The 72,089-nt window shown below is 42.2% G+C and overlaps 1 protein-coding gene across 1 annotated transcript; it reads left to right on the top strand.

The window, feature by feature from the left end:
- Window positions 1-40,158: 40,158 nt before the first annotated feature.
- SPMIP10 (sperm microtubule inner protein 10) lies at window positions 40,159-52,020 on the top strand. Its single transcript, XM_089676507.1, has 3 exons — window positions 40,159-40,570; window positions 46,522-46,630; window positions 51,711-52,020. The coding sequence occupies exons 1-3, from the start codon at window positions 40,434-40,436 to the stop codon at window positions 51,930-51,932; spliced, it is 468 nt and encodes a 155-aa protein (XP_089532633.1). The 5' UTR covers window positions 40,159-40,433; the 3' UTR covers window positions 51,933-52,020.
- The last annotated feature ends 20,069 nt before the right edge of the window (window positions 52,021-72,089 follow it).

Here is a 72,089-nt window from a genome sequence, read left to right as displayed (position 1 = left end):
GAATTTTTTTACCACAAGTTTTTGGAAAATGACAAAATAATTTTTTTTTTTTTAAACACAAAATTGTCACTTAAATGATTTACTGCTCACACATGCCATGATTATATGTGGAATTACTCCCCAAAATACATTTTGCTACTTCTCCCGAGTATGGGGGTACCACATGTGAGACTTTTTGGCAGTCTAGCCAAGTACAGGACCCCAAAATCCAATAAGCACCTTCAGGCTTTTAAAGGGCTTTATTTCCTCATTACACTTCCAGACTACCTATCACAGTTTTGGAGGCCCTGAAATGCCAGGATAGCACCTAACCCACCCAAATTACCCCTTTTTGGAAAGTAGACGCGCCTTAAGGAATTTGATAAAAAGCACGGTAAGTATTTTGCAGATCTCATTTGTTGCCACAAGTTTTTGGAAAAAGAACAAAACATTTTTTTCTATTTTTTTTAGATTTCAAAACCTTGTGAGGAAAAAAATGAGATCTGCAAAATACTCACTCATTCCATAGTTTGTAGACGTTATAACTTTCACACAAAGCAACATACACTTATTGGGATTTTTTTTTACCAAAAACATGGAGCAGAATACATTTTGGCCTAAATTTATAACTAACTTTGAGTTTACTATATATTTTTTTATAGCTGAAAGTAAAAAATATCGTTTTTCTTCAAAATATTTGGTCTTTTTTGTTTATAGCGTGAAAAATAAAAAGCGCACAGGTGATCAAATACCACCGTTAGAAAGCTCTATTTGTGTGAAAAAAAGGACGTAAATTTCGTTTAGGTGCAGCATTGCATGACCGCGCAATTATCAGTTGAACTAGTGCAGCGCCAAGTAGCAAAAAGAGGCCTGGTCATTAAGGGGGGTAAATCCTCAGGAGCTCAAGTGATTAAAAACCCATTCCTTGCAAAAAAAAAAAAGGGGGGGGGGGGGGGGGGGAGGAGAAGGAGGTTCAATCCCCCTCTCCCTATACTTACGTGAGCCCTCAATCCAGAGCTGTGCTTGTCTGCAGAGGCTCTCCCTTCACTTCCTAGTCTCTCGGCCTTTCCTGAGGCAGCAGGAGCCATTGGTTCTTGCTGTCAGTGAAAGCCAGTAACAAGGAAGTGTGGCTGAGCCATGCTGTGTCTATAGTTGCATTTACAATTCCTTTAAAAAAAGGCTATTTGAGGCACAAAGCATAAAAAAAATCTAGGTTTCCCAAACCCAGCAATGGGTGTTACTGGGTACGGACTACAAATTTCCAAACCTTTTCGCATAGTACATTTTGTTTTAGCATCCAGTCTCTACTAAGAGTAAATATACCAAAAACACTGGACCAAAAAAAAAAAAAGTATTATGAGTCGATAACTTCTTGTACGCAGAGTGCCTTTCCCCTCTGTCTTGTGTCTAAAGCAGCTGGTATCTATATTGCACAACTCAGGTCAAGGTTTAAAGTTTTCATTTGATCTTCAGTGATAGGACATGGTTTCTATAACATTAGATTTTTACATTACATGCATTTATTTCAGGTACTTCTGTAGTGCCATCAATTTACACAGCGCTTTACATATACATGTACAGTAGTCACATCAATTCCTAACCCTCAAGGAGCATACAATCAAATGTCCCCAACTCACATTAATACATACTAGGGCCAGTTTAGACAGGAGCCAATTAACCTGCCAGCATGTCTTTGGATAGAAAAACTTCACATTCAACCAATTTTTAATTTAAAAAATGAAGTAAACTTGGGACTTCTCTTTTCTCTAACCACCTCAATATCGGACACTCACCTCATTCCTGCCCACAAAGTAAAAAGAAAAAAAAAAAAACTCCACAGCGATTATAGTACCAGCAGGCAGCCCAGTACCAGAATTTGTCATCCTCTGTCCAGTGGACACAGTAGGTGACAGATTGTACTGCAGCCCCTGTGGCATGCGCGAGGCACAATCCTAGGAGGACGTTAGGACATTAGCCCAGGATGGCAGCGCTCCTGCTCAGCCATCAGTCTATTATAAGACTGATGGGAAGCAGTTAAAGGCCCCCTGCAGTGTTATGCAATAGTGTGCTAGTACACACCACATACTAGCACATTATGGTAGACTTACCTTATGCTCCCACTGCTTGAATGGCCAAGCTGAGCTGACTTCAATCCTGTGCATATGCACAGCAGTCACCATTGTAGCACAACACTCTAAATTTACTTTTAAAACTTTCCCAGAGTTAATCTAACTGGAGGTTTTAAAGCCAAAGCCATCTTACTCTGCTGCAGACTGCCGGGACTGAACAATTGCATTATTTAAAATTCTCTGAACAGAAAGGGAAAATAACCTATTCAAAAAAAAAAAAAACAATCACTGCAGGCCATCGAATTCACGGCACACCCAGAAACGTAACACACTGTTGATTAAATGCCAAAAAAAAAAAAAAAAAATATACTAAAAAGGCTCTGAATCCAGTTACAGAAAAAACTATCCTTGCAATAACATAGGAAACAGGTCAGCAAAACTAGAGTAGCTTTGCTTCCAGCCATTGTGCTCAGGGCAAACTAGGGGCTAAATGAAGCAATGCGATGTCACTTTACAATTTCCTAAAGTGAAAATTAGAACACACAATCAACTAGGCACCAATACAAAAGTTTTAAACAGTGGTTACATTTTGGTTCACTTTATTTTAGAATCTAAGTACATTAACCTCCTGGCAGCAGGGGGACTTTTCAGAAACTCACAGCTGCCACAGCAGTCAGTGCTTCAACCCGACAAGCACACCAAATGGAGTGGGTGGTTGTACAGATTGCATCAACCTTAAAGCAGACACCACATTCACTCTGCCCCCTTTATATAATCCCAGGCCCCTAGCAGAGAAGACCATGAAACGTACTGCAAACACATTTGCCACAAAATATTTAGAAAACAGTTTGTACTTAAACACCTGTTGAGCCTACCCACTATACAAAATCACTCATTGGCCTCTGTCCTTTAACAAGGACTGTGCCACAAGCGAGGGTCTAACAGACATGAACAAACCTCTGCACACATTTTTAGGCCACATGCACACTGGGTTAATAAACCTGCTTTTACATTTGTTGGCTTTTTTCACTCTGCAAAAGCACCTCTAGTGTAGCCTGTGTCCATGCAGACAAGTGTTTACAGGCATATTACAAAAGGAACATTACAAGCAGGAAAAAACCAGTATGCTCACAGGAGCTTTTGAACAGAAATGCTTGACACACCTAAACACATGTGCAACGCATGGATTTAGTGGAGTTTAAGCAGATTTTATCCTGCCAGGAGCTGTGGCATTCAGAGAAAAAACAAACACCTAGTGTGCATGAGGTCTTTAAAAGAATAAAAACTCCTCCTTTACATATGCTTTTCCACAGTATACAGTGCAGTGGTCAGGAGTAGGTCAGAGCCCAGTGCACAGAGTAAAGGGGTCAAGAGTGGATAGCAGACTACAGGACTCAGGAGTATCTGAGATCTGACATGGTGTGGATATGACTGAAGTGGAGGAGTTGCCTCCCTTGGCTTTGCAGGTCAATGAGCCAGCGGTGGGATTTACATATGAAAGCCACTATAATTCATGCATACACAAACCCCTCCATCAGATCAGTTCTCCACAAGAGTCAATTCCTCTCCTCAGCATAGCTTTAGATGCTTTATGTTCCGTAAGGGTAGATTTAGTTTCACTTCCAGTGTTGCATTTACTCAAATCCTGGCCAGGTGGCAGGTAATGTCCCCAGTAGGGACACCAACGTAAACCGGATTATAATCTTTGACACAATTGTTTTTCTTGCAATCTTTGGCCCCATGCATTCTGATACAAGTCAGATTAAAGGAATTCTCAAGGAACACAGCAGTAATAACCCTTCATCCATGTAATTCAAATAGAGAAATGAAAGGAAGAACAGTGCGTTATAATTACTGCCAAACTCCATCTATGAACTTTAGGATTAAAGTGGTTCCAAAGGCTCAAGGTTTTTTACCTTCATGTGTTCAATGCAAGAAGGTAAAAAAAAAAAAAAAAAAAAAAAACCACCCACACCCCTTGTGTGCTGCGCCCTCTCCCCTTCCCCCCAAATCTTTACCAGAGCACCCTCTGATCCAGAAATGTTTGACAGCAGTCTGGGGACTCTTCCTCATTCACTGAGACAGCAAAGGGAGCCTAGCTAGGGCTCTATGTGTCTTATGGACACACTGAGCAATGCCTCTGGGAATAAGGCGCAGCGGTGCCCCCAGGGCAAGTGGCCTTCCTAGGGGGCACCCCTACAGGGTACTGACAGGGGATGATCTATACACACCACACTGAGGATTCATCCTGCCATGGAATCTATACACACACACACCACACTGTATAGATCCCATGGCAGGATGAATCCTCAGTGTGGTGTGTGTATAGATCCCATGGCAGGATGAATCCTCAGTGTGGTGTGTGAGGATTCATCCTGCCATGGGATCTATACACACACACCACACTGAGGATTCATCCTGCCACGTTATATAGAAGAGAAATTCATCTAGAAACACCAGGGAAAGACACCAATGAGCAGACAATATTTTGCTATTTGCAGTTATTTGGTATGTAAGATGTCTGTAGTTCAAACCTTAAAGCTGTAATAAACCCCAAAACAAAAATGTAAAATATTGCAGCTTACCAGTTGTGGTGGCTGCATTTGTGTTCTCTTTTCAGACTTTGTTTTCAGCTGATGATCCAGCAAGTAAGTCCTTTCACATGGAGCGAACCTGTTTAGCAGATCCACTTGCTCAGCAGGGGATCGTTCCGCTGATCCCCGCTGAGCAAGCGGATGACAGCTCTGTATTTGTTCTGCTGCTGCAGAGCAGACAGAGCTGCTCGCTCTCCTCAAATGAGCAGTCGGATGAAAACACAGGCAGTCCGTTTTCATACAACCCGATCCAATGGACAGAAGGGAAACTGGATCCCCATCCGTCCCTTTTTGGCAGATCGGATGTTGGGGGTTTAAACAAACATGCCAGTTTATACCCGCCACTCCATAGAGGAGAATGGAAGTTCCAAATCGGGTCTGCCTGAAAAAACAGGCAGGCGGACCCGATTGGGATGTCCATATGAAACAGCCTTAACACATTCTGACTTGCGTTGTGTACACTATACAAATTGTGGACATTTCCTGAGGAATTTGGTTAACTCTCACTAGACAGGCTTTGAAAAATTGTCAGCCAAACAGCAGCTGCATCCAATCAGCTCCAGCCACTCTTACAAGCTTCCACTATGGCTGTCAGTATCCAAAAGCAGCAGCAGGTAATTCCGCCATGTGCTTTGTATATTATTTTCTTTCAACCCTCAGGCTGAACAAAAACAGTGTGTGTACCCAGCTTTGGGCTGTGGACACTCTGGAGGGAAGAACAACCTTTGGACAGCAGCATTGTCAGGCTGGGGAGAGGGCAGTGTTAGACTAGCATATTTAGATGGACATAACTAACAAATCATAGCTGAACTCCAAATAACACTTTTTAAAGTGGAGCTCCACCCAAAGGGGGAAGTTCCGCTTTAAGCCTTTACCCCCGCTCCCCGTTAAGGATTGGCACCTTTGGGGAGCGGGTACCCGAATTTGACAGGTACTCTCTCCCACTGCGAACACCTAGGCGATCGGAAGCAGAAGTGGTCCTTCCTTCCCCCTCCCCGTAGTCTTCTGGGACATTCACAGAGCTTCTCGTGCATGCGCACTGGGCACCCGACTGTGAAGCCGCAAGCTGTCACACTGAAGATGCCGGCACCAGGGAGAGAAGACAGCCGGTGAAACCAGCGGTGGTGAAGACACCACAGGACCGAGGGACAGGTAAGTGTCTGTATTTAAAAAGTCAGCAGCTACAGTTTTTGTAGCTGGTGACTTTTTTTTTTTTGGGACTCCATTTTAAGCAGTTACCCTTAAGATTTTACATAAACAAAAGCTGATCATTGCAAGCACCCCTGTTGGTGTTGAATGAGTTGTTTCAACCCTCCGCTACTTTTTCTGGACAGCCTGGTCAGTTAAGGGGAGTTAAAATAACAGACTTACTGGCTGAATCACCAGCTGAAAATAAAGGAAAACAAAAGGCTTAAAAACAGCACATTTAGAGATTGGTGGGCTGCAATATTTATTTGCATTTTTAGGTTTAATACCACTTTAATAATAGTGTTCATTAGCATGTCAGTTTAACTCGCTAATCCTTAAATTTTATATGAAAAAAAAAATTTAGTCAAAGAACGTCATTAAACAATGTCCTGCAAATAAAGTTGCCATGCATGGACATATACAACTGTCCATTCTATGGAACCAGTTACAAATCTAGTCTGACTAGATGCCCCTAGAGTTTTATTGCCAGTGTCTGTTAATTAGGTGTAACTATATGTAACCAGCAGCTGTCTATATCTCTCAACTTACTTGCAGATTGCAAAGTTTTTTGTTTTTTTTTTTGTTTTTTTTTTTTAAAGTGTACCAAGCCTAGGCAGCCCTGTCCCAAGTACCGTGCCTAGGCACTCCGCACTCAAGTTCCATAGTTGCAGGGTGACACCAGCCTAAGCACTGCTGCCATCTCCAAAATGCCAGTTTGCTTCTCAATACTTCCACACCAGCCACTGGGAGCAGCTCTGATATAAGAAAGCAAAACCCTCCCCTATCAAGATGGCCACCCCCAACACGGTCATGTAGAGCAAGGCATAGGTCTAATGGTGAAACAATCAGCTGCAGGAAGACCACAGGCAACACTGTTCACTAGTCTTACCCTCGGTTTGCTTTTTGGGTGCAGCTTCCACAGTACAGGTTTTTTGTTTTTTTTGTTTTTTTTTTAACTCTCATGGCCAGAAGTTATTGAGCAAGCCAAATTTAACAGCAACTACATGAAAAAAAATTAACAAAGTTGCATATCTAAACAACAGCACATAAGATTATGGAGGCTTGGTAGAGGATACAGAATACATATTTATATATTACCTTGCTATGATTAATTGGCTGACTATTTCTTTTAATTGTTAAAAATGCAACTGTATCTGACATACACTATTACTTATATGGCATCACAGATTAAAACTGTGGCCTGAAGGTGGCAGTCTGTATCTGCAAGTTCACTTTTTTTATCATTGAATCCAGACTTCTGTCAGAGTTGAGTGATAAAAAGATTGGAATCCTATATGTTTTCCAATCAGCAACATGGCAGTCAGTAACAGTCCAGATTAAAAACCCAGCAATAGATTACCTTTTGAGCTTTGGAACCTACACATACCCAGATCTTCCACAGAGCTTCCTGTAAGCCCTTGTATGAAGAAGCTTTGTTCAGGGCAGTGCTACAAGAGTCTGAACCAAAAGAACACATTGTTTTAAAGAACACAGGATCACTTGGAAATATCCACTCACTTTTTAATAATCAAAGCATGATAGAAAGCCATAAAATTATGGGACAGTAGATTACTTCCCGTAAACGCTACCAGCTTTTGAAGTACTCATACCCCAACCTAAACCATCAAATTTTGACATATGGGAATTGAAGTGTCCGAATACCTCAAGCTGATCTTTAGCTTGACGTATACACAGGATGCTCATCATTGATCTTACAATTTTATATAACAATCTGTCTGTTACAAAGTGTGATGTGACTTCTGCGCTGGAAACTAAAAACACTTCAATACAAAATACCAGCTAAAAATTTTCACTAGTGATTTGGTGAATATACAGAATAGGGTGCAGCTCACATCAATGTGCATTCCCGCACTAAATCAGCAAAAGTTTAAGATGTAATGTGGTAGTTTACATCCCTACTTCACTGTAATAAACAATTGTCTAAACGCATCAAATGCATATGCTAATTCCTATGATCAGTGAAAATACAACCCAAGTTCATTAAAATGTGCTGTAATCAATTTGTGACAAATAATTTAAACTATTCCATCCAGTCAATCTGTGAGTCCTAAAAACAAACAAAAAACAAACCCCCCCCCCCCCACACACACAAAAACGCACACAGCTGTTTGAATTCTCAAACACATAGAACAGCCTCACATGGTGAAGTACTAAAAGCCAAGCATTTGTTAAAAGAACTTCACGTACATCAAATATGAGGTCAAAGCTCCTTTAAGAGATAACCGTGTGTGCAGCCGTGATACAGTACTCTTGTAAGGAGCTTTAACCACATATTTGATGCAAGTGCAATTCTTTTAATATATGCTTGGTTTAAAAAAGTACTTCACCATGAGAGGCTGTTCTAGGTTTCTCTGACCAAACAGCGGAGGAATAAAAAGAGTTGGTGTATGTCTTTAAGACACTCCCAACTGAATTTGTGTGGAGAAGACTGTCCATATAAATCCAACAAGGAGAGATTGTTCACCTCATCTATATCCAAAAAGTAAAAAAGCGCATTTAAACCAAATAAAATGTATGTTCTTGGGTCTAGTCCTTGTTGAGTGCAGTGATCTATAGGTGATGGGAGTCACATTTGCATGAAGGTGTTCAACCTAGACTTAATTTAGCACAAAGTGAAAAAAAGATGCATGTCTTGCACTAATGAGGCTGTGTGTTTAAAAAAAAAAAAAAAAAAGACTCAGATTGACTGGATGGAATAGTTTGAATTGTCACAAATTGATTACAGTACATTTTATGGATGCAGTTTTTTTAAATTGAACTTGGGTTGCATTTTCACTGATCATAGAAATTAGCACACTTGGGTTTCATGCGTTTTAGACAAATATGTTTATTACAGTGAAGTAGGGATGTAAAGGGAGCACTGAATCAGGTGTATGGCAAAAGTTATCTATGCCCTAGACAGATGCGCGAGAGGGAAAAAAAAAAAAACCCAACAAACATCCATTGGCAATGCAGCAGAATCAACACATGGTGGTGCACTGCAGTATAGGCGCATTGGCTGTCATTTACAATGCATTCTAAATGGCATACAAACACACCTGAAAAACCACGTGTGCTGCTATGCTGCACGGTACAAACCCATAGAGTTCTGTGCATTGCACCCTGCCCCATTTGTGTGGAATTCAGCCAATTAATTTGAATAGGTACTTTAAGCTCATGGTGTGCATTGCAGCACAGTGTTGTATGGCAATCAGCCATCACAGAGGCCTGGCCAAATCTCAACCAAACCTAGAGATTTCTGCTTTAAAAACCTAGGAACAGGTGCTATCCAACCTACATACAAGCAATCTCAAAGCCAATAACCCCAACAGTAATTAATGTACAACAGGCCTTCACCCACAAGGATCTGCCTATACTTTAAAGATTAAGGATCTAACCCTTCAACAGGTTCAAAGGGGGCGAAACAAAAAACCACAACATCACAAACCTACAGAAACCTGGCTTCAAGCAGCAGATTCTTCTCCCGCAGCACTTTCCTATAGAGGCCTCCTCTGGACCCACTCATACAGACCCAGTGGTTGGAAAGGAGGTGAGGTTGGTTTGCTTCTATCCCCACTCAGCAACTTTAAAGTCCTCCCTAATCCTCGCTCTCTAGACTTCTCTTTTGAGACTCACTGCATTCGGCTGTTCTCCAATTTCTCTGAGGATTGCAGTGATCTATCGGCCTCCTGGACCGGTGTCCCGCTTTGATGATTTCTCCGCCTGGCTACCCTACTTTCTCTCCTCTGAACTGCCCACTATCATTCTCGGAGATTTTAACATCCCTATTAATAACAACAACCCGGCTACATCTCAACTCTTCAACATAACCTAATCTTTTGCATTAACACAATGTATACAGTCCTCCACTCACTCTGATAGGATTACATTAGACCTTGTCTTCTCCCATCTTTGCACTCCCTACAATCTCACAAACACCCCCTTCCCTCTCTGATCACAATCTCATCACCTTCACAGTGTCCTCATCCTCAAACACTTATCCCTCCAAGCAGCAAACAATTACCCGCAGAAACCTTCACAACTTGAACCCTGCTCCTTTCCACTCTGCAACTGACCAACTCTATGAGAGAATCTCTCCCCTGTCCTGCCGTGACCTGGCCACTGCTGTCTACAACAGTTCGTTTTCATCCACAGACTCACATGCTCCTCTAACACGAAGCATCAGGCCCCGACAATTACAACCATGGCAGACTGACGACACCAGAAATCTTAAACGACAGTTGTGCGCTGGAGCGATTGTGGCGTAAAACCAAATCTCAGCAAGCATTCACCCGATATAAATCTGCTTTAACATACAATTCCTCCCTCCATGCTGCCAAACAAGCCTACTTTGTCACTCTTATTAATACCTTGTCATCCAGTCCTAGTCATCTCTCCTCTACTTTTAACTCTACTTTCTCCACCTCCACCCAGTACCTCACTCACTGCTCACGAGATTGCAAATCATTTAAAAAACAAGATTAATGCAATTCATGGGGCCATCGTCACTGCACAGACATCCATCCCACTTAGCATACCTTACACTAAACCTCCCTCAACACTTTCCTCTTTTGACCTTGCTACTACTGAAGAGGTCACTAAGGTTTTCTCAGAAGCCCGTCGCACTACCTGCCCCCTGGATCCTGTCCCCTCACAACTACTACGGTCACCCTCTTCTTCCATCCTATGCTCACTCACATCTTCAATCTCTCACTCTCTACTGGTGCCTTCCCCTCCCCTCTAAATCATGCACACATCACTCCCATACTTAAAAAGCCCTCCCCGGACGCCACCAACCTGAACAACTTAAGACCCATCTTCCTGCTGTCAATTACCTCTAAACTCTTAGAACGCCTAGTCTACAATTGCCTGAGCTCCCACCTCACTGACAACAACCTTCTTGACCCTTTACAGTCGGGCAGTTTCAGTGGAGTGTAGTGAGCAAAAGCCAAACTAAAACGCACTAATGATCTACTAACTACTAAAACCAATGGCCACTACTCTGTACTCTTACTACTTGACCTCTCTGCGGCTTTTGATGCGGTTGACCATCCCCTCAAAAAACTCTACTCTTGGCCTCCGAGACGCTGCTCTCTCCTGGTTCTCCTCCTACCTATCGCAGCGCTCCATCAATACCTATAACTCTGCCTCCTCCTCTTCACTCCCTCTCTTTCTGTAGGGGTCCCTCAAAGATCCGTCCTTTGACCCCTACTCTTCATCTACACTTCCTCCCTTGGTCACTTGATAAACTCCCATGGCTTTAAGTACCATCTCTATGCGGATGACATACAAATCTATCTTTCTACCCCTCACCTCACCCCTTCAGTCTCCTCTCGCATTACTAACCAACATATCGGCATGGATGTCACTTCACTTTCTCAAACTCATTCTTTCCAAAACTGAGCTCTTAAGTATTCCCTCCAGCCTGTGCCCCCTCCCCTGACTTCTCCATCAAGATCAATAACACAATCATTAGTCCCTCCCCTCATGCCAAGGTACTAGGTGTACACCTAGACTCCCATCTGTCCTTTCAGTCCCAAATACGATCACTGTCCAAATCGTGTAGACTTCACCTCCTCAACATTATTATACAGTATTTATATAGCACCAAAGGGTTTGCTCAGTGCTTAACAATAGCGAGGGGGACAGAACATGAGACAAAACAGTAACAATACAATACACGAGGGGTTCGAGGGCCCTGCTCTATCGAGCTTACAATCTTACAAACATCTCCAAGATATGGCCGTTCTTAACCTTGGAAACCACTAAGCAACTTATTCACCCCCTTGTTATCTCTCACCTTGACTACTGTAACTCCCTCCTCATTGGCCTACCTCATCGCAGGCTATCCCCTCTTCAGTCTATCATGAATGCTGCTGCCAGACTCATCCACCTTACTAACCTTTGTCTTAGCCACCCTTCTCTGCCAATCCCTCCACTGGCTTCCCATTACCCAATGGATAAAATTCAAAACATTAACATATAAATCCATTTATAACTCTGCCCCCAAATTACATCACCGATCTTGTCTCCAAATATCACCCAAACCGTACTCTCCGCTCCTTGCACGACTTCCTGCTCTCTAGCTAAAAGGTCTCCTCCTCCCATGCTCATCTCCAGAGCTTCATTCAGCCTCTGGAACGCTCTACCCCAATTTATCAGACGATCGCCTTCTCTGCTCACTTTTAGGCGATCTCTGAAAACCAATATCTTCAGGGAAGCCTATCCTGCCCTCAGCTAATAATGGAATCTTCTACTCTTATCCCCTCACAACTCCTACGACCTCCCTCCCCCTCCATCCTACACTCCCTCACCCACATCTTTAATCTCTCCCTCTCCTCTGGCACTTTCCCCTCTGAAACATGCACACATCACCCCCATACTTAAAAAGCCCTCCCTGGACCCCAATGACCCAAACAACCTCAGACCCATCTCCCTGCTCCCATCTACATCCAAACTCCTCGAGCGCCTAGTATACACCCGCCTATGCTCTCACCTCAACGACAACAACCTCCTCGATCCCCTACAGTCCAGCTTCCGTCCCCTACACTGCACCAAAACTGCCTTACTCAAACTCTCCAACGACCTGCTAACCGCCAAAGCTAATGGCCACTATTCAGTGCTCCTACTCCTTGACCTCTCTGCGGCCTTCGACACAGTCGATCACCCCCTCCTCCTCAAAAAACTACACTCCCTCAGCCTCAGAGATTCTGCTCTCTCCTGGCTCTCATTCTGTCAACGCTCTTTCAGCGTTACCTATAATGCTACCACCTCCCCCTCTGTTGGGGTCCCTCAAGGCTCCGACCTCGGGCCCCTTCTCTTCTCAATCTACACCTCCTCCCTTGGCCAACTCATACACTCTCACGGCTTCAACTACCACCTATATGCCGACGACACACAAATTATCTCTCAACCCCCCACCTCACCCCCTCAGCCTCTGCCCAAATCACACACCTACTGAGCAACATATCAGACTGGATGTCGCTCCACTTCCTTAAACTGAACCTCTCCAAGACAGAGTTTCTTGTCTTCCCCCCAGCCTGGACACGACCCCCATCGACTTCTCCATTATGTCCAACAACGCCACCATCAAACCCGCCCCGCAGACCACAGTACTTGGTGTCATTCTGGACTCCAACCTATCCTTCCAGCCCCAAGTCCAATCTTTAACAAACTCGTGCAGACTCCACCTCCGCAACATCGCCAGACTCATTCACCTTTCCAACCGCTCCATTTCCTCCACTCCCCTCTGCCAATCCCTCCACTGGCTTCCGATTGCGCAACGGATCAAATTCAAAATCCTAACACTGACGTACAAAGCCATCCGCTATACTGCCCCAAATTACATCACCGACCTAATATCCAAGTACCACCCAGCACGTACACTCTGCTCCTCACAAGACCTCCTCTCTAGTTCCCTGGTCTCCTCCCATGCCCGCCTCCAGGACGTCACCCATCCTCTGGAACTTCCTGCCCCAACCCATCAGATTATCACCTACTCTCATTTAGGTGCACCCTGAAAACCCATCTCTTCACGGAAGCCTACCCCACCCCCTGCTAACTTGCCGACTCTTCCTACCACTCCATCCCCCACAGCTATCCCCTCCCTCCTAGATTGTAAGCTCGAAAGAGCAGGGCCCTCAATCCCTGCATTGTATTGTTATTGTTCTGTCACATGTTCTGTCCCCTTTGTAATGTACAGCGCTGAGCGAACTATCGGCACTTTATAAATACTGTATAATAATAATAATAATACTACTCTTCCAACCAGTCCATCCCCCACAGTTACTACCTTTTGTACCACTAGCCTCTCTTCTAGATTGTAAGCTCTAAGGAGCAGGGCCCTCCTATCCCTCTTGTATTGAACTGTTTTGTTGCGGTATGGTCTCCTGTTATATTGTAAAGCGCTGAGCGAACTGTTGGCACTATATAAATCCTGGATAATAATAAATAGCCTGACAAATTTTAATCATAGTAGGAAATGATTATCTCTGCTGCTGTGCATGATTTTCCTGGAACCCCACTCACCACTTAGCTGCATGTCAGGACCCCAGACAGGAATTCCATGCTCCACTGGAGACCCAGTCAGCCTTGGTTCTGCTGAATGAGCTCAGTGGTGGGCTGGGTAAAGGCTGCTAGGCCAGAACACCATGGAGGCACCAGACTTCTCCAAACCCATCCATGTTTTTAGCCCAACCTATAAAACAAATGGGGTCCCAAAAAGGGATGACAGGATCAGACACTGCCAGAATGTTCAAAAGGTCACTAATGACTTAGTCTTGACCCAGAGCATTCCTCATGGGCTTGTCAGGCCCTCCCTTTATTTCTCAAGTGAAATACAGTACACTCAAGAAAGTTAGGTCAAAAAAATGCATGAGTCCCTTGAAGGGGACATGTAACAGATGTATCCTGGCACTGGACTCTTCCTTCTCAAACCACCCGTCTCCTTAATCTCTCCTCCTCCACTCAGCGTACATGGTGAAATATATAAAAATGCAATAATGCTTTATCCTTTTAAAACTCCAATTTAATAAAACAAAAACATTGCCACTCACATTGTTCAGGTGCTAAACTGCACCAGATATTTGCCTATAGATTAATATTGTGGGATTTCTATGCGCTGTATGTCTGGTGCGGTTTAGCACCTGAACAATGTGAGTGGCCACGTTTTTAGGTTTTAATAAATTGGAGTTTTAAAAGGATAAAGCACAATTGCATTTTATATATTTTTCACCATGTACGCTGAGTGGAAGAGGAGAGATTAAGGAGAGTGGTGGTTTGAGAAGAAAGTCCAATGCCAGGATAAATCAGTTATTACATGCCCGCTTCAAGGGGCGCATGTGTTTTTTGACCTAACTTTGTGAGGTCAAAAACTTCAGGTGAGGGCACATCTGGCGTTTTGGTGGAGGATTTGAGCACATGAAGCAGCTTACAGCTGAAGGAATCAATATTCAGAGACTTTCGTGTTTTGTGATTTAGCCAATATATCACATTGTTATGTTTATATAATTTTGGGTTTATGAGTTCATATTGTAGGTAGTGTGGCACTATATTTATATTAATGGTATTTACGCACATATGAGTATGTGGTGGTACGAGTCGCTTTAAGTACTGTAGTTTGTTTTTGATCTACACTGCTCCTGAGAGATTGTCCAGTATAGTTGAAATACAGAAAACTGTCATGACCTCAGCGCAGCCTGCTCCTAGAGGCAGGGCTCAGCCATGACCCCTCTTCTGTCACCACACTGCTATGCACCTTAGCCCTGCTACTGGCTATGAAGACATGAACATGCTGCCCTCTCTGCATTAAAGTGACCACAGGTTGACATTAAAGAGGGGAGGAGAAAAAACAAAAAAAACCCCACAAATTTGTTTCAATAATTACAGTCTCTAAAAATGATTAATGCAGTTACTCCAGGCCAATTTGCATTCCGGATCTGGAAAAGCGACTCCAAATCATTTCAGCCCATTGGCAGACAGGCAAAAAGCACTTTCAGGACAGTGACTGGAACTGCAATACTTTAGTATAGGCTTAAGTTCAAGGAAAGTCTAAATTTACTTTCAAAATGCATTCGGAACTAAACTTTTTCAAAACATTTTGTAAAACACTGTATGGGGCGGGGATAATAAACACAAAAAAAAAAAAACTCATTCCACCAAAAGCTGTCACTAACATCAACATGATCACTGCTTTAACTACAGAAGAGCTGAGAGGGGGAGTATCAAGAGGCAGAGCCAGTACAGGAATCACTACTTGCAGGCAGCAAAGTACTATGGGAAATGTTGTCTTTATAAAATTTCAACAGCAGAGGTAAAACTGCTGCATGCAGAGAATCCAGAAGCTGTGGAATAATATTGCTAGCAGACATTTTTCCAAGCAAAGCTCATACTGGGTCATATATAAACTATAGTTTTACAATGCGGTTATAAAATGAAATGTATGCCGTGACCATAGATTTCCTTTAATGCAAGGTAAACACTAAGGTAAGGTAACACAGGGTTACTATAAAATTGTGCATCTTGATTCACAATAATTCCCCTCTATGTCGCTCTAAAGTAACACCATGTCAAAGTTATTCATGCTTCATCTTTCTCAAAATCCATACTTTCATGAAAAATCTGCCATCTACCAATTGTATTATCAAAACACTAACCTACAGCTCCACGATCGGCATATACTCCCACTGAACAGTTCTAGCAGGTTGACACGTGACCAAACCCACGTCCAGCTGAATTATCAGATTAGGCAGAGATTCAAACAGTGTGTCCTGTGAATTGGAGCCAAAATCCATTTAGCCTAAATAGTTGCCTGCAAGACTGGGCATACTTCAGCTCATTCAATCACAATACAGTGATTTTGACAATTTACAAGAACTCTGGAAACCAAGTTTAAAGTACCTAGTTGTTGAGGGTTTTTAAGCAAAACCTGACAGCACATTAGCTGGAGGATGCATTCAAGCACAGCATTTTACACTGCAAGGAAATAAAGAAAAAAAGTTCAGCTGTGAAAGATCACATTACAAACTGGGCAACATTCCAGCAGCAGCTGCCACAGCAAATACTGACCAGAGTGCAGTATGTGAAGACACCCAATCCCAGTCTAAAGTGATCTAACCAGCTGAGTAAGCAAGCAGAAGACAGCAAACTGCACTGCACATTTGTAAGAACAGTTTCCAGTCGGGTTGCTGTATACCACAAACCTATGCAACACTCCAGTACAATTACGTCATTCAAAAAAACAAAAAACCCCAAACACGCGCGCACACCAACGATGTGAATGGGCCTTAAAACATTTTAAAGTTTTAGCACCTAACCCACATCAACTTCACTATAACAAAAAAAAAATCTTGTTGCATATGCCCAAAAATGAGCTTCAAAATTTGAGGTCACGACTGCCGAGTTACTACCCTCCTGAGCTCCACAAGATAGGGGTAGAGTCTGTTGCTGAATGCTGTATTGACATTTGTTCTCCATTCAGGTGCTGCTGTCAATCTACAGCTAGCAGCCTATGTGTGACTAATCACAGGTTGTCTACTATGGCATCCCGTACATTTAGGAAGGGAACTTGCTAGATGGCAAGACACTGCAAAACCACAAAGTAACCCGTTTCCATTCACATGATGATCCTGGAAGCTAAGGCTGCCGTCAGGAACACCAGGCACTTGATGCTTATGGCAGAAATAAAATAAAGGGCATGGATAGCATAGGTACTGGTGGAGGATAAAAAAAAAAACAAAAAAACACACCACACTGAGTACTGCATATTCGGGTTTTTTAGTGCTGCCACTAAGCCTTCTTGCCCTGTAGGAAACACTCTAAAATTCAGGCCTTGAAATCCCTGAAATGATTTTGTGATCAAAAACTAAAAAGGTATATTAGTAATTTAATCAGGGAGTTGTGGATTTTTTTTTTTTTACTTTTACATCTGCACAAACACACCCCTCCACCATTTTCTTTGTAAAATTTACATTTTCCTGGATTCAGCTCAGATGTGACTCATGCACTTGATCCTATCAAACGCTCCAAAGGACCTTTCACAGAACCCTGTACTGCTACCTTATTGTTGGGACTAAGATGGTTCATACCTGATTTAGTCCAATGCATTCTATTCTGCAGCAAACAGACATGGACAGCTCTTACATGATTGCAATGGCCCCATTTCACACCCGTGCAGTCAAAATTAGAATATGCTGCATTTTGTTTGTATGGAACGCACCTTTGTGTCAAAAAAAAAAAAAAAAAACCCACACACAGGAACCCCTCCCCCCCCCCCCAAAAAACCCCCCCACACCAGAACGCATTAAGCACGCATACATAAACACCTACAAGACAAAAATTGTGGTGCGAACCAGCCTTGAAAGCAGATGGGCCCTCCATGCTGGGACTGGAAGCACAAGCCCATCAGTCTGCCACCTGCACCACCTTGTCAGCCCTCCCCAGTCTAAGCCATCTCCACTTCATTAGGCCAGCACCAATACAAACTTACCAGCCAGCATGCTCCCTTCTATGATATCTAAACATGAGTATCCCACCCTGAGCCCTCATTCACCATGATATGTTCTGGTATGCTCCCCTTTCATACATGGCAGCTGCCAGCTCAAATGTCATTGTGACAGCAGAAGTCCCATCCATGCTGACAGCCTGTGGCAGGCAGAGCATCTGCTGTAATGGTGGCAAGTGGCAGAACCCTTCTAAACTTCAGCTTTCATGTCCATTCCAGACTACCCTATCCACAGGGTGACAGCACTGCTGCAAAACAATTGTCCTGTAACTGGAAGTGAAACTTTACCAACCTACTGACAGGACCAACAAATAAAACGGTTACGGTGCTTGCTCAAAAACAGACTGCTAGTGTGATTTTTTTATTGTCAGTTAAAAAAAAAAAAAATAATAATAATAATGTCATAACTGAACAGAACACATGGAAGTACTGCTGAAAATAGATTCCAGGTTTCCTTTCCTATTGGCAAGTTAGGATAAAGCAACGTCTGCTATGGGCAACAACCCTAGCTTCTGACACTTTTTTTTTTCTAAAAGAACAAGCTACACTGCAAGCTTAAAATTTCCATATTCTATTTCAGGAAAAGTTTAGATATGAGCTCCACCAGTTCCCCCCCCCTTTACAGGCAATCTACAGAAACCATGTCATTTGTCCAATACAAACTACAAAAAAAAAAAAAAAAAAAATGATACCATCCAGTTGAAGATTGGCTATGCTACAACTGGAAGACTAAAAGGAATTTACAGTGAAAAGGCAATTAAGCGCCAAAAAGAGCAGTGCTTGTGTTTGTCAGGCAGGAAGTGTGGTGGGTGTGAGCAATAGGATGGCTACATTACAGCTCTGGAGAGCATTGAATGAGCAGGGGGAAGAGAAACACCCAGCTCACTGACAGGATGGGGCATCAGTCACCAAAATAATAAGCCATTTTCTATCAGCAGACTGTATACCTAATGCACTGAACTACCCATTAACCATCTAAAGCCAACCACAGACAATTGTTTTCCCCATTCACGATTTTAAAGTAACTTAGAATCAGCTGTGTTCAGCTCCCCTCCCAAAGTCCTGACTACCTGAAAGGGAACCCCAATCAGCTGAAGGATTAACCCACTATCATATTTTAAGATTGAATGGTTGGAAAACTACAAAAATGGTTTTGAATATTTCTGAATACTATGCAAGGTGGCTAGAACACTGGAGGGGATAATATATATATATATATATATATATTCTGAGCTGTATTTCTGTACACCCCCCACACATGTACAGTATTAACGGGGCACAGAGAAAGCAATTGTCTTCACTAACACCATACACGTGTGGGGGCATGCAGAAAACACAGCTCAATGGACATGGTGTGACAAGCCTTTAACCAACTAATGTTCACTGAAAATGTGACAGTTCGAGGAATGAGGGCTTGGACACAGGATTATCTGCAGGGCTATGGGCATAAAATACACTGGTATTTGCAACTCCCACTGCTACATAATTCTACCTCCAGCAATGAAAAAATACAGTATGCACCATGTAAAGTACTTGTGTTTACCAGTGCACAGGATTGGCCTATCTCCTGAACGTGAAACTGTGAAAATATGCCCACATACATGTAAAGGCAGTTACATGCCTATACCGCAGACAATGCATTTGTCAACTCATTCCATGGGGCAGAATATTGCAGCAGCTTGGGCCTCAAATACAGGTGTAATGCAAACTTTAGGTCCATAGGCCTGTAAATACGTCCATGCATTAGCCCGTAAAGAGGTAATAAATTGCAGCTTAGCAATCAAATGAGGTGGCTACATTAGTTTTTTTTAAGGCTTTTTTCACCTGGTGATCCAGTCTGTATCACTTCCTGTATCAGGCTACTTTCACACGTATTTGTGCCTTAAGGCATTTGCATTGTGTTTTTCCACTGGACAAAGCACTTCCCACGGGTGTGTTATGCTTTTTAGGGGCTTTTCTGCAGTTTCCATTCCTTACAATGGAGGGGTGCGTTTTGGTTTTCTTTCAAGGGAAAGAACATGCATGCAAGCAGGATTTTTTCTCACAACAGACCAGTGTGAAGAATGCCATAGGACAGGGGTGTGCAACTGTGGCCCTCCAGCTGTTGGTGAACTACAAGTCCCATCATGCCTCTGCCTTTGGGAGTCATGCTTGTAACTGTCAGTTTTGCAATGCCTCATGGGACTTGTAGTTCTACAACAGCTGGAGGGCCACAGTTGCCCAGCCCTGCCATAGGATTTAAAGGGATGCAGTTTTCCTGTTTTTTATTTTCCCTGAAGAAAGCGCCAAAAAGCAGCCTTACGCTGCCTCTACTCTGAATGAATGAGCACAGGGGCACCTTTGGACAGCAACACTGTCAGTCTGGGGAAAGATGAGTGTTAGATGTACTAGCAGATTTACATACACTAACAAATCAAAGCCAAACTCCACCTTGCACTTTATAAGCAGTTACAGCAAACAGTCTGTCCATCCTCCCCACCTTTTGAGGTGTTCTCCATAAATAAAAGCTGGTCACTGTACGCAGCTGGAGAGCTTGTTATTTTGTAAAACAGACTTAGGCCGGCCATACACGAGTCGAAAAATCGACTGATTTTCCGTATGAAAGTCGGACCTAAGAATAATCAGCCGATTTTCACTGTTAGTGGGTCAATGGCACCGGCTGATTTTCATGGTTCCTTCCCTTTTCGGAAATCGGATGTTGGAAAATTCATGAAAAACGACCGATTTTCTACTCGATGGTCAACTCGTATGATCATTTTTTCCAGAAAAAATATGCGCATGAGCCGTGACCTGGAAGGAACAGACGTTTCGCATCTTATATGGGTTGAACTTTATGACTTGGTCGGCCAATATTCAAAATCAATAACCGCGCTATTGGATTACTGAGCGAAGACATTTCCAATTTTCAGACGAAAAATCGTTCGGAATTCGAACCACGTATGGCCTGCATTACTGGCCAGATCACAAGGGGAAAAAACAAAAAAAACCAATGCAGCCACCTAATGATTGATAAGCTACAATAAAGGTTCACTTTTGGATTTAATACCACTTTAAACAAAATAGCCGACTCATCTGCTTTGAACGACTACAGAAGATTGGCGTGAATGCATCTCCAATGAGCTGTAGTGACAAACGAGCTCCTGTAGTAGACCAGCCCCACTGATTCCTCAATGGAAGGGGGCAGGGGGACCAGATGAACCCAATTCCTTCGCTGGAGATGGGAACACAAAGTGTGTAGGACTGATCGGAGACTATAGAGATGGCTGGTAGACAATAGCGCGGTGCTGCATACATCTTCCTGAGGTCAGAGATTGGCGAGTGGCACATGGCACTGTCATAGGGATGAGTCCACACTGCTTCAGCCATGTGACCTCCACCATCACATCTCATTGGCCTGGGATGAGCGCCTCTCTTTTTAAATAATAATAGTCTCCTTTGTGAATGGAGCCTATTGTGTGAATGGAGCCCTAGCACAGGTCACACGACCTCCCCTCCCCCACACTCACCTGCTCTGGAGCTGGTCGTAGTCCCCCCTCAGCTTGCCTAGTTCTATCTGGAGCTTGGCCCTCTCCCGGGCCGTGTCGTCCAGGGTCCTGCGGGCATCGGCCAGCTCGTTCTCGTACAGATCCTTGATGCCGGTGATCTCCCGGCTGCGGACCTCCTCCCGCTCGGTGACCTGGAGCTGTAGCACGCTGTTCTCGCTCTCCAGGCTGCGCACCTTGTCGATGTAGACGGCCAGGCGGTCATTGAGCTCCCGCAGGTCCTCTTTCTCCTGCAGCCGGGAGATACGGGTCGGGCTGAGCGGGGTGCTCATGCTGCTGCGGCGGCTGGACTGGCGAGGGTTGCTGGGAGTCGAGGTCGCCATGAGGCTACGACGAAGAAGACGAGGACGCGGTGCTCGGGTACAGCGGGGTGACCTGGGTGCCCGTCACGTGACCGGCCGGCTGGACTAGCTGCAATGAACTTGGGGTAGAGGGGGGGCAGCGCGCTCCCCACGTCACGTGACCCAGGGGTCGTCCACCGCGGGCTACAAAGAAAAAAAAACTCCACACAGCCGGCTAAAAGGCGAAATTCCGTGTGAGGACGAGCCGGCCAATGAGAACCGTCCCAGCGGAGACCGGCCACTGCAGCCTCTTCGTGGTTTTAATTCAAATTGTCAATTCAAATAAAATCCCGGCTAGTACAACAATACAACAGCCAAGCAACCGATCTCCGCGCCAGGATCAAGCAGAGGCTTGGCCTCAATATGGCGCCAGAAAGAACATGTGGTGCTCCGCAGCCAATCAGCGGTTTCCTGAGAGGAGATTCAAATTGAAGGCTTAGTGAGGCTGGGGGGAGGAGGCGCGCACACACAATGGCGGGGGGGAGAGGAGCCCCGCCCAGGGATGAGGAGATTGGGGGGGTGTGACCTCGCATGCTCGGGCTTCCCATTGGCGGGGCTGATGTGTGTAAGGACATTGAAAGATGCGTTCACATCAAGCTAAACAATATGCAGTACAAGCCTGTACCTCTGACCTGTCTGCTGTGTGTGTCCGTACGTGTGTGTCTACGGCATTGTGTGATACAGAGGACCCCAGTGCCTGCTGGAATGACACGTATGAGGGTGTAGCAGTGCACACTGAGGTCACCTCACTACTAATTATCACATGCAATTATACAAAAAGACAATTCTTCAACGTAAAATATTGAATTTGAGGTAAATAGCACAAAATAATGACATAAATCAATAAAGGCAATTCACAAAAACCCCACATGGAAACATTCTTTTCTCATGGTGTGGAGATTCTAGCAGGCTAGGGCCTGTGCACTGGCCAGTAGTACAAATGTATATTTCCCTGTGGTAACCTTTCCCTCAGGAATGGAAACAAATTGTGACATTGTGCTGGCAGGAGATGGTTCTGTGTAGGAGGGCACCCAGAGGTTACCATCACACTATAGTAAATGCAGGACTGTGGAATTGTAACACCCATCAGACACGGGGGGGGGGGGGGGGGGGGCAATAATTCTTAATGGCACCCCCTGGGAACTGCATAGCTCTGTGCAATTTCCCTGCAGCTGCAATTTTGGAAGAGGTGCAAGTTCCTTCTCTGAAGAATATGTACAGATATTGCCGGCAACACGATCACTTCATAACAGTCTTTATTAGTACAACATGGACATGAAATGATCCACAACAATTTATGCGTTTCGGCCAAAGCCTTCCTCAAAACATACAAGCGTGCTTTGAGGAAGGCTTTGGCTGAAACGCGTCAGTTTTGGATCATATCATGTCCATGTTGTACTAATAAAGACTGTTTATGAAGAAGTGATCGTGTTGCCAGCGATATCTGTACATATTCTTCAATGAGCGTTCCAGACTGAGCACCGGTCCCCCACTCCCATTTTGCCAATATAGCAGTAGAGCTTGGGTGAGTTGTCTGGATTGCAGGGGCCTTTGCCCTGCATTTTCCATGGGTACAGAAGCCTATTCAAGTGGATGAACTGCTGTGCCCATGCAAACATGGCCACAGGAAACCCACAATAATGTCTTTGGGCCGGTTCACACCAGAACACAGTGTGGGAAAGGTGTGCTCCGTACGTACTGCCAGCGTCACACATTAACACATTACCCTTGAGGGGCACATGCAGATGCCAGTTAAAGCAGAACTCCAATTACAAATGTGCAGCCTACGTCCTCAGGGCCGCTGTGTTGTGGGTATCCCTAAGCTTCCCTCCGCACAGCCAGCCAACTGGTATTTTCACACAGACTTGCATGCAAAGACAGTGACCATCCATGAACTTGTTTTTTTTCTTTTATTTAGGGGAATTCAGCTTGGATAGGGAAATAGGGATTATGGGATGTCCAATTCAACTTGAAATAATGGAAGGGGGACACTTCCTATGTACAAAGGAGATCCTGGACTGTTCTTTTCCTGAAAGCCGTCAGTCATCACAGATCAGTAGCGGCTGCCAAATATAGACAAGGTACTAGCAGCCCCTCAAAAATCACTTTGCTTTCTGTAGCTACATGCAGAGACATCTCTCACCCTACGGAATTGCCCCCAGCTCCCCGGCCTGCAGAAACTACCAGCCTTCCTGACTTCTTGGAAGATCTCCTGGATCAAGGATAAAGGGATTTAGCTCATTGCTGACCTTGCTACGTGTGGCAGTGTTTCCCTTTGTAGATCCCAAAGTGTGCTGCTGTACTCACACTGTCCTCATTGCTTCCTGCTGCACCGGGCCTGATCCCATCCATGCCTCTCCGCAGAATGTATCCTCCTGAGCCAGTCCAAGCCCAGTCTACAGGCACCCCCCCCCCCCCCAGACTTAAGGGATCCCTTTCAGACTCCAACAGTCTCCTCAGAACTCCATCTTCCACCCGACTCCCCAGTCAGCCTAACTCACCCATTTTTATAGGCCAGTCCACCACTCTACCAGGGCCTCCAAACCTGGGATTAGCTGGACCCCCCATAAATATGCAGATTAGGCCTCCACCCCCTTCTACTTACTGACTTCTGGAAGGTTCTATGGTCCTCTAGAGCCAGGAGGAGGCGATAGAGCCGCCACAACCTGTAGAGTCCTCCAGCTAACCTGCAATAACCCAACCTTAATCACATGACCCACACAATATACTAGCAGCACACTAGAGGGTGCTTCAAATGTTTTTTTTTCACCATGCAGTGGGGCTGTGCTCCCATTGCATGCTTCAACTGCTTGTTTTTTTCTAGGGGGTGAGCACAAAACTCATACTCACATGACCTTGCAATGCTCTGGAAAACCACGGTCCCCCAAGGTCCAGCAGTGAATTGTTCCTATCTGTGGAGTGTGCTGACGTCAGGAACAAACCATTCACAAGACTGCTGGACCGCAGGGGGGGCAGGAGCCAAAAGAACTGGACTTGTGTGGGGTGGATCGGCAGGTCAGGTAAGTATATCTCTGTTGTTCTCTCCCCTAGAACAAAACAAGCCGTTAACCCATGCATTGTGGGCACAGCCCCACTGCATGGGCAAAAGAACATTTTGCCCAGAATTCTCCTTTGATTGTAAATGGCACCCCAAATGCATCTCACAAACACAACATGTTTGCAGCCACCAAACTGCATGGAAACCACAATACCATGGGCATTGGTGTGGTGCGATTTGCAAAAGACCCACACTCACAACACCAGCAACCTTCATGGGCCAGAGCTGCTAACCTTATGTTCTGGTAAACCAAACATAAACATGTAAACAGAGCAAGTCCAGGTTGGGGAAAGATCACGACCATATGGTCAGGATCCACGCAGGAGCCTGGACCGGCATTTGGCTCAGACTCTCAGCGAGTCGCTGAGAGCCTGAGCCAGCCACTCCCGAACCCCTCCACAGAGCAGAGAGTGGTGACTGACACTCACCACTCTCTGCTCAGAGCAGCATGGAGAACTGAGCGATCAGCAGTGTTTGATCGCTCAGTTTTCAGCCTTGGAGCCGGCAGGGAACAGATGCGGCATCAGATTGATGGTGCATTCACCTAGGCAAGTTTGATTTTTTTGTCAAAATCCAATGCTTTTAAAAGGCAGCGCTAAGTTCCATGCACCAAAATGAATAACAATCAAATGAAAATGTGCAATATAATTGTTATAGACAATACCATAACAAAAATTATATTCATACAAATGTAGCTACAAACCAATGTGCAATAATTAACTTAGTCAACAATGAAACAAATTATATATAATAAACGTATAACACACATGCAAAGATGAGCAAAAAATAAATGTCCAAAATCATGTACAAAGTCCAAATCCATGAGATCTGGGGCTACACTAAAAAATCCACCACTGCCATAAAGATATTAATCCAGTGTAAACCACTACATACTCGCCCTGTGTGAGGTGATCCACTGTTCCCATAAATACATAAACGCTTATCAGAGTACTGTGATCTCAAATTTTGCGTGGTCACGATAAGCATGTAAACCACTCAGCTCAGCTCCCTAGTTGCTTTTAAAATGCCAGGTAGTCCGCTCATAGATGCATGTTTGTAAGGAAGCAGACTCAGCTCATTGAAGAGATACAAATAGCTGAAAGGGCTGGGACAGGGATGATAATTGGGGATTTTAACTACCCTGAAATTTAATGAAATAATGGCACTGCTTGAATAGTAAAAGAGTGTACCTTTTTAAATCAATTAAAAGACAATATTGTGGTATATAGAAGCCCCAACTAGAAATGATGCTCTGCTGGACATGGTAGTCTCACATCATGCAGAGCTTATTACTAATGTTCATATAAAAGAATGTCTGGGTAGCAGTGACCATAACATGACTTATTTATTTATTTATTATTATACAGTATTTATATAGTGCCAACAGTTTGCTCAGCGCTGTACATTATAATGGGAGACAGTACACGAGACAGTACAGTAACAATACACTACACGAGGGGTTCGAGGGCCCTGCTCCTTGGAGCTTACAATCTAGGAGGGAGGGGATAGTGGTATAGGAGGAAATAGCTGTGGGGGATGGAGTGGTAGGAAGAGTGGAGGTACAGGTACTTATATAGCGTCATCAATTTCTGAAGCACTTTACATATATATTGTACATTCTCATCAGTCTCTAACCTTCAATGGCTTCATTTAATGTGGTTCCAAAGCTATAATGCTTTTTTACCTTAATACATTGCTTGCTGTGCCCCCCCTAAAAATGATCCTCTATCGATTCGGTACTGTGCCAGGTTGCATCTTTTCTCACTTCACTCCCTGCTCTCACAGGATACTCTGGGAGCAGTGGGAGCCTTTGGCTCCTGCTGCTGTCAGCCAAATGCTGTGAGGACTGAGAGGGGGGTTGGGGGTGGGTCCGAGCTGCACTGTTTGTGTCTATGGATACACACAGCCCAGCTTGGGAGTGCACATGCACATGTGTCTCAATTGATCACAGCTTGCAGAGGAGGAGGAGCAGAAAGCACCAGCTGAGGACCCCCATAAGAGGAGTTAAGGGACACCTCTGTACAATACCATTACACAGGGCAGGTAGGTATAACTTGTTTATTATTTTAAATAAAACAAAAATTAGCCTCTAGAACCAGTTTAATGTAAGCTGTAAACAACAAGCACAAACTTTTCATTTTTGGGCTGCTCTCCAATAGTTAGACTGGAAGGGAATATTGTCATCAAAGAACACAGAACAGAAACAGGAGTGTTTCAAATTGACTATATGCAAATACACTGCAAAATATATTTCCATGGCCAGAAAGTTTAAAATGCTGAAAATAAAACATTTGTGGCTCATGTCCAATGCTTATAAAAGAATATGTAATAAAGGAAAGCAAACCAAAAATTCAAAACGAATCAGACTGCAAAAGAGAGTAGGACAAATGTTAAGAAAAATGTATAAAATATATTATTAGTGAAAAAGGACTGAGCTTGAAGGCCCTTTTAGAAGACATACTAATTGTTTTTATACACAACACGGTCACCACTTCTTATTTACCGATAAATTTAGTCACTTCCGACTTTCTTCATAGGCAACCCTATGAGGAAGTCGGAAGTGGCAAAACGCGTCAGCCGGGACTGTGCGGCAACCGGAAGTGACGAAGGCGGAACCAGAAGTACCGTGATTGGCGCCATTTTATGATACTCGGCGGTGGTGAGAGCACTGCAGGGCTTCACATGGTTCAGTTTCACTATCTGCAGAATTTTTGAGCTTGAATTTCTTTTAATTCTAGGAAGTGGCTGTCTATTTGGGCCAATAAAGAAGGCTTTTTGTACTGCACCATTTGGGATTCTCTTTTGTGTTTTTCCCTTACATGACCATTTGGGAGGTGATCACAGAGGAGGAAGAAGGGTGGCTGTGACCATTTTCAATGCCTTTACACCTATTTCCAACCAATCCATGAAATGATACCCGAGCATCCTGAAGAGAGTGACATCCTGGTGTATTGGAGATGGTGATTGTTTTCTTTAAGCGATTTGGCCAACCATGAGAGTGGGGGGCATACTCATTTGGTGAGTGCACACCTTAAATGGGGGATATTTCATTTTGTACACGTGGTGAACTTTCTTGGAGAACTTGAAGATTTTGTGGGTTTATTAAGGACTTTATTTAGGACTTTTTCAAATCAAAAGTCATATTTTGATACTTAGTTTTATTGTTTCATTCACTTTATGATATTTTGTGCTACTGAACCACTTTAAGTTGTTCCATTTTTGGTCATTATAATAAATCTAACCTGACTGTTTAGTATTTGAATTCTGTTTTGCGGATTGTTCATAATTTATCGGTTAATAAGAAGTGGTGACAGCCCTCTGTATAAAAACAATTAGCATATCTAACTAACCTGGTAAGGGTTATTGATGAACAGCAACAGTCACAAACACACATAGGGAGGTGTTTTTGTACACTTGTAAACCGCGTCATTTTGTTAATAATATTAGGTTGTAACATAGCACCAGGTGAATACACATTTTTTTTTTCCCCTTTTAAAAAGATAAGTTAGGCCCCAACGCCTTATGTGTTAGGGAAACGCGTGAAAAACACTCATCATGTTAGTGGTGCCATAAATTAAGTGGTATTCAGCAATTTATATTTACTAAAACAATTGCACTTCCATGTTGTGTATTGTGGGAGACTGGATATAGTGAATGTAGGGTCCTGGGTTTAGTAACACTTTAAGGATTCTTACCTTCATGCATTCTATGTGCAGCTTCCCCTTCAGACCCCCCCCCCTTACTCACCTGAGCTCGAGCCCAAGCCCAATCCAGCGATGTGCATGAGAGCATCTGCTCTCCTAGGTCTCTGCCACCGCCATTAGTTCCCGCTGCTGTCAATCAGAGCCAGTGAGGCGAGAGTGGGGGGAGGTGGCTCGAGAGCGTGAACATGAGTGCCCCCAGCAGATGGGAGGACCCAGGAGCGACAGCAGAGGACCTGAGAAAAGGAGGATTGGTGCTGCTCTGTACAAAACCATTGCACAGAGCTGGTAAATTTAACATGTTTGCTTTTATAGAAAAAAAAAGCTGAACCTTTACAAACACTTTAATGTAGAGAAAGCATTAGGGTAAAAAAAACCTTCTGCCTTCAGAATCACTTTGATGCTAACAAAAATAATTGGCAGCACAATGGCTTAGTGGTTAAATCTGGCCAGGACACTGCATGGAGTTTGCATGTTATTTCCAGGTACTCCAGCTTCTGCACACACCAAAGACAGACTGATATGTTAATTGGCTGCAGTCCAAATTGTCTCTTAGGCTACGTTCACACTAGCCTTGTGTGCAGGCGGCAGAGAGGCGTTTGGGAAGCGTTTTTACCGCTTCCCAAACGCCTCTGCCAACTCTGCACATTACAGCACATGGTGCTGTTCTAACAGGAGCGTTTGCGTCGCGTCGCGTTGCGTCGCGGCAAAACGGACGCCTCTGGTCGAGTCAGGAGGCTTTGAAGCCTCCTATTCTCGTCTATGGTGCCGCTCCGCAAACGCCCGGCCGGCGTTTGCGGTGCGGTTGTGACGCGGTTGCGGGGCGTTTGCGGAGCGGTAACACCACTCAAATGCATTATAGGAGTTTGTGGGGCGTTATTAACGCTCGGCAAACGCCTAGCAACCGCCGCTAAACCGCGCATGCGGCGTTTGCGGAGCGTTTGCCGAGCGTTAAAAACGCTCCGCAAACACCGGACCAACGCTTGCCAAACGCTATAGGGGCGTTTGGCAAGCGTTGGCAAAACAGCCTAGTGTGAACGAGCCCTAATATGTACATTATCTATATGAGATAGGGACCTCATTCCCCTTTCACACTTGAGCAGTAGTGGCAATTGTCAGTAGTGGCAATTCCCGAAGCATGGTGACATTTAAGGTGAAGAATCCAATTATTCTCCATAGTACTGTGTCACCCATAGCATGAAGCTTTGGGTTAGCTATACAATTTAATTGGAGCACTTGAAAATGCGTGCTTGCATGTGTTTTGGGGGCTCTCCTAATAAAGGGTATGGGGGCAAAGACGTGTGATTATGTGTACTAGAAGTTTGCACATATACTCATGCAAAAAAAACATCTCTAAATCTCCTGTTCAAGCTCATGCTAAGTGTAAACGGGGGTTTAGATTGTAAGCTCCTGGAGGGCTGAGACTGATGTGAATGTACAGTATGTAAAGCACTGTGTAAAGTATGTAAAGCACTGATGTGGCTAGATAAATGCATTTAATAGACAGATAAACATTGGTTTTGAGACTGAATAGTGTTTTAAACATACGAATGTGGATGGAAATGCAGAAAATTATAATTTCTTGTAAGGATTTTTAAACCCAGGACCCTGCATTCACTATATCTGGTCTCCCACAGTGCATAGAACATGGAAATGCAATTATTTTAGTAAATATAAACTGCTAAATACCCTTTCTCATTAGCAGTCAGAGCAGTCTTGTGACTTCTATCAGAACACTGGTTACAGCTTGTAGGAGGTGTTTTAATCCTCCTGTAGAAGGATGCAGGACCCCTGATCTCTGTCTGGACAGTGCTGATTATCCCTGTGCTGATCACATGCACTCTCCCAAGGAAAAAAAAAACTCTCTAGCAATACACACCAAACTGAGCATGTGCAGCTTGCCCCCGAGCCTCTGTTCTATCAGCAGATATATACAGTAGGAGACACTGGAAGAAGGGGACGATCAGAGAAGACAGGATCAAACATTCTTTTTACGCAATGCAGAGGATTAACCCCTTAGGTTCCACAGTGAGTATAACAAGCATGCTTTACTGCATATACAGACTGATTTTACTGTTGTGGGTTTAGTAACACTTTAAAGAAAAGAGCTCTACTGCAGGGCTTACCTAAACACTCTGACAAGGGGACTGTGGGCATCTTTATCTGAACATCTTAGGAAACATTTTCTAAATGTGGATTTTTCTATTAAAGTATAACTAAAGGCAAAACCTTATTAAATAGATTATAGAAGAATAGAAACACCTGTCAGGTTTGTATTGCTGGCTGAGACCCTATTAGGAAAATTCACCATCTCTGTTTATCTTTCAAATCAAAGTCCAGCAGTTCTGTTACTGTGAAGATCAAACTGATCTGCCAAAGTAAAGCTGCTCTGCCACTCTAAGTCGTTAAAGTCAACCAGTTGCCACATCTTTTGTGAAGGTAGCAGGCCAGAAGAATCCCCAGTTCAAGTAAATGAATTAGCAAGGGGGCAAATAAGAAAACATTACATATGAATGGATGATTCTTTTTATTGAACAGTCAGCTTATAACATAATACTAGTATCAAATTTAGATCTTCTGTTTGCTTGTTATATACTAAAGATAGCAAGAATAAAGAGAGAATGTTACAAAAAAGTTAAAATTTTAATATAAAATCTTATCTAAACCCAAAAGCAAAATTGTAATATATTGCAACTTACCAATCTTTACCTTTTATCCTTTATTTTTAGCTGGTGATCCAGACTGAAATATACTTCTTGTTATGGGGTGGCTACACTCACTGCTTTATTGTATCTTTGGAGAAGCAATGTAGTCACCCATGGACTTTAGCATTGTCAACCTACCTGCAAGCATCCTCATGGACTTAACATCTTCTCCTTGACTTCTTCTAGGTATATAATCTTTGACCATCATGATTGGTCAACAGGTCCAGCTCAGTGTACATTCTAAAAATGATTAGGAACAGACAGGTAAGTCTGCATGATAGAAAAAGAAGCATATGTCTCTTCTACAATAAATATCCCGTCTGTTCACATTTTTTTACCTATTAACTTTAGCTCTGCTTTAAAGCCTAACTCCAGTAGCTGACACTTTTTAAGCAGTTACAGAAACAGATTATTTTTCCTTTTCAGATAAAGGTCTTAAGTAATTAAATAAAGGCAGATCATTATCATTGTAAAAGATGATGTTTAGTGAAAAAATATTTTTTTGGGGAATAAAACATTTTCAAGCTATAGTTATATAATGGATATGGGTGGAAAGTGCACACTCTCAGGTTTAATGTGAGGGTATGTACATCCAAATTGGAGGAAAGGTTTAGAAATTACAGCTCTTAAGAGTAGCCATCCCCCCTTTCTCAAGGGACCAAAAGTAATTGGACAATTGAATCAAAAGCTATTTCATGGCCAGGTGTGGGCTACTCCTTCATTATTTCTTCATCAGTTAAACAGGTAAAAGGTCTGGAGTCGATTCTAAGTGTGGTATTTGCATTTGGAATCTATTGTTGTGATCCTACATCATGCATTTAAAGGAGCTGTCCATGCAAGTGAAACAGGCCATTGTAAGGCTTCAAAAACAAAACAAATCCGTCAGAGAGATAGCAGCAACATTAGAAGTGGACAAATGAACAGTTTGGTACATTCTGAGGAAAGAAGAACACACTGGTGACTCAGCAACATAAAAAGGCATGGACATCCATGGAAGACAACAGTGGTGGATGAACATAGGATCCTCTCTATGATACAGAAAAACCCATTCACAACATCCAGACAAGTGAAGAACAGTCTCCAGGAGGTGGGAGTATCATTGTCAAAGTCTACAATAAAGAGAAGACTTCACGAGAGCAAATACAGAGGGTTCACCACAAGGTGCAAACCATTCATAAGCTTGAAGAATAGAAAAGCCAGATTAGACTTTGCCAAAAAAAATCTAAAAAAGCCAGACCAGTTCTGGAAAAGCATTCTTTGGGCGGATGAAACTAAGATTAATCTGTACCAGAATGACGGGAAGAAAAAAAAGTGTGGAGAAGGTTTGGAACAGCTCATGATCCAACGCACACAATGTAATCTGTAAAACATGGTGGAGGCAGTGTGATGGCATGGGCATACATGGCTTTCAGTGGCACTGGGTCATTGGTGTTTATTGATGATGTGACAGAAGACAGAAGCAGCCGGATGAATTCTGCAGTGTTTAGAGATATACGGTCAGCCCAAATTCAGCCAAATGCAGCAAAGTTGATTGAACAGCGCTTCACAGTACACATGGACAATGACCTAAAACACACTGCAAAAGCAACCCAGGAGCTTTTGAAGGAAAAGAAGTGGAATATTCTGCAATGGCCAAGTCAATCATCTGATCTCAACCCAATTGAGCATGCAATTCACTTGCTGAAGGCAAAACTAAAGCCAGAAAGAACCACAAAGAACAACTGACTGCTGCAGTTAGAGCCTGGCAAAACATCAGAAAAGAGAAAACCCAGTCTTTGGCAATGTCCATGGGTTCCAGACTTCAGGCAGTCATTGCCAGTAAAGGATTCTCAACAAAATATTAAAAATGAACATTTTATTTATGATTATATTCATTTGTCCAATTACAATTGAGCGCCTGAAAATGGAGGGACTGTGTATAAAAATAGTTGCAGTTCCTAAAATTTGTACTGGATACTTATGTTCAACCCCTGAAAGTCGGCACTTCAAATTAAAGCTGAAAGTCGGCACTTCAAATTCATTTGGATTGTTTCGTTTTAATTTATTTTGGTGGTATACAGAGCCAAAAGTATGAAAATTGTGCCTGTGTCCAAATATATATAGACCTAACTGTAAAACTTAACTGTAATGAAGAGTATCCCATGTCCGGCAGGCCAATGGTTCCTATAGAAATCCTCCCTTCAATGATGCCGGTCCTCTTTGCAGAGGTAAACATTTGGCATTGCATAGGTTAACCGCTTTCCTCGACAATAGATATTATGTTAGCTGACCAAAAAAGAGTAAGCTGCTTGACTGATGGTTATGCAACCAGTCTAAACCTAACTTTACAAAAATTTTAAAGATGTAAACTGGTCTTTCAAGATGAATGCTGAAGTCTTGTAGTATTTAATTGTCCGATTTGAAAAGAATCCTAAAGGTGCAGTAAAATGATACAGTATGTTTCTCCCATGTCACCGTTTTTCATCTGGAAGCACAAGTAGCATAAAACATCTTCCAAAGTCAAACTCTACAACTTGGTGATCTTGTTTCATTTGCTGGTGAACTTAGCAAATGTCATGAGAAACATGGAGGCTTTACTTGCCAACCTCTCTTATTTCTGAAAATGCTAGTTTCTTAGCTGTTATGCTGATTCTCTACCATCAATGTATTGAGTCTCTGACCTGGTAAAAGTATACAGGATTTCTGACATTCTTGATCTGCATATATGTTCCAGGGGAATTAAGGGGAATTTATGATCACACTACACACTTACATTTTCTAACACCAGCATTGTAATAACAATGCAAACAACAGTTATTATTCACAATCTAATATAAATTTACTTGAAAAACCCTCCTTTCATATTGTGGGTGCTGCCTGTGTATGTTCAATTTCTGAGGACTACATATCCCACAGTACCTTGCAAGCAGTGATTTCTGTAATGACTTGACCTCATGAAACTCCACCTCTGTAGTTCAGAAGGCAGTCTCTGTGAAATGTGTGACACAGCAGTGCCGCCTCACCAAGTATAGTGAATATGTGTCACCAAATTCAAGGAAATGTGTGGGGATCTTCACAAAGTAAGTTTACAAACTTCAAGATAACTCAGATTAACCACTTGCTGTCCGCTAACAGTGCATTTACTTCTTAGTTTTTGGTCACGCATCCCATGCTGACCCGTGATTTGTCCAATCAGGTCAGCAGGTTTCAGCTAATGATTTTGCTGAAATCTGCTGATCGGCTATAGCTAACTACAGCACAGAGTTCTGTGTTTACAAACACACAGAACAGCGATCTGGCTTTTTCTTCTCCTTGAAAAGCAGGGAGAAAAAGCAGCCAGATATGTGAGTAAAAGCAGCACTCATTAGCACAGCATACAATATTGTCACTAGCGACATCAGTGTCAGTTAGTCAGTAAGTGTCCCTCCCAGTCAGTGTCTGTTAGCACCAGATTGCCCGCAACGCTATCACAGTCACACTATAAGTTGCTGATCACCACCATAACAAGTATAGGGTCTATAGCTGTGTACATTTAAAAAAAAAAAAATATATATATATATATATATATATATACAGTCATGGCCGAAATTGTTGGCACCCTTGATATTTCTCCAGGAAATCATGTATTTCTCACGAAACGTATTGCATTAACACATGTTTTGCTATACACATGTTTATTCCCTTTGTGTGTATTGGGACAAAACAAAAAAAGGGAGGAAAGAAAGCAAATTCGACATAATGTCACACAAACCTCCAAAAATGGGCTGGACAAAAGTATTGGCACCCTTTCACAACTGCGGATAAATAAGAATGTTACAAGCATGTGATGCTCCTGTAAACTCACCTGGGGCAAGTAACAGGTGTGGGCAATATAGAAATCACACTTGAAAGCAGATAAAAAGGAGAGACGTTCACTTAACCTTTGCATTGTGTGTCTGTCTGTGCCACACTAAGCATGGACAACAGAAAGAGGAGACGAGAACTGTCTGAGGACCTGAGAACCAAAATTGTGGCAAAATATCAACAATCTCAAGGTTACAAGTCCATCTCCAGAGAACTAGATTTGCCTTTGTCCACAGTGCGCAACATTATCAAGAAGTTTGCAACCCATGGCACTGTAGCTAATCTCCCTGGTCGTGGACGGATGAGGAAAATTGATGAAAGATTGCAACGCAGAATAGTCCGGATGGTGGATAAGCAGCCCCAAACATGTTCCAAAGACATTCAAGCTGTCCTGCAGGCTCAGGGAGCATCAGTGTCAGCGCGAACTATCCGTCGACATTTAAATGAAATGAAACGCTATGGCAGGAGACCCAGGAGGACCCCACTGCTGACACAGAGACATAAAAAAGCAAGACTACAGTTTGCCAAAATGTACTTGAGTAAGCCAAAAGCCTTCTGGGAAAACGTCTTGTGGACAGATGAGACCAAGATAGAGCTTTTCGGTAAAGCACATCATTCTACTGTTTACCGAAAACGGAATGAGGCCTACAAAGAACAAAACACAGTACCTACGGTAAAATATGGTGGAGGTTCAATGATGTTTTGGGGTTGTTTTGCTGCCTCTGGCACTGGGTGCCTTGACTGTGTGCAAGGCATCATGAAATCTGAGGATTACCAAAGGATTTTGGGTCGCACTGTAGGGCCCAGTGTCAGAAAGCTGGGTTTGCGTCCAAGATCCTGGGTCTTCCAGCAGGACAATGACCCCAAACATACGTCAAAAAGCACTCAGAAATGGATGGCAAAGAAGCGCTGGAGAGTTCTGAAGTGGCCAGCAATGAGCCCAGATCTAAATCCCATTGAACACCTGTGGAGAGATCTTAAAATTGCTGTTGGGAAAAGGTGTCCTTCCAATAAGAGAGACCTGGAGCTGTTTGCAAAGGAAGAGTGGTCCAAAATTCCGGGTGAGAGGTGTCAGAAGCTTATTGATGGTTATAGGAAGCGACTGATTTCAGTTATGTTTTCCAAAGGGTGTGCAACCAAATATTAAGTTAAGGGTGCCAATACTTTTGTCCAGCCCATTTTTGGGGTTTTGTGTGACATTATGTCATATTTGCTTTTCTGCCTCTGTTTTATATTTGTTCCAATACATACAAAGGGAATAAACATGTGTATAGCAAAACATGTGTTAATGCAATACCTTTTTTGTGTGAAATACTTGATTTTCAGGAAAAATATCAAGGGTGCCAACAATTTCGGCCATGACTGTATATATATATATATACAGTCAGGTCCATTAATATTGGGACATCGACACAATTCCAACATTTTTGGCTCTATACACCACCACAATGGATTTGAAATGAAACAAACAAGATGTGCTTTAACTGCAGACTGTCAGCTTTAATTTGAGGGTATTTACATCCAAATCAGGTGAACGGTGTAGGAATTACAACAGTTTGCATATGTGCCTCCCACTTGTTAAGGGACCAAAAGTAATGGGACAATTGGCTTCTCAGCTGTTCCATGGCCAGGTGTGTGTTATTCCCTCATTATCCCAATTACAATGAGCAGATAAAAGGTCCAGAGTTCATTTCAAGTGTGCTATTTGCATTTGGAATCTGTTGCTGTCAACTCTCAAGATGAGATCCAAAGAGCTGTCACTATCAGTGAAGCAAGCCATCATTAGGCTGAAAAAACAAAACAAACCCATCAGAGAGATAGCAAAAACATTAGGCGTGGCCAAAACAACTGTTTGGAACATTTTTAAAAAGAAGGAACGCACCGGTGAGCTCAGCAACACCAAAAGACCCGGAAGACCACAGAAAACAACTGTGGTGGATGACCGAAGAATTCTTTCCCTGGTGAAGAAAACACCCTTCACAACAGTTGGCCAGATCAAGAACACTCTCCAGGAGGTAGGTGTATGTGTGTCAAAGTCAACAATCAAGAAGACTTCACCAGAGTGAATACAGAGAGTTCACCACAAGATGTAAACCATTGGTGAGCCTCAAAAACAGGAAGGCCAGATTAGAGTTTGCCAAACAACATCTAAAAAAGCCTTCACAGTTCTTGAACAACTTCCTATGGACAGATGAGACCAAGATCAACTTGTACCAGAGTGATGGGAAGAGAAGAGTATGGAGAAGGAAAGGAACTGCTCATGATCCTAAGCATACCACCTCATCAGTGAAGCATGGTGGTGGTAGTGTCATGGCGTGGGCATGTATGGCTGCCAATGGAACTGGTTCTCTTGTATTTATTGATGATGTGACTGCTGACAAAAGCAGCAGGATGAATTCTGAAGTGTTTCGGGCAATATTATCTGCTCATATTCAGCCAAATGCTTCAGAACTCATTGGACGCCGCTTCACAGTGGAGATGGACAATGACCCAAAGCATACTGCAAAAGCAACCAAAGAGTTTTTTAAGGGAAAGAAGTGGAATGTTATGCAATGGCCAAGTCAATCACCTTACCTGAATCCGATTGAGCATGCATTTCACTTGCTGAAGACAAAACTGAAGGGAAAATGCTCCAAGAACAAGCAGGAACTGAAGACAGTTGCAGTAGAGGCCTGGCAGAGCATCATCAGGGATGAAACCCAGCGTCTGGTGATGTCTATGCGTTCCAGACTTCAAGCTGTAATTGAATGCAAAGGATTTGCAACCAAGTATTAAAAAGTGAAAGTTTGATTTATGATTATTATTCTGTCCCATTACTTTTGGTCCCTTAACAAGTGGGAGGCACATATGCAAACTGTTGTAATTCCTACACCGTTCACCTGATTTGGATGTAAATACCCTCAAATTAAAGCTGACAGTCTGCAGTTAAAGCACATCTTGTTCGTTTCATTTCAAATCCATTGTGGTGGTGTATAGAGCCAAAAATGTTAGAATTGTGTCGATGTCCCAATATTTATGGACCTGACTGTATATAATAGTTTGTAGACACTAGAACGTTAACATAAACCAATTAATTACACGTATGGTTTGTTTGTTTTTTTACTAAAGACATGCAGCAGAATATTTTGGCTTAAATTTATGAAGAGCAGCAAAGAATTGTCTGAAGATTTGAGAACAAAAATTATGGAAAAGCATGGACAATCTCAAGGTTACAAGTCTATCTCCAGAGATCTTAATATTGCTGTGTCCACTGTGCGCAACATTGTCAAGTCATTTACAGCCCATGGCACTGTAGCTAATCTCCCTGGATGTGGACGAAAGAGAAAAATTGATCAAAGACTGCAAAAAAGGATTGTTTGAATGGTGGCTAAAAAACCTCGATCAACTTCCAGACAAATTCAAGCTGACCCTCAGGCACAAGGTGCAATTCTGTCAGCTCACACTATACGTTGACATCTGAATGAAAAGTGAAGCTATGATAGGAGACCCAGGAGGACCCCACAGCTGACACAGAAATATAAAAAAGCCAGATTGGAGTTTGCCAAAACTTACCTGAAGAAGCCAAAATCCTTTTGGGAGGATGTGCTGTGGACAGATGAAACAAAATTACAGCTTTTTGGTAAATCCCATTATTCTACTGTTTTCAGAAAAAGAAATGAGGCCTTTAAAGAAAAGAATACAGTCCCTACAGTCAAACATGTTGGAGGTTCACTGATGTTTTGGGGTTGTTTTAATGCTTCAGGCACTGGATGTTTTGCCCGTGTGCGTGGCATTATGAAATCTGAAGAATACCAAAGAATTCTGGGGTGCAATGTAGGGCCCAGTGTCAGAAAGTTGGACCTCCATTAGAGGTCATGGGTCCTACATCAGGACAATGACGCAAAGCACACGTCAGAAAGCGCCCAGAAATGGTTTCAGACAGAGCGCTGGAGAGTACTGAACTGGCCAGCAAGGAGTCCAGATCTCAATCCCATAGTGCACCTATGGAGAGATCTCAAAACAGCTGTTGGGAAAAGGAACTCTTCCAGTCTGAGAGACCTGGAGCAGTTGACGAAAGAAGAGTGGCCCAAAATTCTAGTAGAAAGGTGTAAGAAACTAATTTATGGTTATAGGAAACAATTGATTTCAGTTATTTTTTCCAAGGGGTGTGCTACCAAATTGAGGATGCCAATAATTTTGTCCAGGCTATTTTTGGGGTTTTGCATGGAATGTGTCAGATTTGGCTTTTTGTTTCTCCACTTTTTTGTGACATACCAATACAAACAATAGAAATAAATGTGAGAATGCCTAAACATTTGTAATTGCAACAATTTTCTGGGCGAAGTGGTGCATTATCTGAAATGCAGGGGTGCCAAATATTTTTGGCCATCACTGTAGATGAAGTTCTATTGAGCTTTACTATATTGCACTTTCAGAAAACTAAGAGATGGAGTGTGCTTGTTTAACTAAGGACGCTTAAATTACTTTTATATAGAGGATAATACTTGTGCCAGCTACGGCTGCCAGTTTTGGATAACTAAAACCAGACGTTTATAAAATATACATGACTAGCAAAAGTGTGCACATTCACTGGATGGTGGAAATGTATCAAAGATCATTGCTCTGTGTTGTGTGTGTTTGTTATTGTATTGAGTGCATTTTTTTGTAAGGCAAAAAAGAGTCTTCAGTGAGAATTGGACATAATAAATATGTCAGTTCAAAGCAGGTTTAAGTTATTAGAAATTACTCCAATGTTGTATGACCAGAAATTACTCCAATGTTGTATGACCAGAAATTACTCCAATGTTGTATGACCAGAAATTACTCCAATGTTGTATGACCAGAAATTACCCCAATGTTGTATGACCAGACATTTTAATCTTTTCAAAACATCAAATGTTGAAAGGAAATAATATTTTTATTATTTATGTCAGTGTCATTTAATTCCAGACGATAGAAAAGTAATGCCTTTGTGACCTTCACAAGGAGTGCTGAATATATTTGATCAGAATGAATAAATGATTAGAAGATTTCAGCAGTGGGTGTGATCTTGAAAGGTGTCCTTCTATAACTCCGGGTCCAATTAGGCAGGTAAGCACACGTTCACTGTAAACAAACCGGATGATCACAGCAACAGTAACTATGTGGAGGTGGAAAGAGCTCACCAGAAGGGTGAGACTTGGACAGAGAGGTGATGTACACAGAGGGATCCCATTGTTAAATAAATGAGATCACCATGGTAATTATCAATTATCATGCAGGTGGACAGCAAAAAGTTATTCTAATCTGAAGACAGAAAACTTTTACTACTGCAGAACTTGGTAACTGAAGGAGGCAAGACCTGGCCACAAAGGATCTCCATGACAACAAGTACAACACAACGGAGAGCAGGCTGTCATTCAGAAATAGCAGACATGAAGAACTAATGTTTATTTATATAGTTGTACATGTAGCATGCAAAGTCAGCCTGTATTAATGGATGTTCAGATTCAGCAAAAGGCAGAAGACCAAAGCAGTCAGAGACAGGTACCTGAGAAGAACCAGCAACCAGAAGCCATGAACTCTGTGGCAACCATCACCGACATTAAAGGGTAACTCTCTACATTTTTATTGTTTTGATTTTTATTTATTTTACTTGCTTTTTAAAGTTGTCTATACAAGTGTAATATACAGTATGTGATACACTCTAATGCCCCTTTAAAATGGGACAGATTCCATTCTGACTAGCAGATTCACTCACATATTCCCTGTTGATCAAAGCAGAGTGGGCGGATGACACATCTGTGTCCGCTCAGTTTCTGCAGAGCAGACACAGATAGAACACACTCTGCTCTATGGGCAACCGGGAATACACAGACTCCACTGTCAGTTTAAATTCAACTACCTTCCAGTCTTAACAGAAGAAGATGGATCCCCTTCCTTGTTTTTTTAGGGGACTCAACGGACCCAAAAGGTAGGCAGGTGTAAACAAACAAAAGTACATTTACACCTGCGTGTCTATAGGGATGAATGGACATTCTGATCGGGTCCACCTGAAAAACTGACAGGCAGACCTAATTGGAATGGCCCTGTAAAATGGGCCTAATGCTAACAAGCAACAAATTGCAAATGGACAGAAAACAATAAATGCAGACAAAAAACTAAATTGTATATGTCCTAAAATATAAATCATGATTAAAATGCCCATGAAGAATGGTGGGTGTGGCCAAACTACTGTTGGAAGGAGTTTATAAGGGGCATGGTTAAAACAAATCTCACTGTATACATGGCACACATTCCTTGCACATACAAAATATGCTTTGATTACTGTACAACAATCAAAGGTACAGGCACATATAACAGGACAATAAGGCTTGAAGTCCCTTCGTCGTTCTCCTTTTACACTTCTCTTCTTCCTTCTCTTCATCCCCTCCCATTTTTTTTTTCTTTCTTTCTTTCCCTCCCCTTACCTTTTTCCCTGTCTTGGATGCTACTGCTATTTGTTTATGTCAATAGACTGCTCTGTTTGTACTACCTTTCGGACCAGTGTGCTATACTTTGCTGTTTTTAAAACTGATAACTTGAATCTCTATGTAATTGGACCGCACCTGGATCGTTGTCTTTTGTGCTGGCATCCACTCATGTGTCTTATTTTTGTATATGCTTGTATACGTTTGTACTTTAAAAAAACTGTTTAAATAAAGAATGTTCAACAAAGAGCACAATAAATATTAACATAGGAAATTCTTCCATTACATATGCTTTTCTGCAAACAGAAGATAAACAGAGAGCTCACACTTTATCTGAGCCTACCTTAAAGGCATAGTAGTTCACCTTTACTAAAAAAAAAACGCCTATGCAGCTAAGAGGCATCTGTAGGCAAACTGTGCAGTTTTGACTAAAGTTGAAAATTCCCTTGCTATAGGTGTAGGACATTTACGTACCTCATGAAGCCTGTCTGAAAAACTTCTAGAGATGACAGCATCCCATGACTGCTAGGATGTTAGTAATAGACTCCAGACTGTTCACACCACTTATCAAAGAAGTGAGCTCTCAAGGGCTCAGAGCTACTGCATCAGGGGAGAGAAAGAGCATGTGAAGAGGTTTAAATCAGAGAAAGAGCTCACTCCTGTGATGATGGAGGTGAACAGCAACAAAATGGAGTCTTAGCAACATCTTAGCAACAAGACAGAACATGGTGAGGTCATCTTTGGGAGTTTATCACTCAGATTTCATGAGGTACGTACATGGCCTACACCTATAGCAAGAGCATTATTCAAATTTAGTCCAAGCTGCACAGTTTGTTTTTTTTATCTACAGACACCCCTTATCTGAAGTTTCTTTGTTAAAGAAAAACTATATCCTTAAAAAAACTTTGATAAAAAAAGTTGTCAACTATCTAATAAACAGCAACTATGACAAAAACAATTTTGGTCAAGAGTATACACAACATTGCATAAAGAATGCAGAGGTCAGGTGTATGTAATTTACACACTGTAAGGGTCAGGAGTATGCAATGTACAGCATAGTGTATATGGCAGGGGCGGACTGACAACTCATGGGGCCCCTGTGTCCTCGCCCACACCGAAATAAGCCTATGAAAGGTACCAGGGACATCTCATGGGGCCCCCTACTGACCCTGGGCCCTCGGGCTGTGCCCGAGTTCCCTAATGGTCAGTCCGCCCCTGGTATATGGTGCAGAGGTTAGGGGAGTACAATGCATAGAGTGTGGGGAGGTCAGGAGTTTTAATGCCTAGAGTGCAGTACACATCTGTACCCTCTAGTGCACACATCCTCCTCTGCACAACTATTCCTCTAATACACATATCTCTGTTACAATACACATATCCCCCCAAAGTATACATTTTTGTCCCCCCTCAGTACACACATTGCTGCCCCATCCCAAGTCTACTCCTCAGACCTCAGATACCACACCAGTTCAGAGTAAAGGGAAGTCAAGAAGGAGCTTTCCTTGGCTCTGAACTGCCACAGTATTTGAGGTAATAGCATTGGAAACTGGTGCACCCCGCAAAAGATGCCCCTAGTGCCCAGCGCTAGCAACACCCATGAGTTTCATCAATCATTACAAGAATCTTCAGGTTAGCAGGGATGGAACTTTACAGAAATTTTCATTGAGGGGAAGGGAGGAAACCACTGCACTATGTACTGCAGATGCCAATAGATACATATACCTGCAGCAGCTTTCCAAACCTTCCTGCCATGTCCAGATACTGGGCTGTTCTAACAGGCAAAGCTCTGAAACGTCCAGGTAGTATCGCAGCCTCCCACTAAGCCCCACCCTGTTCATTCCTATTGGCTCATCACTATGATGGCCAACCTCATTGGTCAGAAGAAATGCACAGGGGGCAAAAAGGGGCAAGCAAGTTATTGTACAAGTAGGAAGTTTTGGAGCTGAGATAAAATTTGGCAGGGAAAGGAAAGTTTAAGCATCTCTGATGCTTCCTCCCACTGCTTCCCAAGAAACTGGCAAACAACGTTTTACCAAAAAAAAATTATTGTTTCTGTTAGCCTATTAGTCTTTAATTCTTAGTTGATTGCTAAATAAAATGTGGAGATTGGATTAGGTAGGGCAGGTTAGATTCTCAGATTACAGTAACTAATGATCCTATTGTATATACTGTAATTAACTTTTCTTTATTCCGAAACATAATTTAGCGCATATTTGCTAGGCTTGAAAACGTGGTCTGTTCTCCCCTTTTAAAGTTGTCCACCATTGGATGTTTCTACTTAAAGGGATATTCTAATGACTTCTGGAAAATTTTAATTAAAGTTTTTACAACTATTATTTTAAATATTTAAAAAATTATTGCAATGTTCCCCTTAAAAACAAAAAGCATTTAAAAGGCTTCAGTTTTGAATATGCACTGAACAAACATGGAAATATAAACATCTACTGTATATATTAAAGCTGATACTTGGACATCTCCTGGTGTTAGTCTTTCCATTGCATATCCCATAACCAGGAAACCCAAGAAGTGACAGTAAGATGTAGGTTCCCCTTCAACCTCTCTGTGTTCCAGAATCTAACACAGGTCCTTCCGTAGTACTCCCAGCAAAGTGGAGGGAGAGTGGAGAGAGAGCTTCTCTTTAGAGAGAAGCCCAGGCAAAATAAAGACTGCTGATTTGGATGTGAAGATCCATCTGCAGCCTTACAATCAACAGTCTTCTGATCGAACGCTGGGACCAATGAGGTAAGTATTTATTTATTTATTACAGGTATATAGCACTGTCAATTTACGCAGCGCTTTACATATATATTGCACAGTCACGTCAGTCCCTACCCCTCAAGGGGTGTACAATCTAAGGTCCCTAACTTACATTCATACATACACATACTAGGGTCAATTTAGACAGGAGCCAATTAACCTACCAGCATGTCTTTGGAGTGTGGGAGGAAACCGGAGTACCCGGAGGAAACCCACGCAGGCACATGGAGAACATGCAAACTCTAGGCTGGTGGTGCTGTGGCTGAGATTCGAACCAACGACCCTAGTACTGCCAGGCGGAAGTGCTAACCATTTAGCCACTGTGCTGCCCGTATGATAAGTGATAGGTGCCAGTAGGGTTAATTTATTAAAAGGCTTTTCCCTGGTGATAATTTCCACCACTTCCTCATCCCCACTTCTCTCTCTCTCCAATCTGAAGTGCTAGGTAAGGAACCTGTCCCGGATATTCTTACCTCCTGCTGTTCTTTCTTTGAGATGACTGCATGCATATTGAATTCTTCAAACTATCTTACTCTGTTCACTGTTCACTTGTACATGACATACCTTAGTTTTCATCACTCCATATACTATACTGTACGTGACATAATCCAGAGCACCCCACTCTATACAATGTGCTGCTTAAATGTTCGAGCTCTAGATAGAATATGGATAGAGTCATTTTTCTCACACACTATCTATATAGTAAAAAGTATTGGGACACCCCTCCAAATCATTGGATTCAGGTGTCCCAATCACCTCCATTGCCACAGGTGTATAAAATCAAGCACCTAGGCATGCAGACTGCTTCTACAAACATTTGTGAAAGAATGGGTTGCTCTCAGGAGCTCAGTGAATTCAAGCAAGGTTGCCACCTTTGCAATAAGTCCATCTGTGAAATTTCTTTGCTACTAAATATTCCACAGTCAATTGTTAGCGGTATTATAACAAAGTGGAAACAACTGGGAAGGCCACGTAAAATAACAGAGCATGGTCACCGCATGCTGAAGCTTACAGTGCGCAGAAGTCACCAACTGTCTGCAGAGTCAACAGCTAAAGACCCAGGGGTGTATTTACCACAAAACAAACAAGGCACTTGGCTAGGGTGGCAGTTTTCAGGGGGGCAGCACCTCCCCCCAGAAGAAGGGATGAAAGAAGGGACATGCATGCCATGGGAACCAGGTGAGATCAAGAGAGGCTGCAGCTGCTTGATGGTGTATGTAGATCCTGACTCTTGTTTCCGGGCCTGTCCGGAGATGTGAAGATGAGTGTCTTTTTCTCTATCGCCGGGGAGGGGGGGGAGGTAGTGGAAGGCTCTCCCGGATGGGGGACAGGGGTGTTGCTGGTCAATGTCAGCAATGTCAGGCTGTCTCCGTGGCAGGGGGAAGGGGGGGGGTGTTAGTCAGTGTCCGTGGGAGCAGACGATTTTTGTGTTGCCTAGGGCAGCACAAAACCTAAATACACCACTGTAAAGACCGCCAAACTTCATGTGGCCTTCAGATTAGCACAACAGTGCGTAGAGAGCTTTATAGAATGGGTTTCCATGGCCGAGCAGCAAATGCAATGCAAAGCATTGGATGCAGTGGTGTAAAGTACGCCGTCACTGGACAGTGGCGGCATGTTCTCTGGAGTGACAAATCACGCTTCTATGTCTAGTAATCCGATGGAAATATCTGTGTTTGGTGGTTGCCAGGAGAACGGTACTTGCCTGACAGCTTCTTGCCAAGTGTAAAGTTTGGTGAAGGGGGGATTATGGTGTGGGGTTGTTTTTCCAGGGGTTGGGCTTGGCCCCTTAGTTCCAATGAAGGGAACTCTTAAGGCATCAGCATACCAAGGCATGTTGGACAATTTCATGCTCCTAACTTTGTGGGAACAGTTCGGGGATGGCCCCTTTCCTGTTCCAACATGACTGTGCACCAGTGCACAAAGCAAGGTCCATAAAGACATGGATGAGTGAGTTTTGGGAGGAGGAACATGACTGGTCTGCACAGAGTCCTGACATCAACCTGATAGAATACCTTTGGGATGAATTAGAGCAGAGACTGTGAGCCAGGCCTTCTCATCCGACATCAGTGCCTGACCTCACAAATGCGCTTCTGGAAGAATGGTCAAACATTCCCATAGACACACTCCTAAGCCTTGTGGACAGCCTTCCCAGAAGAGTTGAAGCTGTTATAGCTGCAAAGAGTGGGCCAACACAATATTGAACCCTAGGGCCTAAGGCTGGGACGCCATTAAAATTCCTGTGCATGGAAAGGAAGGCGTCCCAATACTTTTGGCTATATAGTGTATGTATATAGTGATATCTCAATTAATTTCCACTTCTACTTATTCTGCAGACTAGTACACTCACACATTCCTGAGTTCACCAGGAGACACCCAATGATTCCCAAACGTTATGTGATGCCCTGGAAACAAGATATGGTCAACAGGAAGCTCATTCTAAGAGTAAGTAAGAGTGAAATAAAAAATCAAGCCTGGAATTCAGGCAAATGCTAATGGTTTATTGCAAAATTCATGTTATTCTTGTATCTATAAGAATCTGCCAATCATTATAAATCATAATTCCTTTTACAATGTGTTGGAAAGGCCAAAGTACTGTAGATTTTCCGTGCTAACATTAAACATAAGACTTTTCAGCTCAATTTGATCTCTTAGCGTTTCTACTTTTTGTCACCTCATAAAAGCTCATGTACATGGGTGTTTGTGTCAATGTAAGCTTCTTTCCACCGAATGCAGAAGCAGATTGAAGAAATTCCTTAAACAACTGAAAAGCAGATCAAAGCAACTCAAACACAAATCAAAGCTACTTTGAAGTACCTAAAAGCATACTTTTTTTTTTACTAACCTCTGGGTCTAAGGGCCCACTAACACTAGCTCCATTGTAAATGGTCCATTTTAGCTTGTGGGCCTGTGTCCATTTATTAAAATTTCACAAAGTGACATTTTATTTGTTTCTGTGCTCTGCAGATGAGCTGCAGTGCGGAGATGTAGGAGAGCTTCATGCTGCATTTTTATCCACATCTCTGCTTTGGCACATATAAAACAATTGTTTACTATGTTCCCCCCCTGGGGACCTGAGCTGCCCAAGTGCAGAAAAGGACAGCTCACCGCCAGGGGCGGACTGACCATTCGAGCACTCGGGCACTGCCCGAGGGCCCGGGGTGAGTAGGGGGCCCCATGAATGCCCCTGGTACCTTTTTTATAGGCTTTTGTGAGCGTGGGCAAGGACACAGGGGCCCCATGATCCCCTATTGCCCGGGGGCCCCATGAGTTGTCAGTCCGCCCCTGCTCACCGCGCATAGTTTGAACAAGCACTGCCCGTGTATATAAATTCATAATGTCAGTCAACATTTTAGAACACTACTAATTAAAATGCCCAGCTTTCCACAATGGAATCTGCATATGGCGGTCATGGTACCATGTCTACAAAAAAAACCTCTGAATTAAGCAAATATTGTCTACATACAAGAGCCATGTTTATTCTTACTTGAATGTGCTTTGTGTATGTATTCCAGATCTGTATACTAATGTGCAGAACCTTCTTGTAAAAAAGACTGGTCACTGCTGCTCTCTCTCCTTGTGCAGAGTGACTGGTCTTGTCTCCACATAACTAAAAAATGTTGCGCTCCCAATCTCCAACAACAACTGATAAATTAGTGACGTCAAATTGTATCCATAAGAATAAAACAATATACCATAAATAAATAAATGTCAAATTAAATATGATGTGAATCAAATGAAAATCAAAAAATAAAAATCAGTCCCATTATTCAAATAATAGTCCAAAAAAATATTTGTGATGACGTGATCCAAACACACCAATTGTGACTTTTCGTGAATCCTTAAATCATTAAAGATGTGCACTCACCTCCTTACAAGCCTAACAGATAGGATTAATACACTTTTTGTTCACATACATGGAACCTGCTAGAATTTGCTGCAGCATGAAATGGATGTTGGATACCTCCTATGTACTCCACAGTGCTGCTCTCCTTATACACTCATTATCCTTGCAGGGATCACTCCCTCCTTCAGCTGCTCAGGATCACCTGCCCACTCCTCTTTAGATGTTCCTCAGTGTCATGAAGTAAAAAAGAAATGTGGACATAATGCTTTATCCTTATAAGACTTTGCTTTTATTTAAATGTTCAGTATATGCACTCACATGGAATATAATTAAAAAGCGCTTTGGTATTAAAAGATCCTTTGCCTGTGTGTGCCGCACAGTGCGTATACTCGCCGTTTGCTCTCTGGTGCCGAGTGACGTCGTAGCCCCACCCCTACGCGTTACGCCATAGGTCACGTGGCTTCATCAGGGGGTTGTAATTCTTCATGACACTGAGGAACATCTAAAGAGGAGTGAGCAGGTGATCCTGAGCAGCTGAAGGAGGGAGTGATCCCTGCAAGGATAACGAGTGTATAAGGAGAGCAGCATTGTGGAGTACATAGGAGGTATCCAACATCCATTCCATGCTGCAGCAAATTCTAGCAGGTTCCATGTATGTGAACAAAAAGTGTATTAAGCCTATCTGTTAGGCTTGTAAGGAGGTGAGCGTCTTTAATCTTTAATGATTTAAGGATTCACGAAAAGTCACAATTGGTGTGTTTGGATCACGTCATCACAAATTTGTTTTGGACTATTATTTGAATAATGGGACTGATTTTTATTTTTTTATTTGATTCACATCATATTTAATTTGACATTTATTTATTTATGGTATATTGTTTGATTTTTATGGATACAATTTCAAGTCACTAATTTATCAGTTGTTGTTGGAGATTGGGAGCGCAACATTTTTTAGTTATATGGTTTGTTAACACAGTTTGAGTATGTGATTAATGTTAGCGATCCAGAGGAATTATTTTAGTGGCTTGCAAGTTACACACACGTATTTTTTTCGCCTTGTCTCCACCCCTCCTGTAGTTTTCTACAGGCAGCTTGTAGTGGGTGGAGCTTTCTGGGCCCCTCCCACAGCTCTGTTTTCTGCCCAGGCTATGTACAGCACAGTGATATATCACTGCTACTTTTGCAAGGTGGTATATGGGTTTGCCAAGGCATTTGGTGCACACAAAGTGGATTAATATATTTCTGACTATTGAGGAATATATTTAAGTGAAGCGTAATGTGCCTGGAGTTCAACTTTTGACTTTTAGGAGGCGAGTCTTAAAGCTCCAAAAAGGCAGCTAAATTCACATTTAAAATACACATAAATTAACTGTTTTAGCTGCCAAAGAATGTATAATGGGGTTCAGCCAGCTTTGTGATTTAGAACCCCCTGCCAGGTGGTATTGTCAGAACCTTGACCTCAACTGCAGCAGCACAACTTGGTTAAGATTACTGGTAGAAAGCACACCCCCATGACTGTGGAATGGACAAATATGCAGCAGCACATTGTTGATCCATCATCACTATGCCCAAAATCAACATGCCCAGAGCACAATCAAAAATCTTTGTGCTTATTCCTGTTCAGTCACAAGCAACGTATTAGCCATAGAATTAACAGAACAGCTAGAGAACTAGCATTTTCTGCAGCAGAGGCCTGATTTTGCTCTTCTCTCATCGCAGATTTCCAAAATACACAATAATTAAACCAGGGTAGCATACCTTTCCTACCCATTTGTTTCAAACCTGCAGCTGTACCAAAAATAAGAAATGGAGCTTGTGAGATTTCAGATTGGACTGTGCATGTGAGATTCATGCTGACCTGATGTCATGTTAGAGATCTGGCCTGCTGTGCAGCTTGTGAATTATAATCCCAAAGACAAAAGGTCTCTTGTCTGCACATGAACTGAGATTTACAGTAGTAGTAAGAGCCAGCAAAAAGCATTTGGGGAGGGTATTATCTTGCTCTAATATATGGATGTGTCTTCCATATATAGATATATAAATCTGTAACATGGAAAGATCTGCTCATCTTTTTGGAAAATGGATGTTTGTTACTGAAATGTAATTCTTTATAATAAATATAAACATAGTACACGTTATAATGCAGAGATAACACATTTATCTTTATTTAGCCTTTTTATACTAGAGAAGGAAGAATTCAAATATAGATGACTTTAGAGTAGGCCCAGTGGATGTGATCAAACATTTTGAAGTCAAACTACTGTGTGGTTTTCTGTATATATATATATATATATATATATATATATATATATATACACACACACACACTATATAGTATATATTCTTTTTGACCCTAAGGCTGGCCACACACGTGTAGATTTTCATTTGTGAATATTTGTAAGAAAAGTCATACAAAAATTCTTTGCACATACGCTGAAAGGACAAATGTTGTTCGAAAATTGTCTTTTGCTTTTAATATTCGGTTTTAAAATAAATGTAATTTCTGAATGATAACCACATATATTGGACGAAAATTTGTTTGCTCGAGAAATTTTTTTCTTCCTGCCCTTTCAAATTTTCATGTCACTGCTGTCGAAAACAAACATCGATTTGACCCCACTAATGATTAGAAAATCAAACAAATGAAAATACTTGAACGAAAATCTACATCTGTATGGCCAGCTTAACTCTCTAGAAATATAATATCACTTATGATTTAGGCTGGCCATACACTATTCAATTTCTACCCATATTAGATTTACCTTCAACTATGTAGTACAAGGACCTGCCTAATTGGATACAGTTGAAAGTGTTGTTTAAGTTTGACCTCATATTATATGGTTTTTGGTAAATCTAAAGCAAAATTCTCAAGAAAATTGTATAATGTATGGCCAGCCTAAGCACAGGTTGTTTGGGATATATTACCCATTTGAGCCATAGTTTTAGTAGATGAACGGGGATGAGTGTGTTAGGTTTTTAGAGAGAGACTAACAATAAACTAGCATAATGGCTGAACATGTATATCATACACATGGTACTCTATCAGTCCATTTTTCCACTAATCCCAGACATGCCATATAACAAAGACAAGCAGCTCTGCAGCCCATCACGTGCTGTGCAGACAATGACTGTGGTTAGAACAGAAAAGACTCCATCAGTAACATATGCTGCTTATTGACTGCACCCTGTGACAGCACAGTTATCAGTCTTGCCGGCTCGGTAATTACCTTTCCCATTTCTAGTCTCTCAGTTCAAGCTCATTAAAATTACATTGCCATTTGATCAAAAGGGATTCCCAGCTCAATAATCTAAACTAGTTATAATAATGTGTTAAGGTGGCCACAGACAAGCAGATGTCACACCAAGAGGCACAAATTGTCTACTGTTGGGGTCTGCCATGCTTGGTATTAGCCAATGTGCTGAAATCTAGGTATCCTCTTCTCATAAAAAAGGGAAAAATCCGCAGTTTGCTGCCAAAAGATTTTCCATCATGTTGAAAAATATAATTATGTGATAATGATAGCTTCTGATGATTTTCATCACGCCTAGTTTTTGGATGCTCAGAAAGGTTTATAGTCTGGTGTATGGCCACATTTAATATTGCCATGCCAAACAAGCAGTTTATGAGAATTTTTGCTCCCTTTTAATTCATATTAATAACTGTTTTTTATTGTGAAGCATGCAGGTCAATCTGGGGTGCACAGAGGTCCCCAGGAAGAGAGCTTGTTTCTGGAGAACAAAGAAAGGTTGTGTCATGGAGAAGATCGTCACTTCATCATGGAGAAGATGAAAATCCCATCACTGATGCAGCACACAGATTTACCACTGCACTCCTCCCTGTCTAAATATCAGAGCTACATGATTAACCAGAGAAGCAGAGAACTGGGACCGCAGTATTAGTGACAACGGGACCCTATCTCTTACCGCAGAATGACTCACAGAGCTCCACTTCCTGTAGACGGAATTAAACAAAATATGCAATTCCTTATTTATGTAGTCTGTGCTGATCAGCATCTTTCACTGTGGGAAAGATTTACTAAAACTGGAGCGCTCAGAATCTGGTGCAGCTGTACATGGTAGCCAATCAGCTCATATTTTCAGCGTGTTCAATTAACTACTCCAGCGCATTTACCCCCCCTTCCTGACCAGACCATTTTTTGTGATACAACGCATTACTTTAACTGACAATTGCGCGATCATGCAACACTGTATCCAAACTAAATTTACATCCTTTTTTTCCCCACAAATAGAGCTTTCATGTGGTGGTATTTGATCATCTGTGCATTTTTTATTTTTTTGCACTATAAACAAAAAAACGTAGTTTTGAGAAAAAAACCCCAATTATTTTTTACTTTTTGCTATTGCTAACATGTCCAGTAAAAAAATGTAAAAAATCAAATTTTGTGATAAACTGTACTAATGGCACTGGGCAGGAAGGGGTCAACACTGGGGCTATCAAAGCGTTAACTATGTGCTGTTTCACTATGTTGACTGTGTGTGCTTCACCGTAAGCACACTGCTTTGTATGGCTCTGCTATGCACAGCCATACAAAGCAGTGTGCAGGAGCTGACAGGGGAGAGATCTGTGTTGTTTATACACAGGTCTCTCTACCGTAAGAGATACTCGATGATTACCGGGTGGCGGCAAGAAATCACCGTATATATACATGATTTTGTGGTTCCGGGTAGGGGGTGGGCGCTCCGTCATTCGCCGCCTTGGCTGTCAATCACCGGATCCCAGCTGATGATTTCTCGCCGCCACCCGGTGATTGACAGCGGAGGCTGCGAATGGATGCGCACCTGCCCCCTACCTGGAGCTGCAAAATCACATATATACACGTGATTTTGCACACCCGTGCCACCCTGTAGCACCTTTCTGCTATAGGGAGCCATGGAACTGGTTAAGCTTTATCAGTAAAACCTGGAAGCTGATTGGTTTTTATGCAGAGCTACATCAGATTTTGCACTCTCCAGTTTTAGTAAATCAACCCCTGTGTGTCTTCTGGGGTTGTTTGACAGTTCCACTCATCTAATATATCTTGCACTATACTACAGCACCCAACACATATCTCTGGGGAACAATAGCTATTTCTTAGAAAAATTCAGCAAAGTATTGTCTGGAGACATTGAAAAGCCCAATTCCAACCAAAACATTTTTTTTTTATAAAGGAAGGGACAAGTTTGAGCCCTTTAGAGACATATTTTTATTAAAATGAAAGAGTTAGAACTTCAGACAAAGGTTTTATTGCTGTCTATGCTTTCCTTTCCCGATATTATCAACATCGCCTTTATTTCTTGTACAGACATCACAGGGATAGGAAGTAAAGGAAAATCTCCCCTATGGGGCCCAACAGACATGGTAACATGAAAGAAAAGTAAAATCTTTCCCAGTAAATCCAAAAATGTTTTGTTTGTTGTTTATTTAGGTTCCAAAGAATAACTTCACTTTTGATTAAAAATAATCCTTCCTAGGTCAGTTATGTAAACTCCAGTGATTTTTATCAAATTTCCGTGCAGAATATTCCATGTGTTTGCTATGTAGATAAGTAGAATGGCTGCATGCTGTGATCATATGATCAGCCCCATTGTTGTATCAAGACAAAAAGTGCTAGGAAAAGCCATGAGCCAATCACACAAGCAGGAAATGATACTTCTGGATGTTGCCTTAACTACAGAGAAGGAAACATATGACAGTTTTTCCAGCTCTAGAAAATCAAGCCAGTTGCAGATTGCAACAGAATGATGTGTTTTAATACCTTTAAGGTGGAACTCCAGCAATTAAAATTCTTTGATTGGACAAGGTAGATCTCATCATCCACCTCTCCTCTCAGAACCTGGTGCAGATGTGTATAGTAACCAATCAGCTTCTAACTTCAGCTTATTCAGTTAAAGCGGAGTTCCAGATGAAAAAAAATGAATAATTAAAAGTCAGCAGCTACAAAAACTTGTAGCTGCTGACTTTTATTGTACAGACACTTACCTGTCCCTCGGTCCAGTGGTGTACTCACTACGGCTGGTTTCAGCAGCTGCCTTCTCTCCCTGGTGCCGGCATCTTCAGTGTGGGCACCCGGCTGTGATAGCTTGGGGCTTCACAGCCGGGTGCCCACTGAGCATGAGTGAGAAGCACTGCGCTTTGTGAATGGCCCCGTAGTCTTCTGGGACCTGTCATGTGTCCCAGAAGACTACGGGGAGAGAGGGGGGCAGGATTGCACCTGTCAAATTCGGGTACTCGCTCCCCCCCCCCATTCTGCAAGGGTGCCAATCCTTAATGGGGAGCGGGGGACAGAGGCTTAAAGCTGAACTTCCCCTTTTGGGTGGAGCTCTGCTTTAAGCTTTGACAGTAAAACCTGGAAACTAATTGGTTACTATGCACAGCTGCAGCAGTTTCTACGTGCACCAGTTTTAGTAACCCCCGGTTCACATACAGTCATGGCCGAAATTGTTGGCACCCTTGATATTTCTCCAGGAAATCATGTATTTCTCACGAAACGTATTGCATTAACACATGTTTTGCTATACACATGTTTATTCCCTTTGTGTGTATTGGGACAAAACAAAAAAAGGGAGGAAAGAAAGCAAATTCGACATAATGTCACACAAACCTCCAAAAATGGGCTGGACAAAAGTATTGGCACCCTTTCACAACTGCGGATAAATAAGAATGTTACAAGCATGTGATGCTCCTGTAAACTCACCTGGGGCAAGTAACAGGTGTGGGCAATATAGAAATCACACCTGAAAGCAGATAAAAAGGAGAGACGTTCACTTAACCTTTGCATTGTGTGTCTGTCTGTGCCACACTAAGCATGGACAACAGAAAGAGGAGACGAGAACTGTCTGAGGACCTGAGAACCAAAATTGTGGCAAAATATCAACAATCTCAAGGTTACAAGTCCATCTCCAGAGAACTAGATTTGCCTTTGTCCACAGTGCGCAACATTATCAAGAAGTTTGCAACCCATGGCACTGTAGCTAATCTCCCTGGTCGTGGACGGATGAGGAAAATTGATGAAAGATTGCAACGCAGAATAGTCCGGATGGTGGATAAGCAGCCCCAAACATGTTCCAAAGACATTCAAGCTGTCCTGCAGGCTCAGGGAGCATCAGTGTCAGCGCGAACTATCCGTCGACATTTAAATGAAATGAAACGCTATGGCAGGAGACCCAGGAGGACCCCACTGCTGACACAGAGACATAAAAAAGCAAGACTACAGTTTGCCAAAATGTACTTGAGTAAGCCAAAAGCCTTCTGGGAAAACGTCTTGTGGACAGATGAGACCAAGATAGAGCTTTTCGGTAAAGCACATCATTCTACTGTTTACCGAAAACGGAATGAGGCCTACAAAGAACAAAACACAGTACCTACGGTAAAATATGGTGGAGGTTCAATGATGTTTTGGGGTTGTTTTGCTGCCTCTGGCACTGGGTGCCTTGACTGTGTGCAAGGCATCATGAAATCTGAGGATTACCAAAGGATTTTGGGTCGCACTGTAGGGCCCAGTGTCAGAAAGCTGGGTTTGCGTCCAAGATCCTGGGTCTTCCAGCAGGACAATGACCCCAAACATACGTCAAAAAGCACTCAGAAATGGATGGCAAAGAAGCGCTGGAGAGTTCTGAAGTGGCCAGCAATGAGCCCAGATCTAAATCCCATTGAACACCTGTGGAGAGATCTTAAAATTGCTGTTGGGAAAAGGTGTCCTTCCAATAAGAGAGACCTGGAGCTGTTTGCAAAGGAAGAGTGGTCCAAAATTCCGGGTGAGAGGTGTCAGAAGCTTATTGATGGTTATAGGAAGCGACTGATTTCAGTTATGTTTTCCAAAGGGTGTGCAACCAAATATTAAGTTAAGGGTGCCAATACTTTTGTCCAGCCCATTTTTGGGGTTTTGTGTGACATTATGTCATATTTGCTTTTCTGCCTCTGTTTTATATTTGTTCCAATACATACAAAGGGAATAAACATGTGTATAGCAAAACATGTGTTAATGCAATACCTTTTTTGTGTGAAATACTTGATTTTCAGGAAAAATATCAAGGGTGCCAACAATTTCGGCCATGACTGTATATGCGGGCGTGTGGGCTGCGTTTTGCACGGGCACGAGAGTCCAGTCATTTGAATGGACTCCCGTGCCCCGTGAAACGCAGGGAAGAAGTCCCAGCACTTCTTTAGAAAACGCAGCCCGCACAGGAACCTCGGTTCCCAATACGGTTGCGTTTTCCAGTGCGGGCGGCGTGCCGTTAGAACTAATGGCACCCGCCAGCGGGTCCGCATTTCTCTGTGGTGCAGCTGCATGGATTTTTGTGTGGATCCGCAGCAGCACCACCCGCACAGATGTGAACCTAGGGTTAACCTCCCCCTTGTATTTTTGAGGACAAAAACAGGGAGTTCTTTGAGTAGTGGGGTTGCTGAGCAGGTGATCCTCTGTGTTCAATGTGCAGAGGGAAAGCAGCTGGAGCAGCAGCCTGAAAGCATTGCTTTCACTGAATATTGCACAGACTACTGCGATGATTATGAGATATGAGATATGGACACTCACATTGAGCCAAGTTGAACCAATGTAAATTTTCAGAAATGTCTGCAGCAAACTGCTAGATTAATGTCAGATAAAGTAACTTACCTGCCAAAGGATTTTGTATTTCTGTCTATCCGATTCTGTGATTTACACAGCGCTATCAGCCTGGGTTCACACTGATGCGGTGCAGAATTCTCAGCGGTTTCTGTGCAAATTCCACACCACATCACAATCGCACCCCGTTCATGCGAACCGCTGCGGGTGTGTATGTTAAGTTAACCACACCCCGAAACTGGTCCGCAAAGCGCAGTGTGATGTGCAGAGTCGGATCGCATGAGTGTGAATACCCATGTGATCCGATTCTAGCATGTGCGAATCACATGCAATAAGCCACACCACACAAGTGTGAACCCAGGCTCACAAAGCATAGCCGTGTCTGGTAGAGCAGGAAACCTGGTTGTTCTTGGCTATAGTTAAGTAACAGTTCTTACTAGTCTTGTCCATACCCCTGACTGTGACTGTACAGCAAAAAGAGTAGCAGCTATTTGTGCTGTTTCTGCTTCTCTTAGTCTGAGCTCTGCTGCTTAAAGGAGAACTTCACCTTTTAGGCAAAAATAACAAATGCACATTTTTTTGCAGGTAACAAAATGTGTATTTATTATTTTTGTCTATTGGAGCCTGGAAGGCATTGCACCAGTGATCAGTAGATTGCTGATGCCATGCAGGTCTCCTGCAGACCTGTCAGAATATCTGCTTGTCGTACAGTGCCGTGGTAGTTCATTGAAAACTACAAGTCTTCCTCTTCTTTCCTCTTTCTCATCTCTATTTTTCCTTCTGTTTTAGGTTAACATCCACACCATGGGAGTGACAGCTTGCCATGGACAAGTACGCAAACGGCACTTGTCATTAAATTCATTTAGATCGCTTCTCTAACGCGCCTCGCTGACTGTCGCTTGTGCTGCTGTGCTCTGCACCTTTGTGGAGACTAATTTAGCTAAGTTCCTGTAGAGTGAGTGCAGGATAGCTGGCGCTTTACACCATGGTGTGAATGAGATTTTCTCCTCTACGTTCTCTCTTCTTTTTGCCTCTCTTCTTTTTTTGGTTTCCTTCTATTTCTTCTTGATGATCTTTCTTTTCTACAATGTATTTGAATGCCTTACTTCAACAATACCTTATTGGCTTTAGGGCCGAGCAGATACTGTAACTCCATGTAGTTGTCTTTTTCTACTGTTAGGGCTTGATGCCCTCTGGATCCACCTCTAATATAGTATTTAAGTTGTTACTGGTCTTTAAGTTTGATTTCTATGTGCACCAGAACATCACTTCCATACCTTGGTCAAGTCTCCTTTGACCTTCACCTGCCCATTGCTATTTCTCTTATTTTGTCATGATTTGATGCTGTACTTTGTACTATATTGTATACATCTTTCTGGTATCTCAGTTACATGGCTCTGTATGTATATACCATTTGTTAATAAAACCTTTGTAAAAGAAAACTACAAACCAAGAGCCACTAAGGCTGTCGGAACTTGCAGTTCATTCATTTACAGAAGTCCGTGAATGAATGACGCAGCCGTGTGGGAGGAGCCCAACACGGCCACGCTGTTTTTAAATTTCACAGATTGTACAGGCAGACTTCTCCCCATACTATCTGTCGGGGGGCAGCAACTGCGGCTTTGGGAACATGTTATATGTTCCCAAAGGTGAATTTATCCTTTGAAGATTGCAAGAGACTTACTGTATTTTTTGCTCCATAAGACGCACTTTTTTCTCCCCAAAAAATGGGGGAAAATGTCTGTGCGTCTTATGGAGCGAATAAGGAGTGGCCAGCCTGGTATTCCCGCCACCACCATGTTAGACTACTGGGCCAGCCGCTCAGCTCTACTGTGCAGAAGAACCCGCTCCTCAGTCCTAACTGTTCCTCGGTCCAGCGGTGTCCTGCTTTCATCGGCTGTCTTCTCTCCCTTGCACCAGTATTTTCAGTGTGAAGCCGCAAGCTGTCACAGCCAGGTGCCCACTGCGCATGCGCAAGAAGCGCTGTGCTTTGTGAATGCCCTGTAGTCTTCTGGTACCTGTCACATGTCCCACAAGACTATGGGGAGGGAGGACAACTCTGCAGATGTGGGAGCGGGTACCTGTCAAATTTGGGTACCCGCCCCCCACTCCCTAAATGTCTGCAGTCTCTGGTCATCTCCTGTAGTATATCCACAGTCTCTGGTCATCTCCTGTACTATGTCCTCAGTCTCTGGTCATCTCCTGTACTATGTACGCAATCTCTGGTCATCTCCTGTACTGTGTCCGCAGTCTCAGGTCATCTCCTGTAGTATGTCCGCAGTCTCTGGTCATCTCCTGTACTATGTCCGCAGTCTCTGGTCATCCCCTGTACTATGTCCGCAGTCTCTGGTCATCTCCTGTACTGTGTCCGCAGTCTCTGGTCATCTCCTGTACTGTGTCCGCAGTCTCTGGTCATCTCCTGTTGTGTGTCTGCAGTCTCTGGTCATCTCCTGTAGTTTGTCCGCAGTCTATGGTCATCTCCTGTACTATGTCCGCAGTCTCTGGTCATCTCCTGTACTGTGTCCGCAGTCTCTGGTCATCTCCTGTAGTATATCCACTGTCTCTGGTCATCTGTAGTATGTCTGCAGTCTCTGGTCATTTCCTGTACTATGTCCGCAGTCTCTGGCCATCTCCTGTACTATGTCTTCAGTCTCTGGTCATCTCCTGTACTATGTCCGCAGTCTCTGGTAATTTACTGTACTATGTCTGCAGTCCATTGGTTCAGAATATTTTTTTCTTGTTTTCCTCCTCTAAAATCTAGGTGCATCTTATGGTCAGGTGCGTCTTATGGAGCGAAAAATACAGTATATAAGGTAAAATGTAGGTATATATACAACAAAACTTCTTGCGCAATCAAAAACTAACCATATGTGCTATCTTATATATCTATATCCCAGCTGCCGCCTGCATTATCAAGTGTTCCACACATCTCCAAACGTAAAGAATACAATCATATAATGCAGCGCTGCCCTAAATCTCAAAAATGATATCACTGTTAACATGAACAGCAATCAACAGAAATTCTCCTATGTGCTGAAAAATCGTTGTACTACATTAATAAACCATCAACCTACTTACAAAAAAAAAAAACATAACATAAATATAACATATATGTTATCACTGTGCGTAAAACTGATAATGAAGTCCAATTAAAAATAATCATAGTCCTCTTTACGAGCACATGGTGTGGAAGGTGGAAGGATACGCGAAAGGTCAAATTTGGGTACTTACACTTATTGCCTAATAAATTAAATTCTGTATTAATAATTACAGAGCTGGGTTAGTTTGCATCCTAATTATGTGCCTGAAACTCAGCATTAAACAAAAACAACCTATGTAACATGTATTATGTTTTAATAAAAGACAGGTTTCCTTTAGTAGTAAGGGGTTCCACCAACCTTAGTGGACTGCCAAGTATAATGACTAACCCTAGGTTCACACCTAAGCATTTTCCGCAGCGTTTTGTGTTTTGCAGAGATGCACTACAGTCCATTTAACATGATTTCCTATGGGACAGGTTCACATCTCCGCGTTTTCACCCGGTACATTTTTTGGAAAGGGTCAGGGACTTTTTTAAACACAAAAAATTGCATTTTTGGTTCTATAGATTTCAATGGACATGCTGCAGAAAAGCATGTAGTGCGTTTCTTGCTGCGTTTTGTATGCATTTTTGATGCATTTTACATTTTAAATCTGCCTAGCAACAAGAAATAAAATAAATAGATAAAAAAAGAAAAACCCACAAAGCGCTTGAAAAACACAGAAAAAACACATGTGCAAAAACACAAAACGCACCACAAAATGCAATGCACAAATGGATCAAATGCAAACTGCATAGGTGTGAACCTACCCTTTAGGCTAGAATGCATGCATCTGCTGGAGTTGAAACCTGGGCACTACCCACCAGTGGGTAGAAAGAACAGTTACTTATTGTAGAAAAATGTAGAAAAAACTTTCACAGACTGAGAATCCACAGATCTTACATACAGATCTGCTGTGGTTCTATCTACACATACCAATGATGAAACCACAGACACCGGGCACAAAGTGTCTTGTATACCATGCGGTAATGCTGAGGAGGTAGGATGATGACACCATACAAAACTGATTTATAAGAAATACTATTTTTTATCTTGGTTATTATAAAGACCATCATTGCAAATTCTGTTCTGTAGAATTAAACAGCACAATACTTTTCAGGCTTCAATGATGGATTTGTGCATTTTTCATGTTTCATTTTACTAGGTGCAATGATCATTCTTTTTATTCTTCCTCCGCAAAAAAAATATTTTACCTGGAAATAAAAAGCTTTACACTTTCCCGTTTTGTAATTTGAACATAAATAGATTCCTCATATTTCTCACTGCAATTGAACAGTTTGGTAACAATGATTTTAAAAAGAAAACATCAGTTTTTCTAATTTGTTTTGGAAACATTTAATATATTTTTTTTATTGAGGGTAGAACCTATGAATCAGTTGTTGATGTGCTTACTACATCATAGCTGGAAGGAAATTATTATGAATAAAATTTCTCAGCAACCACAAACGCTCAGAGACATTATTAATTTTAGTTTACTGGCAAAGCGTGCTCATTCTTTGAATGGCAATACTGTTGTTTAAAGCAGTATTAAACCAAAAAGCAAGCATTTATTATATTACAGCTTACTAATATTTAGATGTGATGGCTGCATTCATTTTCTTTTTTTAAGGTTTCTTTCTTTTATTTCCATCTGGCGATCCAGCCAGTAAATTTGTTTTCAAAAGAGCAAGTTTTCTTTCAGTTACGGGGATGAGACAACCAATTTACCACTGACAGAGGTGCTGACTAGGGCTTTTTTTTTCTCAGAGACTAGGTGCAGGTACTCCTCACTTCTGAATCACCCCTGGTCTCCACTCCCTACCACCCTCCGAGAACCATCCCTTGGCTCAACCCCCTACCCACCCCCCAATACCACAGCTTTTAAAGAATACAGGATCAAGTACAGTTGCAAGAAAAAGTATGTGAACCCCTTGGGATTACGTGGAGTTTTGCATGAATTGGGCATAAAATGTGCTCTGAACGTCATCTAAGTCACAACAATAGAAGAACACAGTCTGCTGAACATAATACTACACAAACATTAGATGTTGCCATGATTTAATTGCACATAACATGTAAACATTCACAGTGCAGGGAGAAAGAAGTATGTGAACCTTTGGACTTAATAACTGGTTGGCCCTCCTTTGGCAGCAATAACCTCAACCAAACGTTTCCTGTAGTTGCAGATCAGACCTGCACAACGATCTGGAGTAATTTTGGACCAATCCTCTTCACAAAACTATTTCAGTGTAGCAATATTCTTGGGATGTCTGGTGTGAATCGCTCTCTTAAGGTAATGCCACAGCATTTCAATTGGGTTGAGGTCAGGGCTCTGACTGGGCCACTCCAGAAGGCGTATTCTGTGCTGTTGCAGCCATTGTTTTGTTGAATTACTTGTATGCTTTGGGTCATTGTCCTGTTGCATCACCCATCCTCTGCGGAGCTTCAGTTGGCGGACAGATGGTCGTACGTTTTCCTGCAAAATGTCTTGATAAACTCTGGAATTCATTTTCCCATCAATGACAACAATCCGTCCAGGCCCTGAGGCAGCAAAGCAGCCCCAAACCATGATGCTCCCTCCGCCATGTTTTACAGTGGGGATGAGGTTTTGATGTTGGTGTGCTGTGCCTTTTTTTCTCCACACATAGTGTTGTGTGTTCTTCCCAAACAACTCAATCTTGGTTTCATCTGTCCACAGTATATTTTGCCAGTAGTGCTGTGGAACATCCAGGTGCTCTTTTGCAAACTTCAAACGTGCTGCAATATTCTTTTTGGACAGCAATGGCTTCCTCCGTGGTGTCCTCCCATGTACTCCATTCTTGTTTAATGTTTTCCTTATTGTAGATGTGTCAACAAAAATGTTAGCATGTGCCAGAGATTTCTGTAGGTCTTTAGCTGACACTCTGGGATTCTTCTTTACCTCATGCAGCATTCTGCGCTGTGCTCTTGCAGTCATTTTTACAGGATGACCACGCCTAGGGAGAGTAGCAACAGTGCTAAACTTTCTCCATTTGTAGACAGTCTGTCTTACCGTGGACACATGAACATCAAGGATTTTGGGGATACTTTTGTAACCCTTTCCAGCTTCATGCAAGTCAACAATTCTTGATTGTAGGTCTTCTGAGAGCTCTCTTCTGCGAGGCATGGTTCACATCAGACAGTGCTTCTTGAAACCAGAAAACCCAAAACAGGTGTGTGTTTTTTAAGGGCAGGACAGCTGTCAGCAACACATCCAATATCATCACACTGATTGGAGTCAAGGTTGGCTCACTCCTGGCTCCAATTAGTTCTGGGAGAAGTCATTAAGCTAGGGCCTCACATACTTTTTCCTCCCTGCACTGTGAATGTTTACATGTTATGTGCAATTAAACCATGGCAACATCTAATGTTTGTGTAGTATTATGTTCAGCAGACTGTGTTCTTCTATTGTTGTGACTTAGATGACGTTCAGAGCACATTTTATGCCCAATTCATGCAAAACTCCACGTAATCCCAAGGGGTTCACATACTTTTTCTTGCAACTGTATAATTTTGTGGTGCTAAGCAAATTGTATGGAATTTGTTAATGATAACAAGAATGGTATTACAAATAGATCCCCTGCACCCAGGAACAATAGGCACCCCCCAGCATCAAGAGACACTTTGCAACACAAATATCTCCCCCCCAGCAACAAAAAAACCCTTTCAGCAGCCAGCATCAATAGTCCCTCCAGCAGCCAGCAACAATAAGCGCATCCCTCAGCAGTAGATCACTTCCAGGAACAATTGCAGTGCCCCCAGCAACAATAGACCCCCCCCCCAAGCAGCCAGCATCAATAAACCTTCCATCATACCCCAGCGCCCCTTGCCCTTACATACATTGAGTTTGTTCCCTTGTGTTCTTGCTGAATATTCCCAGTGCTTACAACAATCAGTTTTTTATTTATGTAAAATCTTTATCCCAAAAGGAAAAAATAGTTTGCTGTAATAGAATATAAAACATTAGCTGGAGTTTGGCTTTAGTTTGTTGGTATATCTAAATCTGCTATTCCACCTAACACTCCCCTCCCCCATACTGACAATGCTGCTGTGCTGTCCAAAGATGCCTCCTGTCGTGCGTGCTACTGGCCAGATCACAAGGTGAAAACAGAGGGTAAAAGCCTAAAAACAGAAAATTAAGGCAGTCATCACATTTAATGATTGGTAAGCTGCAATGCAGTATATTACATTTTTGGTTTTGGGTTTAATATCACTTTAAGGTATTATACAGTTGACTTACTTAGTGTTAGATTATTGTGAAATGTAAATATTCTTTTTAATTGTGTTTTAAAATTTTTAAGGCTTTGAGCTGTGCATTGTGGTCCCAGATGCTTCACAAACATGGATGATGCTTGCACATGACAAAAAACTATTTAACATGGCCATCTAGAGAACAATTTGTGGGCTCTGGTAATACGGCAACATTTGCACATGGATCATGAATGACTGTACGCTGTAATTGTTACATAGTCACCACCCATAATTTCAAAGACCTTCAGGCATAATACACTGCATTCCTCTGTACACAACTTCCTGGTGAACTTTTTTCTCTTCTGCATTTTTCCCACTCAGCAGTCCAGTGTAACCAGATACGTGCCTCCACCCTTGGATTAGCAGCACGCTATACACTGTCCAGATTTTAGACTCAGTGATGTGGTGTCCCTGGAACAGTCACTCCCAGTTATACCCCTGTTTTCCCCTTCCATCCCTAACTCAGGAGTGCCCCCTGCAAACAGAAGTCCCTGACTTAGCATTGAGATTTTCTGTCTCATAATTATATTATCTTTGGAAGTATCACTGTCCCATACCAGGCTTGGCAGCAGAGTGCCTCTGGAAATATCACAATATAAAGTGTTACAATACCTAGGACCCTGCATTCAATATATCTGGTCTCCCACAGTGCATAGAACATGGAGATGCAATTATTTCAGTAAATATAAACTGCTAAATACCTTTTCTTGTCAGCAGTTAGAGCAGTCTTGTGACTTCTATCAGTGTCCAGCTGAGCACTGGTTAAGGCTTGTAGGAGGAGTTTTCATTCTCTCCTATGAGGCTGCATAACCCCTGTCCCTCTGTCTAGACAGCACTGATTGGTCCTGTGCTGATCATACTCTACCACGAAAAAAACACTCAATATACACAAAACTGAGCATGTGCAGTTGCCTCCAAGGTTCTGTTCTATCAGCAGATGGATTGGGGACAGCAGAAGAAAGGGAGGTTTAGAGAGGTTGGGATCAAACATCATTTTTAAACAATCTGGAGGATTAACCCCTTAGGTTCCACAGTGAGTATAACAAGCATGCTTTACTGTATATACAGACTGATTTTACTGTTGTGTAACACTTTAATTAATCTCTCAGCAGTGAGGTCTGGACACTGGTTCAGCAGTGCATTGTCCCTGTAAGAATCTTTCTCCCATCCTTGTTTGAGTCATAAAATGTATCTGTATATATCCCTCTTCCATCCTTGTCTTACAATTTGACCTAACTCCCTATCTCAACCATATATTCTCAGACATATTGTTTCTGTAAATATCCCTGTCACACCCATCTCCACCTTGTGTGGTCACGGTAATTATGCCTCCCCCATCTCTGCCGTAGCCATATATTGTTCCTGTGAATATCCTTCTCCCTTTACTGTCTCAAATAATACTCTTGTAAATATCCCTCTTCCATCACTGTCTCAGTCACTCATAGTGCCTAGAAATATCTCTCTCTCATCCCTGTCTCCCCCATCCATAGTGCCTGGAAATATCTCTCATCTCTGTCTCACCTGTCCATAGTGCCTGGAAATATCTCTCTCTTATCCCTGTCTCACCCATCCATAGTGCCTGGAAATATCTGTCTCATCCCTGTCTCACTCGTCCATAGTGCCTGGAAATATCTCTCTCTCATCCCTGTCTCACCCGTCCATAGTGCCTGGAAATATCTCTCTCTCATCCCTGTCTCACCCGTCCATAGTGCCTGGAAATATCTCTCTCAATGCTGTCTCAGCCATGTATTGTCCATGTAAATATCTCTCTCCTATCCCTGTCTCATTAGTACACAGTGCCTGAAAATATCTCTGACTCCATCCTGGCCAAGCTCTTCCAGAGCTACTCAATTATTTAATACTTTCTGGATTTCTGCTTTTCAGAAGAAAGGTTTATGAGCAAAGTAGTAATAGGGCAGCTCAGAGCAATGATGAAATGCAAAATGCAATAACCCACAGAAGTGAGCTGACCCCACTTGCTATTAGTTACTGCCTCTGTTGAAGGACATTTGTATTTCCCAAAAAAGAGGTAAAGTAAAATGAGGGGAACTCATGGTAAAATCTTGAAACTTCTGTTTCTCAAACCTGTTGGAGATATAAACATGAAAACAGGGCCATACTTCATATTTTTTGGTCCTGTCCACTCCCTCAAAACACGTGGGGGGCTATGTGAGACTGTGCACTAAACTTACAGGTGTAAATTTGAACAATAAACCCACCACTATAGTCCTCCATCTTAACGTATAACTAAAGGCAAAACCTTTTTTCGTTTTGGATAGAGTGGAGAGGGATTAGAACACCTTTAAGTTTTTGTTGCTGTTTGTGCCCCCCGTTAGGAAGATACATCCTCTCTATTTGACCGATTTAATCCTATTGAAAGTGACCCAAATTTTGGGTCGTCCCCAGAAAAGTAACAGAGGGGAAATCTTCCAATGGGGACACTAGCTCTGGTGACCTGGGGGTCCCCAAGGAATTCCTATAATTTGGAGGGATGTCCTTTCACTTCCTGGTTGGCTATAGGACAGGAAGTGAAGGGAAATCTCTGCAATGGGACACAGATGGTGAAAAAAAAATCTGACGGGTTATACCACTCCAAAATGGAAAATAAAAGTTTTGCCTATAGTTCTACTTTAACCCACTCTAAAGAAAATGTCACAAAAATTCCTTTCACATTCATCATCTAAATGCCATAAAAGCCTGCATTCCAGCAAAGGGAAAAGACACCTACCCATCCTCCATTACCCAGTGGATCTTGTCAGAGGATGGAAGGGGTTTTTCCTTTTATTCAGAAAACCTGGTTTTACTGGTACGCATTTCAATTTCAATTTATACCGAAATACAAAACTATTCTCATTTATTGATCTAGTAGATCAAGCCAGACAATAAGAGATCAGAAACTAGATGTTGGTGACCAGGTGACCTGATTCCCTTACTTTCTTTTTGTCCTTATCTTCTCTATACTACTTCAGCCCTTTCACATTTGGTGTATTTTGTAATGGCATCTAATATTACTTTGCATTTGGATTTGAATGTGATGTCCAAACTTAGCAAAAATTAAAAACAAAAATCCTGTAAAAAAGAGATTTTATACTTACCTTTCCCATGACCTGTGCCTTGGATCTTCACCGTTTTAAGAACTATACTGGATGAAAACTTCTCAGCATCCGATACACTTTTGGGAATGTTGGGTGGAATGTCTCCCACTATGCAATTATGGTTGCATAGGACACAGTAGTGACAGAGGTCGACATAGTTAAAGTGGAACACTACTACTGACACCCAGAGATTTTACCATAATGTGCAAAACGAGCACAACATAGTTACATACTGTACATAGTGACATAGTCTGGCTGAAGAAAGACAAAAGTCCATTCAGTTCAACCAACAATATAAAAAGTTATAATCCTACACCCACAGTTGATCCAGAGGAAGGCAAAAAACCCAGCAAAGCATGATCCAATTTGCTCCAGCAGGGGAAAAAATTCCTTCCTGACCCCCCGAGAGGCAATCGGATATTTCCTGGATCAACTTTACCTATAAATGTTAGTAACCAGTTATATTCTGTGTATCCAAGAAAGAATCCAGGCCTTTTTTAAAGAAATCTACTGAGCTGGCCAGAACCAACTCTTGAGGGAGTCGATTCCACATTCTCACAGCTCTTACTGTGAAGAAACCTTCACAATGAGTTCACTATGGGAACCACTGATGTATATATACATGTTGATCATGTCCCCCCTTGATCTCCTTTTCTCAAGAAAGAATAAATTCAGTTCCTCTAATCTTTCCTCATAGCTGAGCTCCTCCATGCCTCTTATCAGTTTGGTTGCCCTTATCTGCACTTTCTCCATTTCCCCAATGTTCTTTTTGTGAATTGGTGCCCAAAATTGAACTGCATATTTCAGATGAGGTCTTACTAATGATTTGTACAGGGGTAATATGATATCTCTCTCTCTGCAGTCTATACCTCTTTTAATACAAGAGAGGATTTTGCTTGCTTTATAAACTGCAGCTTGGCATTGCATGCCATTATTAAGCTTGTGATCTACCAGAACTCCCAGATTCTTCTCCACCATTGATTCCCCCAGTTGTACTCCCCCTAGTATGTATGATGCATGCATATTCTTAGCCCCCAAGTGCAGAATCTTATGTTTATCGACATTAAACCTCATTTGCCACATAGTTGCCCAATTAAACAGTGCATTGTGGTTGGCTTGTAAATTGGAGACATCCTATAAGGATGTTATTCCACTGCACAGCTTGGTGTCATCTGCAAAGACTGAAATGGTACTTTTAATCCCAGACCCTATATCGTTTATAAATATATTGAAAAAGAAAAAGTAAGGGTCCCAACACTGAACCTTGGGTTACACCACTGACAACCCTAGACCATTCAGAGTATGAATCATTAACCACTACTCCTTGAATACGATCTTTTAGCCAGTTTTCTATCCATTTACATACAGATTTTTCCAAGCCTGTAGACTTTACCTTACACATAAGCCGTGTGGGGGGAACTGTGTCAAACGCTTTTGCAAAATCCAAGTATACTACATCCACAGCCACCGCTCTATCCAAGGTTTTGCTCACCTCCTCATAAAAAGAAATCAGATTTGTTTGACAACTTCTGTCTGTTATGAATCCATGCTGTCTGTTGCTTAAAATATTTTTTTCCAGCAAGAACTCATCTATGTGGTCTTTTATTAAACTCTCCAGTATCTTCCCAACTATAGAAGTTAAACTAACAGGTCTATAATCACTTGGTAAAGATTTTGACCCCTTTTTAAACATAGGCACCACATTGGCCTTACGCCAATCCAGTGGTACTATGTCAGTCATTAGAGTCCCTAAAAATTAGAAACAATGGCTTTGAAATGACAGAGCTCAATTCTTTAAGGACCCGTGGGTGTATGCCATCCAGTTCAGGTGCTTTATTCACCTTTATTCTGTCTAAATATTTCTGGTCAGATTAATTGTGAGCCAATATGGATCATCTGGAGCTGTGTCAAGACCATGCCCATTTTGGACAAGAGCTCTCCCATGTATACACAGAGCTGAAGAAGGTTTTAAATAAATTTGCCTTTTCTTTGTCCCCAGTCACCCACTCTAGATTATTTTGTAAAGGGCCTACATGCTCGGACCGGACCTTTTCACTATTAATATATTTGAAGAATTGTTGGGGGTTTGTCCTACTATCTTTTGTAATCTTTTGTTTGTTTTAAATTTTTGCGGCCTTTATTTCCTTTTTGCATATTCTATTGTATTCTTTGTAATGTTTAAACGATGATAGCATTCCTTCATTTTTATAATTAATAAAAGTTCTTTTCTTATTATCTATAGCTTTTTTAACTTTGGCCGTAAGCCACATAGGTTTGATTTTTAGCCTTTTAAACTTGTTGTCCATTGGAATATATTTTGCAGTGTGTTCACATACAGTCTTTTTGAAGAACTCCCATTTCTGTCTTGTGTTCATCGATGCCAATATTCTCTCCCAGTCTAGGTCTTTGAGAGCAGCTCTCAGCCTTGGAAAATTAGCTCTCGTAGTTTTTATTTTTCCCGTATGTGCTTGCTGTTTACAGCTAACAATAAATGAAATCATGTTATGGTCACTGCTACCCATATGTTATTTTATATGGACATTCGTAATAAGCGCTCCATGGTTTGAGATTACCAGGTCTAGCAGAGCATCATTCCAAGTTGGGGCCTCTATGAACTATACCATAAAATTGCCCTGTAGTAGGTTTATACATTTTTGCCCTTTAACTGTTCCTACAGTACCATTACTCCAGTCAATTTCCGGGTAGTTAAAATCCCCCATTATTATCACTGTCCCAGCCCTTGCGATCTGTGCAAGGAGCCGAGTTTCCACCTCCTCATTAACATTGGGAGGCTTATAACAAACTCCAGTGATTACCTTTGCAGTACGCACCCCCATGTGCAGTTCCACCCATAATGCTTCAGCCTCATCACACTCTCCATCAACTAGATCCTCTTTCACACTTGTACATATTGCACAACATATTGCACATTATGGCAGATTTACCTGCTAAAGAACCTCCTTCCAGCAGTGTTACTCCCTTATCACTCTGTTATCACTGAGATTATCTCCCAGTCTTCTTCAGCATTTGGTATCTTTGCCCATCTTGACTGACATGAGCAGATTTTTAAAATTGGTTACATGTTTGAATGTAAATTTGCAGTCTCCTTTTTTTGTCAGAAGAAGGTTTATTGAGACAAAAAAACAAGCATACAAGAGAAAAGGTTTCCACATTACAGTGTCTATAAATGACTCAGGACAGGTATATAATACAATAAGATAGTTCATCAATTATTTGCTCAGTTATACAAAAGAAAATAGAAAACGTAATCCTGCAATTTTGACTTAGAACAAACATTATGGAATTTCAACCAAACAACCTATCCATAACCAGGTCCACCAATGCAAGGCCTGGAACATCCAACCAACTACCCCATACTCTACAGTATTAACCTTAGTGAAACATCCCCAGTGTTGAAAAATAACTTGCTTGTATGTTAGAGTAATGGCCATATGTTCCACCCACCCTTTAAGAGTGGGAGGGGAAGTAATTTTTTAATGTAACAATATAAGTTTACAGGCCTGAAGCAAGACTCTAGAAACAGTCTCACCAAGAAATTGATTTGTTACCACATCATCAATAATGCCTAAGATACACCATTTAGGGTCTAGAGTAAGAGTAGTTAGAAATACCTAATTAACAGTATTAAGTACTGCCTCCCAATACCTATGCAGTTTGGGGCATCGCCACAGCATATGGATTAGTATGCCATGATCCCTGCTACATTTAGTAAAAATTTGATCAGTGAGAAAACCCATTTCAGATAATCGTAATAGAGTGTAGTGTACCCTCAGTAGGAAATACAGCTAAGATATTCGTTGGCATGTGTTTACGGAGCTGGAGTGGACCTCCTCCAGTGCCATCTTCCACTGCTCACCATGTTAATCCCCTACATCAACTTCCCATTTTTCTACTACTCTACATGCATAAGAGACTACATATATGTTCAGCAGCATTGCATAACAGTGGGAAATAAAGCCTTTCTGGATAGGTCCCTGTTGTATTTAATTGAAAATGGGGGTGCGGGAGAGAGAGAATCCTACTGGAAAAAGCTGTGCCTGGATGGCGTGCTGCAGATGTAAGTAAAAAAAGAACATGGATTGTGGTATCCCATATTGCGAATGTAGAGTGGAGAATGGCAACAGAATGCCCCTTCTAAGGATATGCTTCAAATGTGATGTACTATCAGGCAATCTAGCTAGCTCAGGGTATGTAGGGTTATCCCAAATGGGGCTATAGCTTGTGAAACCCTCTACTGCCTGTAATTGTTTATCCTTACTCCACACTTTGTGCATCAGTTTGTAAGTACAGAAGGACCAGTTAGGTTTACCAAACCTGTGGGATTCTAGACCTTTTGGGAGAGAGAATGACTATGTGCAGTGTAGGACCAAGGCTAGGGAGAAATCTATATTGGTCCAAGTGCCCTCAACAGCCCGTGAAATACCTGGAAGCATATGTTGCAGCTGAGCCACTAAGTAGTAGAGCCAGGGGTTGGGAAATGAAATGTCTCCAGCACTTTTAGGTTTCTGAAGTTGTTCCAAAAGTATCTTAGGGGGCCATGTTTCCAAAGGAGAGAGCGGAAAATGGAATTAAATGTATGGAACATCTTAAATGGCAGCACTACAGGAGAGTTGTGAAGAAAATAAAGTAATTGTGGCATCATAATCATTTTTGCCAAATTAACCTGTCCTACCACAAAGATCTTAGGTTTGTGCCATATCCTATGTTCATCTAGAATCTGGTGAGCAGTGGAGAGATGTTCAAATGGGAGTAAGCTGTCAACTCAGAGGAGACAACAATGCCTAGGTACTTAAAGGAGACTACACAGGGGACAGGACAGAACAAATGTAATTGAGGGTTAGGTTTCCCATCCAGGGGTAGCAATGCAGACTTAGACCAATTAATGTTCAACCCAGAGTACCAAATTCCTGTATAATAGTCATAGTAGCTTTCAAATAAACATCAGTGTCTCCCAAAAGTAACAATATATTATCTGCATAAAGCAGTAGTTTCTTATGCAGAGTGTTATAGCAAAAGCCTGTTATCTCC

This window comes from Staurois parvus, unplaced genomic scaffold (assembly GCF_062004578.1).
Source record: "Staurois parvus isolate SC_StPar_1 unplaced genomic scaffold, SC_StPar_1.0 ptg000004l, whole genome shotgun sequence".
Lineage (NCBI taxonomy): Eukaryota > Metazoa > Chordata > Amphibia > Anura > Ranidae > Staurois > Staurois parvus.
Note: the sequence above shows the minus strand (reverse complement) of the source record. Positions and strands in the feature narration are given on the sequence as shown.

Bases quoted from the DNA above. Each gene is read 5' to 3' on its own strand.
- SPMIP10 (XM_089676507.1), top strand. From the start codon at position 40,434: ATGCAAAGTCAGCCTGTATTAATGGATGTTCAGATTCAGCAAAAGGCA. The intron at 40,571-46,521 runs GTAACTCTCTAC...CTTATTCTGCAG, and splicing joins ACCATCACCGACATTAAAGG to ACTAGTACACTCACACATTC. The intron at 46,631-51,710 runs GTAAGTAAGAGT...TTTATTGTGAAG, and splicing joins ACAGGAAGCTCATTCTAAGA to CATGCAGGTCAATCTGGGGT.